This window comes from Cupressus sempervirens, chromosome 10 (assembly GCF_028749045.1).
Source record: "Cupressus sempervirens isolate cs-2001-9-10 chromosome 10, ASM2874904v1, whole genome shotgun sequence".
NCBI classification, from domain to species: domain Eukaryota; kingdom Viridiplantae; phylum Streptophyta; class Pinopsida; order Cupressales; family Cupressaceae; genus Cupressus; species Cupressus sempervirens.
The window spans coordinates 917,761,039-917,833,127 of record NC_143127.1 but is presented as its reverse complement, the minus strand read 5'-3'; positions in this window follow the sequence as shown (position 1 = coordinate 917,833,127).

Below are 72,089 nucleotides of genomic sequence, written 5' to 3'. Positions count from 1 at the left end.
TGTGGGACCTGTTGAGTTGTCAGATGGGTCATGATGAGAACAAATTAGATGATGACATGTCACACATGTTAGATGGGCCCAACCTGCATGGAAAATGACTTAAGTTTTCATTTTTCATGTTCCTTAAATCAACGGTGATGTTCTTTTTTATTTTTCTAAGATCTGATTTGGGTTGTTGATAAGTGAAAAGAAAAAATTCTCATTACATCCTTACGATTGCATGGTAAGTGTATGAATGAAGAGTTGTTTCATCTCTTTCTCCATGGTTATGTGCTAAGTCTAAGTGTATAAGTGTAAATGAGAGACAGGGGAGTGAAAAGAAGGCTTTACGCCTATATGAGAAGGGAGAAATTGAAGAACAGGATATAAATTGTAAAGGTTTCCCGATGTTACAAGGATAAGGTAGCCCATGTGGGCATAAAGGAGAATAAAGAAAGTAAAGACCATTATGATGCCATAGGTAAAGCCTAAAGCATATGAACAGAGGATGGATATGTAAAGTGTTACGGTGCTTTGAATGGATAAACAAGCATAATAGTGTAAAGAAGGTTTTTAGAAGCTCCAGTGGTACATGTGCATATGAGCATAAAGGGTAAAGTGAAAGTTGTAACAAGGTCATTAAATTGGTATGAGGAGAGTGTTGATGTGTGAGCACGTAAGGATCTGATAAGAAGGCTTGAGATTCTACGATATAAAGGGTTCTATAAGAGTGTAAAAGGGATTTCAATGTAGTGCTTACAAAACCCTAACACTTCTATGCTTGGAGCATTCTAAAGCATCGTTGGACATACATAAAGGCTTGCTAAGTGTATCTCTGAGGTTATGAAGATTGTAGGTTTTGACTCAGTGTGTAAACATAAGACTAGAATTGAAAAGAAAGTGGCTGAGGTGTCATGCCAATTCAAAAAAAAAGATAAATTCACCATGGCCAAGTAAAATAAAACACTGAAAAGTACATTAGGATCAAACTTCACGATTGATATTCCTTGCTGTCAACTTACGAAGGTGGTATAAAAAACTTGTGTATACAAAATTTATTAAAAGGTTGGTAGATTGCGTTATTAAACCATAAATATTTGATTGAACATTCAGAATATTGCTATTTCAAAGAATTTGTGTTCCTATTCTAAAAAATTCTCCAAGTATCCATAGCCTCATGATTTTTGTGTTACTATTGCAAGAGTTTAAGATATAATCTGTAGAAAAAATGATTGACAAGGAAGTCGAAGAGGTTGCTATGGAAGAAGTAGAGGTCAAAGATTAGGGTGATGACATTGTAGAGGTTACAACTGAGGGAAAAAGGAAGAAAGGTTTGTAAAAATAGAAAAGAAGTCAAGAGTTAAGAAGCCAAACAAGCATGCAATAGATTGGCTAAAAATTCTTCCAGGATCATCCAACACCATTTTCGCAAATGACCATATTTTCAAAGACCCTTACTTCTTGGTCAAGGATGAAAAATGCCCTAGGATTGATGGTTTTAATCTATTTCTATATTTCTACCAAAATAGAACTGAAAACATACCAGTCTGTAACCCATGAAATAGGAACATGGAAAATTTGATATTCCCAGAGGTGTTTTTTGATGTGGACTTGTTAAAGGCACTGATAAATTCTTACAATCCAGTCACTAGGACATTCCAAAGGCATAATGGGAGTTTTTTGTGCACACTACATAGGACATCTTTTATAGAAGCTTTTGGATTACAAGGACAAATGGATGTGCCTATTAATATTGATGACTTACAAGGGAAATTTGGGAGGAATAAAACTTATTTTATGAACAATGTGATGCTGCACCATATCCCTTACAATGTAAAAAAGGTAGAGCTAATTCCAAAGAAGGTAGGGAATCATTTTCTCTTGAGCAGGTTCAAGAATTACTTCAAGAATACTATATATGGGCTACACAAAGTTTTGGGAAGTGATGGTGCAGAGGACTGTGTACATGGTTCATTATTTCTGATGGCATGTGACATACAAGACCCCTTCCACAACAAAGAGTGTGATTATGTGGCATTCATCATGGACAGCATGCACAATCAAATTGTCAATGCAAAGAAAGGAGAATTCAAGGATTTCAAGTTCCGCCATTACTCATTTCTGATGAACCTGATATTGTATTACAACATTGGTTACATCAGCCAAGACTTTTATCGATCAAACTTCTTATAAATTTGGTGAGTTACCTATACAACTATGGACTCATATCTGGGATAGAAATTTCCATTATTCAAATGCACTTGTGTTCTTTAATTTGTTCAGTTCTGTGATTATGAGGAAACTAGACCATACTTTCTTTAGGGCCCCAAATGTTTTGAAAACTTTGCTTAGACCCTCCTTTTTGGATGAGAAAACTAAATTGGATCATAACTAGAGAGACATATTTTTGTTTAAGGAGTGCACGTTGATGAGAGTATATGCATGCCCATAGCCTCCTCCCATATTGACCAAATATTTACCCCCTAGGTTAGCTATTATTGAATTCTTTTGGAAATTTTAATTAATGAAGAAAGAAATGATTCCTCCCTCTCTACACAAACCCACATTTGTTTGTACAAGTTTCAAGGTAGGAGATTTTGAAATTGGAAAAAATGCATATGAAGAGTTGAGTGAGTACCTAGGTCAATACAAGTTTGCTACTAGGCCTTATAGGATGTATGACCCAAAGAACTACATGAAAAATGAGGTTAAAGCCATAAGGGGTTACATTTTACCTCCTAGCAAGCCAATCCCTATAGAAGATTTGATTGCTAACATAGCAGCAATAGGGGAGGCTGATGAGCTATTAGGAAAATATGGTGAAATAAGGAAGGTGGATGAGGCATTAAAAAGAGCCAACCCATATTTTAAGGGTTTCTATATGAGATTCCATACCCTGGAAATTTGAGAAAGATGGTAGACAACTTTGATTATATCATGTCTCAAGTGCCACATGAGCCAGAGGGAGAGGAGGCAATTGTAAACAAATAATCCCCTGAGCTAGATGTGCAATTAGAGGTTGATGTTGAGGAGGAGAAACCATCATCTTCAACTTGAGGGCCAAAGGGAAACAAGAGGCAAAAAATAATGCACATTACAGAGAGGGTGGTGAGCAAGGCTCTACAAGTACTGCCAGGGAATGAACAATATTTTTTTGACATGAGGTAAAATTACTTGCATCAAAGGGCAACAGAGGCAAGAAAAGCCTCTAGTGATCTACAAGTTGTAGCTTCAAGATTGGATGATAGACTCATCCAATCTAAAAAAATTATGGAGGATGATGATTTCATTAAATCATCAAAATTTAAAAGTTTTTTGTATAAAATAAAATAGAATAAGCTCACATTAAGTCTCATGCTAGGAGAGGATCTTGAGAAAAACAAAGAAGTGGTTGATAAATTACTAGCTTATGATCCAGAAAGTGAAATAATGACCCCTGCAGAAGCCAGGGAGTTGGTGCACAGGAGTGTTATGATTTTGATACCAAATTGGGATATTGAGAGAGCTTTTGTTCTTGATCAAATAAGGAGACAAGACAAAGCCATTAGTTGTGAAGTCAGTAGTAGTGAAGGACTAAAGAGGGGATCAAGATTCAATATAGACACAAAGACCCTAGCAGTGTGGAGTGTTTCCCCTGACACCAAAAAGCCTAAACTAATGGACATACAGGAAATTGCATAGGGTAACATGATTGTGTGGACACTAGACAACACCACTGGAAAAGAGATCTCTAGCCTAGTCAAACACTTTGCACTCATGAATGAGGCAAAGGTAGATCAAATTGAGGATAGGCTAGCTACTACATACAATGAATTTTTAGATGTCAGAAAACTATATGAGGAAGAGCTCAAGAAAAGCTTTGTGCAAAAGTAGAAGATAGAAGAGTTGGAAGGGAAAATTCAAAGCCTAGAATTAGAAGTAACATCCCTAAAAGACCAACTCAAGGCTGCAACAAAGGTAGAGCATGCACAAAAACATGTAGAAGAGGTAAGGCACTTTGTAGAAGCAGAAGTCCAAACAAAAGACATACCCATAGGGGTGACAATGCTTGTGCCTGTGGTGAGTGTAGAAACAAAGGTTCCCTAGTTTGATAATGAAGCAAAGAAGGGTGTAATGATGAACATGTTAAGTAATAGGATAAGCATCTTGAAGAGAATCTCTCAAGATACATATAATGCATTCATCAATTTACAATCTACAGAATAGATGTGCAAGGAAGTAATAGGATGGTTTGATCCAATTTTCCAACAATGGGGACCCTACATGCAATTCTTTGATAGGTTAATACCATTGCTATCCATGAAGTTAGACCTTCTTGATAAGATTATTTTTGTTAAAGAGGACATGGACACAATAAAGGATCTACTGCAATTTTTCACAGGGAAATTGCCAGCAATTCAAAACAAGATGAAAGTGCTTACAAGTGGTTTTTATTCTTTAATTATTTTTGTCCTTGATTTTAGAAACCAAGTAAAGGATTCTAAGGAATGGTCTAATTTTTTTGATCATATTATAGGCTTTCCATAGGTGGCATCTATTTTTGAGGGTGATATTGATGAAATTTCTTTTAATGAACTTGTTGACACTCTATTCAAAATTGAAATTGAAATGAATAGATTTATCACATAGGGGAAAGTGATTATGGATGCCAGATGGTAGGAATCTATTGGTGAATTAGCTACAACCAAAACATGTGAATGGCCAACAAAGAGGGAGGTTATTTTATGGGAAGAAATCATAGAAATAAAGGCTTTACCAACAAGGAGCAGTTAAAGAAAAAGACAAAATTAAAGATTTGATGCTCCAACTGTCATCTGCAACTGTTTTTGTCGTTTCTTTTTGAATTAAGGTGTCATGGATATTTTAAAAAGGGTTTTTGTACTTCTTGTTTTAAAAGGACACTTTTCAATCACAATTTCCCTTTGCTTGTTGTAACTCATGCTTATATAAATAAGTTTTCAAGGCATTGTGATGGTCTAATTGCTTGTATATTTTTCATTTTACAAGGAAAGTATAGTCGTTCTAGTTTTATGTAGTTGTTTTTTAGTTTACTTCCAATTATGTACTCTATGATGATATAAATGATAGAATCAACAAGATATTCTGGTTTTCTCAATGAGTTTCTATTGGTTATTATATTAGTCATATAAAAGGATAATGCAAAAAGGGTATTTACACTAGATCTATGTCACCAATTTTTGTCTCCTTTTCACGAGTTTGTTAATTTTGAGATCATTTGAATAAGGTTCAATTGATTAAATGCAGTCTGGATGAGTTTTATATTGGTTTATTGTTTCTCTTAATTCAAAGGATTATGTAAATGCTTCAATAAATCAGTGAAATTTATGAGTTTATGAAAAGGATATTTCATAAGAATGGAAATGGGTGACTACAGTTGATAGATTCATTTAAAAGTTATTTGAACCAAATCTCTTGCCAATAGTTGACTCTTTTCCCCCATGGATAAGGCACTAGTCAATACAAATTGGAAATAGTTGAGAGTAAATTTTGCTTCTACATGTCAAAACAATTATAAATTCAAAATCATTTTCATTCTATTTTGTTCAAGGTTATAATGTTGGTCACCACTCATTTATATTTGGTTTTTGAGTCTTAGGTAGCTGCTATTTCCAAAAATATTTGTAAACCCTAGGAGAATTATGACTAGATCTACTTATGAGGGATGCATACAAACTTGAAAGCATTAAAGAATTTGGTAAAGTGTGTATGTGCTTGAAGATAGAAGATGAGAATCAGAATAAAACTAAGATAATTTTCATACAATAGTTTGCATTATAATCATCCCTAGGTATACCCACCTTGGTTTTGTAGAGCCTAAACAGTAGAAAACCATCCTTGGTTTTATTGAAGTTGGGTACAAGTGGTTTGCACATGTAATTGTCAATAGGAATTGGCTAATCCTTAGGTTATGTGAGCATTATCACTTTGGTATTAAGTATTTTGTTGTTGAATAGTTTCAAACACCAACAATGGGAACAATCATTATTTTTTCACTGATGTCAAACCTGTTACTTATTGGTAAGACAATCACTAACTTTGTTCAAAATGATATCATTTGATTTATTGATGAAGATGATTTCAAAAGAAAGGATAATAAGAGTACCTAGAGAAAGGTTGAGTTATATGGTGTATAAAAGCAGCACTAAGACCAAATAAGACTTTGATGATTGATGTAGGAGCATCCTAGGATTTCATGCAATCCTACATATTGGAGCTAGATGCCTATCGTTTCCAATTCTCTTTGCTATCAAGTTGGTTAGTGGATGTCGAGTTACTATAGCTCTAGTGGATGTCAAGTTACTATAGCTCTAATGGATGTCAAGTTACTATAGCTCTAGTGGATGCCAAGTTAATATAGCTCTAGTGGATGCCGAGTTACTATAGCTCTAATGGATGTCAAGTTATTGTAGCTCTTAGTGGATGTCGAGTTACTGTAAAAATCTTGTGTTGGCCGAGTGTTTCTTCATGTGCTGAGTGAACCTGTTGATGTTGAGTATTTATGTATATGTCAAGTGCCAGTATTGGTTTTGAACTTGTTTGTGCTAAATTGTCTATGAGTTGAATTTTGGCATTTAATTTATGTATGGGTATTTAATTTTTGTTGTGGCTGACTTGTGGCTCGACCTATATTTAATGTAAGGGATTTAATTTAGTTTATAATGAGTTGGGCCGACTTGTGGCTTAGATAGGTTTAAGTAAGGGGTTTTATGGAGTCTTTAGGAAGTTATCATTCCAACTTGGAGAAGGGGATAAAGTGTAGATGCAAATTTTGAAGAGCTGGGGCTGTGGCTTGAGAACTAGAGGATTGCTTGGTGGACCTGAGGGTACAAGTGTGAATTTTCTTGGTGTTCTTATCTAGTTGTGTATCTGGACTAGCTTAGATTGGGTTTGTAGGTTGGATCTAGTTGGGTATTGCAGAACTAATTTTTGTAATTTTTTTTTGTAGTTGGCCCTAACTTGGAAGGCCTTATAGTTGGGCATATTACATGTAACTAGTTATATATATGAATATAGAGTTGTGATTTGGTATCATATCTTACATTATTTTTGCTTTTTTTTTTGTATATCTGATGAGTGGTTGTTTTTTGGGGGTTTGGACATCTCTTTTGACGATTCTCCTACCTTGCACTAAATTAGATGGTATTAGAGTGTGTGGATAAATCACCAAAGCTGAGGTAGTTTTCATCAAGATTTATAGAGAAGGTTAATCTAGTGGTTGATTAATTTGTTGTCTTTGTGGATCTATTTCTTTGGGTTTACAACAATTTTGGAAGATACCTCCAAGAAGATTGGACCCTAGGAAAATTTATGATCATAGAGAAGATTAGATTAAATTTTAGATCTTAGCGATGCTATGAAGAAAGGATCATAGAGAATATTAGAGCAGATTTCAAATCTGAGATTGCATTGACGAAGAGTGGCATGATCACTAAAATTGTAAGTGCTTTAGGTGGTGTACCTAGGCATGTGGGTACTGAAGGTAGTTATGAGAAAGTTGTTGAAGAATTTGAAGTTATTGGATATAGTGGTGAGAATAGAACTAATTTTGTGGAGAGACCTATTGGAACTAGGGTTGGTCAGTTAGCTAGACCTAGATCTCAATTGAAGCTGAAGCATAAGATGGAGGTTTCTGATTTCTCAGGTAGTTTGACTCCTAAAAACTTGATTGATTGGATTGGTGAGTTGGAAGACTACTTTGAGCTTGAGGATATTAAGGATCCACTTAGAGTGAGATTGGCACAAACTAAGTTGAAAGGACATGTTGCTCTTTAGTGGAAAGAATTGCAAAGAGATAGAGAAGAGGAAGGTGAAATGAAGATCACTAGATGGAGATTGATGGTGACTAAGTTGAAGGATAAGTTCATTCCTTTTTATTATGAACTTGAGTTGTTTAAAAGACTACAAAATCTTAAAAACAAGGATATGTCTATGAAAGATTATATCAAGGAGTTCTACAAATTGACTATTTGGTCTGGTCATAGAGAATTGTTAAAGGAAAAGGTAGCTCAATACATAATGGTTTGAGATTCAATATTCAGGATGAGGTTGGTATGCTGAATATTTTTTTAGTTGAGGATGCTTGTTAGTATGACCTGAAGGTAGAAGATAAGTTGAAAAGGAAAATTCAAGGTAATGTTAGAGGGAAGGAGAAGCAGGATAGCTTGGCACAAGCTAAAGTAAGTGTTGAAGGTGAACCAAAACCTATTGATCTAAAAAGGAGGATAGGTAGAGGTGAGTTTAGAGATAATTATTTTAGATGTGGTAAAGAAGGGCATAGATCTTTTGAATGTTTGATTGATAAGAAAACTGTTGGTGTGAATGAGATTGTAGTCTAAGATGGTCAGCTTGAGCAAGGAGAAAGTTTTTGCGCTCAATGAGTAGTGGTTGGTGAGAGGACATTGGATCCTTGTCAAAGAACTAGTTTGTTCAAGACTTTTTGTAAGTCTAGTGGTAAATTCTACAAGGTGATTGTGGATGGTGGTAGTATTGATAACCTTGTTGTTGAGGAGATGGTTTAGAAACTTGGTTTGAAGAGAGTAAGGCATCCATATCCTTATAGAATTGGCTAGTTACAAGGTGAGCATGCTTTGGAAGTGAGGTAGAAATGCCTTATTGATTTCTAGATTGGGTAGTATAAGGATTGAGTGTTGTGTGATATTGTGGACATGAACAGTTATCATGTGTTTCTTGGTAGACCTTAGTAGTATGATTTCAAGGATGTGCATGATTGTGTCAAGAATGTGTTTACTATTGAGAAAGGTGGCAAGAAGTTTTTTCTAATTTCTTTGTAAAATGAAGAGCTCGATAGGAGGAACCTAAGTATTGGTAGCTGAGTTGAGTTGGAAGATTCTGAGAAGGTTAGAAATCAACATGGAAAGTAGACTTGTAGCACACCTAAGATGGATGTGAAGAAGCTAAAGAAGAACAAGGGAAAGAGTGTACAAGTTGAAGATTTGGAGGATATGTATGTGAAGAACGAATTTGGATTTATGTGTTGAACCCTAGAAGATGTTCTTCCAATTACTAGAACATCTTTTTGAACATAGGGTATCTAATGCAAGAACATCCTAGGATTTCTTGCAATCCTGCATGTTGGAGCCAACCTGTGGTTTCCAATTTTTTGTTGCTACCAAGCTAGTTAGTGGATGTTGAATTATTGTAGCTCTAGTGGATGTTGAGTTGATGTAGCTCTAATGGATGCTGAATTACTATTGCTCTAGTGGATGTTGAGTTATTGTATCTCCAGTGGATATTGAGTTACTATAGCTCTAACAGATGGCAAGTTACTGTAGTTGCTAGTGGATGATGAGTTACTATAGCAATCTTGAGTTGATCGAGTGTTCCTTCATGTTCTGATTGAACTTGTTGATGTCAAGTGTTCATGTATGTGTCAAGTGCCAATATTTGTTTTGAACCTATTCCTGTTGAGCTGTTTGTAAGTTGACTTTTGGCATTTAATTTATGTATGGGTATTTAATTTGTGTTGTGAATGACTTGTGGCTTGACCTATATTTAATGTAAGGAATTTAATTTAGTTTCTAATGACTTGGGCCAACTTGTAGCTTCAATGGGTATAAGTAAGTGGTTTTGTGGAGTTTTTAGGGAGTTATCATTCCAGTTTGGAGAAGGGGATGAAGTGTAGGTGCAAATTTTGAAGAGCTAGGGCTATGGCTTGAGAACTAGAGGATTTCTTAGTGGACCTACTGGTACAAGTGTGGATTTTCTTGGTGTTCTTATCTAGTTGTATATCTAGACTAGTTGGGATTGGGTTTGTAAGTTGGATCTTGTTGGGTCTTGTAAAACTAATTTTTTAATTATTTTTTATAGTTGATCTTAATCTAGAAGGCCTTATAGCCAAGCATATTCCATGTAATTAGTTATATCTATGAATAAAGAGTTGTGATTTGGTATCAAATCTTGCATTATGTTTCTTTATTGTTGTATATCCACTGTGTGGTTGTTTGCTAGGGGTTTGGACATCTCCTTTGGGGATTCTTCTACCTTGCACTATGTCAATGATATAGAGTATTATTTATCTAGATAAGGCTACAGTGAAAGGATACTAATTCAAAGACAAGAAGGAGACTATAAAATAAGAATGTGTTTTCCAATCCTGATAGAACAAATAGTGTAAGCCAAGCATTTAGTTTAGGCTAAGTAGAAAGATGGTTATGATCAAGTGTTAGCAAAATTTAGTATGTGTCAAGTGTCAAAAAATTGCAGTATTGATGAAGATAGATTTCGTTTATGCCAAGCAACCTAGTGTTGACTGTACATCAGAAGTCAATTATTGTTGAGTGATAGCATAAAGAATTTTAATGAAGATTTGACAAATCTGAGCCAACATAAGTTGATTTCTTAAATTATGTGAATTGTGTTGATAATAAGCTTGATGAGTTGGTGGCACAAAATTCAAGATAAAACATTTTAAGATTAATTTGATGAGGATTGTAAGAAAAGTTTCTAGAGGGAACATAATGGAAATAAGGGAGGATTTGATGAATCTAATCTAACCCCAAGATGGATGATTGTGTTTAAGAAGAAAAGGATCAAAATTCTCTATTTAAGGAGATATAAGGCCAAAAGCAAGTGTTGGATTCAAATTCCAAGTCTGGAGTTTGGAGGTGTTGCTTCATATGGTGGCCAAAGGAATGAAACTATAGTTGGCATGCTAAGCAAGAAGGATTAAGGAGGTGAAGGCTTGAAAGGTGAACAAGAAATCAGAGATCAAGGGGAATCAATGCCAAGTAGAATGGAGAGCTGAATGAGAGATCTAAAATTTTCAAGTGAGTTGTTTTGTTATTAGATCAAGTCCTATGGTTACTTTTTAGCAATTGTATCAGTTTGGATAAATCCTTTGGATTAATGTTAACCTAATAGTCATGAATAAATCATTTAACTAGGTGACATTCTAATGGAATATTCTAAAGTCCTCTAAAAAGGATCACTTTTAATAGGGTGATTGAAATCCTTTAATTGAGGTCACATTTAATAGTGTTTGTAACTTTTAATAGGGTTGGTGCCTCATAGAGCTCACTTTAGAAGAGAAAAAATTGGTAGCATGTTACTGGTGGTTTTTCCCAAATTGGGTTTCCACATTAAATCCTTGTATCAAAATTGTGTGATTGAATTTGTGGTAACTCATGTTTACATTTCAGTAAATTTCATTTGACCTAGGATAGTAATATACAAAGATTTGAGATATTATATGATATAATCCATGCATGCACATATATTGGCAAAGTATTGAAAAGTTTTATCTCTACATTTGGACATTGGATAACTAATTCACGCCCCCTCTTAGTTATTCTAAATTATTCCAACAATTGGTATCAAAGCACTTGATGCTTGTCAAGAAATAGTTTGAAGGCACTTGAAGCTAAAGATCAAGATGTACATAAAGGAGGTGCCCAAGATAAATAAGGAAAACTTTCCTGTGTGGAGAATTTTGGTAAAGTTGCATCTATATGGACTTGGAGATTTTGCACAATTAACTATGACCATTGAATATGTGGAAGTGTTTGGAGTTGCTACTACTCAACAATTAAAAGAAAAGAAAGAACACAATCAGGCAATGTTGGAGATTGTGTCTTCCCTAAGCTATTTAGAGTTTAACGACATTAAAGAATGTACTAATGCTAAAGAAATTTGGGATTCTATACAAAAAATCTATGGAGGAGACAAGAATATTCTCAAAGCCATGACAAAAAGTCTAAAAGGAAATTTGATGATATGAAAATGCAAGAAGGTGAAACTATAGTTTAGTATTTTGGAAGAATCAAAGATATTTTAAATTTGATTAGAGGATCAAATGGAAAGATTGAAGATGACACTATGATTAAAAAAGTATTAAGAACCCTACTACCTATCTATGTTATTAGAGTCTATGCTATACAAGAATTGAGGTATACTCCTAGTAGTGATCTTTCCCTTGAAGGACTAGTTAGTAGACTTATCACTTTTGAATTTTTAAATTTTGATAATTTCAAATCTGAGAATATTGACTCTACTTTCAAAGATAAACTAATAGTCAAAGAACCTAAATGTAAGAGAAATAAAAAGGTCAAACATGTTTCTAGTGGCAATGAAATAGATGACGAAGATCTAGAAGAACTAGAAGTACTATTAGCAAGGAGATTTCATAGAGGCAAAGGAAAATACAAAGGTAAGTTACCCATCATAAGTTTTAATTATAATGAAGTTGATCATATTGTAGCAAGATTTTCTAAGAAGACAAAGAATAGAAATGAAGAAAAATACAAAAGTAGAAAAGATGAGAGTAACAAAGGCTATAAAGATAAGAGAAAGAAAGTGTGCTACATTGCTGAAGAAGAATCTAATCATGAATCAGATGATCATGATGAAGAAGTTGTCAATATTTCTATGAAAGATGATTCAGATGAAGATGAGGAAACTGCATTAGTATCTTATGTGACCAAAAGCGATAGATAGATCATTGATAGTGGATGTTTTCATCACATGATTGGTGACAAAAGTAAGTTCAAAACCCTTGATCATTATAATGGAAATAATATTAGATTTGGTAATGATGCACCATGTCTAGTGAAAGGTAAAGGATCAATAAGATTGACAAATAAGATTATTTTTGACAATTCTTACTACGTGGAAGGACTTAACTATAATATATTGAGTGTGTCAAAATTTAATAGTTGAGGATGCAAAGTTGAATTTGAAAACAAGAAGGCCAAGATCTATGATATTGATGGAAAACTTATTAGAAGTGGTGATCAGACAAGAGGTAATCTATTTCACCTTGACATGATAGAAGAAACATATCTTGTTGTACAACTTGATGATGTGTGGCTATGGCTCAAAAGGTTGTGTCATGTAAATCTTGACAACTTGGTTAGTATCAATCAGATGAAAAGAGTCAAAGGTTTGCTAAAACTAAAGAAACTTGATAATGTGATTTTCAAATAATGTCAGTTAGGCAAGATGACAAAATCTAGTTTTAAGAGTAAGACTCATACTTCAAATGAAATTCTAGAATTAGTTCATAGTGATCTATGTGGACCAATTAATGTGAAGAGCTACAAAGGTGACAAGTATTTCATTCTATTTGTTGATGATCACTCTAGAATGATGATAGTAATGGTTTTGAGAGAAAATTCTAATAGCTGAAAGGAGAAATATATCAGTGATGGATTGTGCATGAACATTGATGATGGAGAAGAATATTTCTTTGAAATATGGGAGAGAAGCTATCAGTACAGTTGTTTATACCTTGAACCAAGTACAAGTCAAGAAAAGTACAAATTTCACACCTTTTGAATTATGGTATAGATACTCACCCAATGTCAAATATTTTAAAGTATTTAGAAGCAAGTGTTACATTCTAAAGGACAATAGAAATGGAAAAATTAATGCAAAAAGTTATGAAGGTATATTCTTAGGATATTCCACAAGAAGTAAAGCTTATAAGTGTTTAAATACTAACACTAAAAAAATTGTGGAAAGTGCAAATATAAAAATTGATGAATATATAGAAATAAATGAAGATGAACAAAAGAAGGAACCTAAAAATTACAAAACCTTTATGTACTACTATGAAAGCATGTCTTCTAATACTAATGATTCTAAGAATGAAGATGCTAATAAACAAGAATCAATGACTATCAAGTCACATACAATGGATGTTGAGTTACAGTCAAAGGCCTAGGTACATTCTGATGCTAAGATTAGTTTATAGGAAAGGAATGCCAAGTTACCTAATAGAGAAGTACACAGTGAACCTAAGATTGAACTACATGAACAATCTATTGTTGAATAAAGAAGAATAGAGCCAAGATTATCAAAATATGTTAGAAGACATCATCCTATTAAAAAAATCATTAGAGGAAAAGAGGATGGACAAATGACAAGAAATATATTAAGAAATGAAACATGTTTGTTAAGAGTACACAAACCTAAAATAGTGAAGGAAGCACTAGAGGATGAAGATTGGATTCAAGCCATGAATGAAGAAATTGATCAGATTAAGAAGAAAAAAACCTAGACAGTAGTACCAAGACTAGAGAACAAGAATATTATTGGAAAAAATTGGGTATACAAAAAAAATTAGATGAGAATGGTGAAGTAACAAGGAATAAAGAAAGATTAGTCTACAAAGCTTATGCATAAGAAGAGGGGATTGATTATGGAGATACATTTGCTCTTGTAAGAATTTGGCTTAGACCTCTCATTGTATCTGTCGATAGAACTCCATGTATCTGAATCTGTTGAAGCACTAGCACTGGTGTCACTATCAATATCCACACTATATGATCTGTGAAGAGGAGTAGAGGAAAAGCTTGGAGAACTTTCCTCAAAATGTACATCCTTCTCCACAAAAATTTGATGTGTCTTAAGATCTAGAAGTCTATATGCCTTCACACTGTCTTCATAACCAATGAAAGTACAAGGCCGAGATGATTGTGCCTTACGACCCCTGGAAGATCTATTTGCCCATGCTAGACAATCGAAGACTCTAAAGTGTGTCACAATAGGTTTTCTACCACACCATGCCTCAAAAGGTGTTTTTCCATCTAAGGCTGGATGAGGAGAGGGATTAAGAATGTGAGTGGCACTTGAGATTGCTTCGACTTCTAATGATGGATCTAGAGACTTGGCATGAATCATACAACTTGCCATAGACTTAAGAGTTCTAATCCTTAATGTTGCAACATCTGTCTTATGCTGACTGAATGTTGAAGGAGTCTAAAGATCAATGCCCTCATGTCTGCAAAAGCCCTTAAGCCTTCTATTCACATCCATGTTTCCATTGTCCATTCAGAGTACTTTGATGGCCTTTCTAGATTTTCGTTCTACATGAGCCTTGAAGTCTACAAATGCATCCAAAACTTCATCCTTACTATGCAGAAAGTAGACCCAAGTGAACCTTGAAAAGTCATCAACTAAGGTAAGTATGTAGCAACCTTGGCTGAATGCAAAAGGACCTACTAATTCCATGTGAACCATTTGAAGAACACTTGTTTCTCTAGAAGACTTCCCTCTTTGTAACTTCCCCTATGGATGCATATCCATCGAATCTAATGAACACTTACCCTCAGAAAAGTTGATTTGAGGTAGACCTTTCACCATTTGGTATGTCCAAAGTTGTTGAAGATGGTGATACTCAAGATGACCATATCGCTCATCCCATAATTGCATGTTTGAATGTGATTGTGTTAACAAGGCCTTTAAAGGAGTCTTGGGTACAAAATGCAAGAAATAGTACAACCTCTTGTGATCATTCACTTTTCCTACTGCAACCAACGAATCATCTTTAAGACTGTGCACTTTTATTGAGTCAGGAAGGAACTCAATTCTATGTCCATCTCCAAGGTGAGTGATTTGGTAGATTGAAAGGAGATTCGAATTTAGGTTTGGAACATAGAGAACCTCTTGAAACTCTTCATTTTCCATTTCCACGTTTCCTTTTCCTTCAACTTCCATTTTGCTATCATTCCCCATGAAGATGTGTGGTACCTTTGAGTAATTCATTTAAGAAAAATCCTCCTTTGAAGAACCCATGTGATATGAGGCACTTGAGTCAAATATCCATTCCTTAGAAGAGTTCGCATTAGCCATGAATGCTTGCCCTTTGCTTGTAGAATCTAAAGAAGATCCCTTCTCCTTGTAAGCATTAGGCAATGGAACATTATGTTTCCTCATGATGTTGGTCAATTCATCAATTTGTTTAAGATAACACTCATGCTCTTCATGACTAGTTTTCTTGCAATAAGCACACTTCTTCTTCTCCTTATTATTGTTCCCTTTTTTGTTGGAATTCGAGGACTTGCCTTGTTGATTGGATTGAGGTGTCATCTTTTTTGCATCCTCATATTTGTCTTTCTTCCACTTCTTCTTACCCTTTTCTTTATTTGAAGATTGTCCAACTGAATGTTGAGAACCCTCATTGGCCACCAATGCTTTGGACTGAGGTGATTTGAGAATCCTCATTGTTTTCAACTTCTTTTCTTCATCATCCAATAGTTTAGCATATTCATCAAAAGTGACTTTCTTGTAGGCAGACCCTAAGGTAGTCTTTGAGGTGTTAAAAGAAGATACAAATATGGAATATTTCGATGGCAGCTTGTTATGGATGAGATAGATCAGTCTCTCATCTTTGATAGAACTCCCACAATCAATAAGCTTTGTCCTTAATTCATTCACCTTGATGATGAAGTCCTGTATTGAGTCATACGACTTAGGATCTAAGGAAACTAGCTCATCTTCTATTTTGAACACATCTTCTTCAGAAACTTTACCATAAAGGCTTTTGAGGTTATCCTAAGCTTCCTTGGATGTAGTACATTTCTTTATTTGATACATAATTTTATCATCTACCCCCAAACATATATCACCTAGGGCTTTCCTATCCATGGCTACCCAATCTGAAATTTCACTTGTTGATACATTAGCACCTACTAATTTAGGAAGAGTACCATCTACATATTGAGAAACTCCATTATGCATTAAGTGATACAACATTTTGATAGACCACATAGCATAGTTATGAGGAGTTAATTTAGCAAACTTAAAGTTTCCCATAATGCAAAAAAATGAAAGAAATATGCAGAAAAGAGAGAACACAACACCAAGAATACCCCCCTTTTCACTAAATCAAGAAACCCCCCCAAAATAGATGCTTTGGGCACTTTATCAGTAGTGCAATTATGATGGGCCACTTGCCAATTTTGGCCTTCGTGGACTTATGATTTTGCTTGTTACAACCTCTTGATAGAGTACAAATCTGGAACTTTACAATGTGCTACAATACTGAAGCATTATAAAGCAAAGAAAGGATCTATGCTAAAAGTGACAATTTTGTCCACATAACACTATAATCTGATGCCAGATCTAGAAAGTAGATGAAAAAAAGCACTTTCAAAAAAAATGGAACCTGATTTGGAGTCCAGATGAGCTCGTACCAAGCATTTTAAGTGGCAAAATTTGAGATTTTGGAGTTGCAAAAAAATTCAGAAACAGAGATCTCAAACCACCTATCAATGTGTAGATCACAAAATCCTACCCCAAAACAAAAAAAAAAAGCTCACAAAAAGGAGTTCGTATGAGGAAGATATTGTTGTTTGAAAATCGCTATTGCTATTATTTTTTCGGAATCGCCGTCGTGCCTCCAAAAAACAAATGGCTCTAGATTTTGCCTCAAATGTGCGATTTGGATGAAACAAAATCTGATCTAGGGGTTTTTGGACTTTCTAAATGTGATGAAAATATCAGGTTTGCACCAACAAGCTTCAATCTTCACCTACAAAAAATCTCCCCTATGGCCAAAAAATTTCTAGAAAATGATGCAGATCCGAAAAAAATAGCAGAGATGCAAATGAAAAAGAAATAGATCTAAGAATTAAATGTACAGATCTGAAATGATCATACCAATTCTACAAATCGGTCCTTCAGGTGCTGGTTTGCAAAATAAAAATTGCCTCGCAGTCAACTTTGGCCTATGAATCAGCATTCTGGATACCATGGAGAGGTTAGATCTCGCTCTAGACGCTCCCAATTTTTGTGGATCTTCAAGAATTGAGATGCTGAAGTATAAATAGTCTCGAATGGCTATGTGAGAATCCTCCTCAGCTTTGATACCATGTGAGAATTTGGCTTAGGCCAGAATTCACCCAAGAACAAAAAAACTCAACATAAGCACATAGTAGACCAAAATAGGTAGAGTATGATCAGAATGATGATATTCATTCAATAATTGGATACAAGAGTACACTAGGAGTGCCTAATTATAAAGGCCTCAAGAGAGCTTCTAAAATGCATAGAAGTTAGCACCATGACATGTCATACAACCAAGCACATGTCCACCAGATATAGATTATCCTCCATTAAGCATGGGATTAAGTGCGATGATGTGAGGATAAGACTACAATGGTGTAGCATGCAAATCAGTGGAGTAGAAAACATGTGCTAAATAAGGAGTGCAAAAAACTATGTTGTCATCATAACAACTCAGTGAATGATGAATACTCCTATGTTGTAGACACAATTTGCATAATTAGAGTTACATAACTCAATGAGAGTTCACAAACTCTTAAGTGTCTCATCTAAAATAATAATAAAATAATGCAAAATAATTAAATAATGCATTAACCTAAGTAAAACTTAAGTAAGTGTAATAAGTAAATACTTATTTACACCAACACTCTGGTTGCAATATTGGAAGGAGTGAGAACTTTTCTTGAGTTTATCAAATGGATGTTAACTCAAGTATACTAGAAGAGGAGGCTTATGTTGAACAACCTAAAGGATTTGTTGATCCAAACAATAGAAACATGGTGTATAGATTGCACAAAGCTTTATATGGTTTAAAGCAAGCTCACATGGCATGGTATGAAAGACTAGACAATTATCTTGTGAAGATTAGTTTTGAGAAGAGTGACGACAACAACAATCTCTACTTGAAGACAAAAGGAGGTAAAGGAATTTTACTAGCTGAAATATTTGTTGATAATATCATATTTAGAGGAAAAAATATATTATGTAAGACATTTGCAAATGAAATGATGAAAGAATTTGAGATGTCTATGTTTGGAGAAATAAAGTTCTTTGTTGAATTACAAGTATATCAGATAAAATATGGTATTTACATTACTCAATCCAAGTATGTAAAGGAAATCTTGAAGACTTTTGGTATGGAAGATTCAAGACCAGTTAGTACTCCCATGGTGGTAGGAAATAAACTATCCAAAACTGATGATTCAAATAAGGTAAATCAAACATTATAAAAATTTATGATTGGAAAGTTGCAATATGTAGTTCATAGAAGACCTAATATTTCACTAGTTGTTGAGATTTTTGCAAGATTTTCTACAAATCCTAAGGATAATCACTTAGTGCTCATTAAAAGGATTATGAGATACTTAAAGGTATAGAAGACTATGGTCTATACTACAAGAAAAATGACAAGTTTGACTTGAGATCCTATACAAATGTTGATTGGGATAGAAATGTTGATGATAGGAAAAGCACAAGTGGTGGAGCATTTTTCTTAGGAAAAAGATTAGTTTCTTGGACTAGCAAGAAATAGAACTATATATCACAATCTACTATTGAAGCTAAATATGTGGCTATTGTAGTCAATTTTACAAATTTGGTATGGATCAAACACTTACTCAAAGGAATGAAGGAAAAAATCACTAAACCTGTGGTAATCTACTATGACATTATAAGTGCTATAAACATATCTAAGAATCATGTGATGCACATAAAGACAAATCATATTACAATCAAGTATCATTATTTGAGAGAATTGGTTAAGGACAAAGATGTCAGAATGGAATATGTGAATACAAAGGAACAAATATCTAATATATTCACAAAGGCTTTACCTAAAGATGCACATGAATATCTCAAAGGTAAGATAGGGGTGATATCCCTATTTCAAGCTACTTAAAGGGGTAATAGTAGTGTCCTACATCAACCAATTTGAATGCCATACTTTACAACTTGATGTTGTGGATTTTACTTTAAGAACTGCCTAAAGTAGGAAAGGAACCAAAATAGAAGATTTACAGTCACAAGCAAAGTGACAGAGGGAGAACCTTATCAAAGAAACTTGAATTGTTGATATCAGCATGAATAGGTGACGAGTCTTTGGAATTTTGTCAAAGAGGGAGAGTTTTATCAGAAAAAGAGGAAGAGTTTACACTGCATATCTTGAAGAGAGAGTTTATCTGAAGAACTAGAAGAGAGATTGTAAAGCAAATAGTAAACTATATAGAGGAAGGATAGATATTGATAGAGGGAGAGATTTCAATAAAAGTTATTAAGTTTCTTTTTTTATTTTATTGTTGGTATTGGTTTTCCATCAATGCCAAAGAGGGAGACTGTTAAAAAAGAAGATTATTGAACTATAGAAAATTATCATGGGAACAATCATTATTTTGTCACTAATGCCAAACCTGCTACTTGTTGGTAAGACAATTGCTAACTTTGGTCAGAATGCTATCATTTGATTGGTTGATGAAGAGGATTTGAAAAGAAAGGATAACAAGAATACCCAGAGAAAGGTTGAGTTATATGGTGTATAAAATGAGTACTAAGACCAAATAAGACTTTAAAGATATAGTGTATTGTTTATATACTTAAGGCTACAATGAAAGGATACTAAAGCAAAGACAAAGAGACTATATAATAAGAATGTGTTTGTCAATCTTGATTGAACAAATAGTGTAAGCCGAGCATTTAGTTTAGACCAAACAGAAAGATAGTTATGACCAAGTGTCAAAAAAATAAATTATGTGTCAAGCATCAAAAAATTGTAGTATTGATCGAGCAAGATTTAGTTAATGCCAAGCAATCTAGTGTTGGTTGTGCATCAAAAGTCAGTTATTGTCAAGTGACAACATAAATATTTTGAATGAAGATTTGATGAATATAAGTAGACATAAGTTGATTTCTTGATTTATGTGAATCATGTTGACAATAAATTTGATAAGCTATTGGCACATAATTCAAGATAAACTATTTTAACATGAATTTTATGATGATTGTAAGAGAAGTTTCTAGAGGGAACATAATGGAAAGAAGGGAGGATTCAATAAATCTAACCTAACCCTAAGATGGACAATTGTGATTAAGCAAAAAAAAGATCAAAATTCTCTATTTAAGGAGATGCAAGTCTAGAAGCAAGTGTCAAAGTCAAAGTCAAAGTCTAGAATCAAGAGGTATTGCTTCATATGGTGGCTAAAGGAATGAACCTAGATCTGGCATACTAAGAAAGAAGGCTTAAGGAGGTGAAGGCTTGAAGGGTGAACAAGCAATCATAGAAGAAGGGGAATGAATGCCAAGAAGACTGGAGAGTTAAATGAGAATTCTAAAATTTGTAAGTGAGTTGTTTGCTTATTAGATCAATTCATATGGTTACTTTCTAGCAATTCTATCAATTTGTATAAATCCTTTGGATTAAGGTTAACCTAATAGTCATGAGTAAATCCTTTAATCAGGTCATATTCTAATGGAATGTTCTAAATTATTCTAACAAGGCTCACTTTTAATAGGGTGATTGAAATCCTTTAATCAAGGTCACATTTAATAGTGTGCATTGTAACCTTTAACAGGGTTGGCTCCTCATAGAGCTTACTTCAGAAAAGTGAAAATTGGTCACATGTTACTGGTTTTTTTAGAAAATTGGGTTTCCACATTAAATTCTTGTGTTAAAATTATGTGATTAAATTTTTGATAACTCATGTTTACATTTTTGCAAAGTTCATTTGTCCTAGGATGGTAATATAAAAGGGTTTGAGATATTAGATGATCTAATCAACGCCTGCACATATATTTCTTCAGTACTAAAAAGTTTTATTTGTACATTTGGACCTTGGATAATTGATTCATCCCTCCTCTCAGTTATTCTAAATTCTTCCAACACTAACTTGGTATAGGTATTTCAATGGTAGGAGTTTGGGTAGGAATTTGGTTGTGGGGATTATGTTTGGTTGTGTAGGGAATGTTGTAGGTAGGAATATGGTTGTAGGGATTGCTGAGGGTTTTGAAGGGAATGTGGTTGTAGATTATAGTACTAGATCAAATGGGAATCTAGAGTAGTAAAAATACAAATTCTTGGTAGAATTTGTTTCAAGAAGGCATGGGGATTCTGAATTTCATTAGTCTGATCCTTTGATTGATATCCTTGCCCATATAAGGGTCTGACTTGAGAAAAATTTGAAAGGGGAACCTTCCCCTATGGTTTGTAAGGAATCAAAAGGGGGCCCTTCCTTTGTGGTTTATAAGGAATCTAAAGGATCCCTTGAGGAAGAGAAAAAGGAAGTTTCTCGAAGATAGTGATCTTCTCTATTTGGAAGAAGACTAGGGAGCAAGTCAACCTTTCCTATTATTACTACTACATCATGTTGGGGAAAAGGTGAGTTTCAAGTTTTCATCTTAGACCTTATAGTCAACTATTCTATTTCTTCTATGGAGTTAAATTTCTTCTATGGAGTTAAACCTAGTTGGAAAAACTTTGGGGGCCCGTCTAGATATTGAAACCTTAAAAAATATGATTAAAAGGAAATGGGTCCTCTAAGGTTAGGTTGACATTACTTTAATGTCTAAAGTTTTTTTTCTCCTTTTTATTTACTTGTAAGGAGGATATGAATATGGCTTTATGTGGTTGACCATGGTTATTTTGAAATAGTTCTTTAGTGATTAAGAAATGGGAAACAAATATAGACCTCTCAGATGTGTTCTTTCTCACTACTCCTATGTGGGTAAGACTCCTAAGTCTACCACTTGGTTTTTGGCATGAAGATATTTTTAAGGGGATAGTTGGGTCCTTCAAAGAGCTCATTACTATTGATAATATGACTACTTCTAGATCTAAACTATTGTTTGCTAGGATCTATGTCAAAGTAGTGCACCTAAAGGACCTTCCTTAGAAGGTGGAAATCAACTCAAAATTGGGAAAATTATTACAAGACGCTATTTTTGAAGACCTTCCTAATGCATATTTTGTTTGCAAAAAAATGGGTAATTAGGCTAAAAAAATTCCTTTGAGACTTGAAAATAAGCAAAAGGTGGTGATTGTGAAAGAGAAGGTTCAAAAAAGAGTTTGGAAACCTAAAGTGTTAATTGGAGAATGTGTTATGAAGGGCTAGAAAATTTCAAAGATACCTTTAAATGTCAATCTAATGATAGGAAGGATAAGTTGGAAGATGAAGGAAAAAATGATGAGGTCATACCTTTATCCTGTTCTCAGGATATTGAGGAATCAAGAAAAATACATAACTAGATGTTCATTTATCATAATTATGTTGAGGATGTAGATGAAGATGATGGAATTGGGGATTTTGAGGAAGGAGAAATCTTAGTGGAAAGGATTGGATAGCTAGAAGATTTATTGAATAAATTTTTGTAGGATTCTCTAGATGGAGGAAATCTCCCTCTATTAGAACCTATTCTTGAAGAGATGTCGGTGAATGTATTGGAACCTACTTCTAACCAAATAGAACAAAAAGTAGGTAAGGAAGATTTTAAAAAAAAATTAGGACAAATAAAAAAGGTGGAAAAAAAATGACACCTCTTATGCCTTAAGGAGTAGCCACTCAAAGAAGTAAATTGGAAATAAGATCTCTAAAATTGAAACTCAATGTTGGAGCCCCAAAGAAATCTGGTAGAAAGACATCTAAAAATAAGGGAGAACGATAAAATTTGCAAAGTATCATTTATGGGAAGAAAGTGGCTATTCTAGACTTTACCCCTAAAAAGAAATGAAAATCATTACTTGGAATGTAAGGGGGATGGATATCATCCATAAATTAAATATAGTTAGAAATTTTGTTAGGGGCCATAAACCTAACATTATGGTGATCCAGGAGATGAAGATGGAGAAAGGTAAAGCTGAAAGTTTGAAATATTTTAATAACTATGGTCTTATGGTGAGTAGCTCTGAAGGAGTATTAGGAGGAACTCTGATCATGTGGAAGAATTCTATATTTTCTAGAACACTGATGGATGCCAATAAGAACTTTATTGTGGTCAAGATACAGAATGTATCTCAAGGTAGCTACTAGAATGTAGTTAACATATATGCTTCTAATAACAAAAATGCTAGAAAGAAGTTATGGGATTCTATATCTAAGACTAAGAGTTTAGAATATAATGGTAAATGGTTAATGTTTGGGGATTTCAATGTTCCTCTCTATGGACATGAAAAAAAAGGAGGAAATACTAGTCAATTGGAAGGTAGATTGGATCTAATAGATTTCATTAATAATGAAGGGTTAATGGATATGGAACTCCAAGGTATTGACTTTACTTGGAGTAGTAAAAGAGTTGAAAATGACTCTATTCAAGCCCACTAGGATAGAGTCCTTATTTCTCCAGACTGGACTCATGACTGTGTTTGTTCTTTTTTTGTTATTCAAAAGATTGCCTCTGACCACTTTCTGCACCAATTTAAGGCAAATCCTTCTCAAGCTAGGAATAATTTCTCATTTAGGTTTGAGAAAATGTAGATGTAGCACCTAAATTTTAATTCTTTGCTATAAAATGGTTGAACATTAATATTGAAGGTACTACTTTGTTTTATGTTGCTTCCAAACTTAAGAATGTTAAGCGAAGAGTGAGAGAATGCAATAAGAAATCTTTTGGGAATATCTTTGAGAATAAATTGAATCTGAATGATGATCTGTGAATCATCCAAGATAGAATATAGTTGGAAGGGTATTTGGAGGTCCTAGTTAAAGAAGAAAATGGAAAGCTAGTAAAATACCATGATATTATTTCAAAAGAGGAAACTTTTTGGAGATAGAGTTCTAGGTCTATATGGCTTGAAGAAGGTGAAAAAATTACTAAATAATTTCATCTTTCTGCGATGAAACATAGAGCTAAGAATTGTATTTCCAACCTTCCTATGGGGTGGGATAAAATAACTAATGAAAATGAAATTTCTAGAGAAATGGTTTCCTATTTATCATCTCTTCTATCTTCAAACCCGGATTTTGATGGAAATAAACATATGGAGCTTCTTAAAGCTATTCCTCAAGTGGTCACTAATTAGTAGAACAAAATGATGATAGCTATTCCCTATAGGAATGAAATTTATAAAGTTGTTTGTTCCTTTGAAGTAGAAAAATCTATTGGCCTAGATGGTTTTCCAATGTTTTTCTTCTAGAAATTTTGGGAAGTGGTTGGTAAAGATGTTTTGGAGCAAAACAAATTCTTAAGGAGATTAACTCTACGTTCCTTTATCTTATCCCAAAGAAGTGTGGAGCTAACTCCCCTAAACATTTTAGACCCATTAGCCTTAGTAATTCTATTTACAACATTATCTCTAAAGTTCTTACTCTGCAATTTTTGGTTATCCTTCCTAACTTGATTTCTAATCAATGGAATGGTTATCCCTAGAAGACAAATCCTAAACTCTATTACTTATATGCATGAAAATATTCATTATTTCTCTCTTTCTAATTCTCATGGTTTGGTAATGAAGGTGGATATAGCTAAAGCTTATGACAAAGTTGACTAGAGTTTTCTAGAAAAGGTTTTACTTTCTTTTGGTTTTAGTGATCTAACTCTTAATCTTTTTATGCATCTTGTTTCTACCTCTACTTGGAAACATTTGATGGTGGTCCACCTATTTTCATGTCAAGTCCTCAATAAAATAATGATTCAAACAAAATGTATGTTGAATCCACAGCTTCCTACATGGAGAAATAATCATCATGTTGGGATTCTTATCTATAGTAATATAAAAAGGAAATGGAAATGCAACACTATCTATGAAACGCTTGAGCAGAAGCAGTTTCAATCAGACAACTTAGAAAAATGTCAAACACAATCTCCATGAGAGGGACCAAAGAGGAAACTACATGACCTATGCTAAATAGTGTATGTGTGTGATCAACATAGTGAAATGTATTTTTAACAAAGAAGAACATTTTTATTTTTTGTAACATGTTCTCTATATGTTTTCCTTGTGGTATCATTCAATGTTTCTTATATCTCATGTCTTGACACATGATGAGATATTGTGTTGTATTTACTTATCTACACATCTCCCAAAGGATTTACCACACCTTTTTATTGCTTAACATTTCTTTTATAAGGTCCTTTCAACGTAGTGCAGCTTCATTCATGTAGCACAAATTTCCTCCTTCTAAAGCACACTCCATTTGCTCTTGCACATCTACCTAATATTGCAAAAATCCTCAATTGCACAAAGTCTACTTTAACTATTTTCTTCTAAATCTATTTGTTTTTTATTATCTTTTTATAATAGTTGATTTCAATAGAAAATAATTAATGCATAGTATTATATAAGTATCCAATAAAATCAATGAGAAATGAATGTGATTTTATGGAGTGTTTGCCAAGAATCACTTGCCTCTAAATAATGTATACTAACATATTACAAGTATGATCTTAAAATCATGCTTAATAACTCACAACATTATGTCGAAGATCACATGGTTCAAGAACCTATTGTGATGGTTCTAGTTGCTTATGTTGTAGTTTGAGTTCCTCTTGTTGTTGATGGTGTTTCCATAGCTCCTTTCCTTGGTCCTTGTGATGTTGTGATCCATTCTACCTATTGGTGTTTCAATGGGAGATGTGTTTCTTCCTTTCTCATCTCTTGCTTGGAGGTTCATCTTTCTCATATGGTTTTGGTCACAACTTTTGTTCGTGTGGTTGTCCTTGTGGTTGCTAAGATTTGAACTCTAAAAGCATGTATATTCCACCTCTAAATTAGTATGTTGTGACAAGGTTCACTGAACAAAACACAAATAAAACTAATATGAAATAGAGGTTAATTGAAATCAGATCACAAAAATTAATTAGAATGTAGTACTTGTTGCTCTTAGAATGGTTTTGACATTTGAGTGTCAACACACTTAACCACTCCATACATTGAAGTTGAGTACACTATGTATGCCAAGCCACAGTAGGTGCCGAGTCAGAATTCCAAGAGGAGCCGAGTGACTTTAGGTAACAAGGCAGAGTTGATGCCAAGCAAAATAGAATACAATAGGTGCCAAGAAAACTAGGATCAAATATATGTTGAGCACCAATTGTCTAGTATGTGTTGAGTAAAACAGAATTAGCATATGAGCTTGTGCCCTCACAAACTTAGATGTAAACCATTTTTGGAACTGACACAGAAAGGATTTCAAAGATGAAAAAGGATAAGAATGAATCTTGTATATTTCCTATGCAATCAACATTCAACCAATTAGAATAATGGAGAAAGCATGCAACCAATGAGAAAAATGCAAGGAATGAGTGGGAATTCAAGATTCAATATGGAACATAGATCCATACCTAACCCTAAGTCTATGAAATCTTTATAAGGAGGCTTAGACTCCATGATTTTTTATTGATGAAGGGAAGTTAAGGTGGTTGCTAAGAAGATAGAAAATTGCACAACAGAGAAAATAGCAAGGGCATCACAGACTTAGTGAATTCAGCAATAATTTACACATCTAGTTGATTAGAACAAAGCAAGGGATATGAACAAATATCAGATCAAGCAAGGATTACATCAGAGTGAGAAAATTAAGAGCCTCAAATAAGCAATAGAAGATTGTAAGCAATTAGGTCAAAGGTTTCTAATACTCTCTAGCAATTGTATTAGATAGTGAAAATCATATGTTGATAGGTTAGCTTAACATCTACTTTGTAGATCCTTTGAAGAGGTGACTAAATCCTTTAACAGGGTGGCATTTCATATAAAGTGTTTGTAAATCCTTTAACCAGGTCACTATTGACACAATTTAAAGCCTTTCACAGGGTAGGCCTTTCACAGGGTAGACCATTAGAAGTGGTCAACTAATTATTACTGCAGTAATTTTGTGGATTTCATCCCCACCCTAGTTTTACCTTCTTATTCCTAGAGGGTTTTTGGGTTACCAAATTTAGTGTTATGTGTGTTGATGCATGTGTTTATTCTATGTTCATTTAATATTTTTACATGCATCGAGTTTTCTTTTAGCTATTTTTTTTAAAAGGATTGTAAAAAGGTACAAGTGTGGTACTTCTAATTCACCCCCCCCCCCAAGTCTCAGAATTAGTCTTCCCATTTTGAATATTTCAATAATTGGTATAAAAGCTCTAATTATTACAAGGAAACGCCTAACAACTTAGAGAAAATGTCTAAAGATGGAAGTCTTCAAACTTGGGAAGATCATAGACAATCAGGTGATTGATGTGCATCTTGCTCTATACAAATTGGAGGAAGCCAGAGAGGAATTGAGAAAGTCCTTAAAAAGAAGGATATAGCCATAGCTGAAAATGACATACACTACAAGGAGATTGATTCCACACAAGTTTTTTCTAATGGAGATTCTAAGGAATTTGATGCAACAATAGCTAAATTGATGGAGAAAAATAGAGCACAAGCTAAAGAAATCAGGATACTCAAGCTTGAACAAGAATCACAAGCCACAATGCTTTGTGAAGTGACTAAAAAGAAGAAGAGAGCCATTGAAGACAAGGCCATGATAGAAGATGACAAGAGAAATCTTACCAATAGACTAGAGGAGAAGACAATTAAGTTTGAAAGAATCTCAAATATGTAGCTGGACACCTTAAGTAAGATGATGAATGCTCATCATAAGCTAAACATGAAGGATATTGAGATTTCCACCTTGAAAATGCAAAATGGGCAATTGAAGAATGAATTGAAAAGAGAGAAGGAGATAGCAAAAAGTTTCAACAAACCCAATGAGGCTATCAAGTACTTTGAGAAACTACTAAAATCACCAAGGGTTAGTAATGATACTTCAAGACTTGGTTACACCAGCACTAAGAAAGGAGAATCATCCAAGATCTCAGAAGAAAGGAGTAACAAAGGTAAGAAAACTAAACCTACTTATCATTTCTATGGTAAAAAGGGAAATGCTTCTAATGTATGCAGGAGCAAGAATAGTCATCAGCATAATAAGCCTACAAATACAAGTTTTTGTCACAAGTGCAAAAAGAAAGGACATCAAGCACATGAATGCATAACCAAGACCATGAGGACACCAAGATTTGAAGGTCACTGCTACAACTGTAAGAAGTATGGACATAGAGAATTTAAATGTAGATCAAAGTATATGTAGACACCTAATCAACCTACAAAAGTGAACAACCATGCACATCACTACAACTAGGATTACAACACCAGGTATAGTTGTCACAATTGTCAAGAGTATGGACACATTTTAGAGGGAATTACAGTAGATGGTTAAGTTAGATTACATGTTTTAGTTGGTTGAAGACTGGTCATGTCAATAGGAATTTCCCAACAAAGTCAAAAGTACCCAAGGCAGAAGTTAGCAAAGGAAAAGAGAAGATTGATGTTGAACAAATTAGAGGGCAAATGAAAAAGACCTAGAAAAAGAAAGATGAGTGTAGCACATCAAATGGAGGGATCACTTCACCCAAGAGGTCAAGTGATCACATCTCATCCAACTAAGAAAGAATAGGTGTATAGGACTAATATACAAAGTTATATCATACATCAGTCCCAAGACAAAAAAAAGGGGTAGTGCAAAGAAGAAATCAACATGAGTAAAGATGCCAAGACAAGATTTGAAGTTTTTGCAACTACTATCGAACTATCCTCAGATGTCAAGTAAAGCTTCAATGGATGTCGAGTTGCTATTTAGTGACCAATTTGATAGTTAAAGCCAAGTAAAACAAAATCTAGTAGAAGCTGAGTTACGTTGAAACCTTCAAGTACTGAGTGTACAACTATTCATACTAAGAATTTAATGCTAGGTTTGGAAAGGTATAAGATCAAATTTTTCTCATTTTTACGTCATTCAAACATAGAGCAAAGACAAAAAGGAGTGTATGAGTGATAATCAAAAAACCTTGAGGCCATTTACATCAATCTCAAAAGAAATTTGGCATGCATTTCAATGATCTAAGGTATTTATCAAGTGCTAAGCTACGCAATGTTAAAGTTTTATATCAAAACCCTAGTTCGGTATAATGGCCTCTAGTTCAAGAAACCTCAAAGGAAAGGAAAGTCATGAGGTCTAGTTAGTGAGTAATGAGGTAAAACAACCCAAGTTTAGGCCAATCCCTAAAGTCACCTATAGAAATTACCCTACTGGCACACTGTCCATTATTCCACCAAAGGTTGTTATCGTACAAGATGTGAGAAAATGTTATATCTACAAGATAGGAGCAATAGGTGATCTTAAAATATTTTAAGTCTATGGAATCCAAAAAAACTACAATCACACAAATCAATGAGTTCATTGATGAGATGAGTGATAATTTTGAAGCCCAAATGACAAGCTATTTTGAGGATTTCAAGAAATCCATGAAACAAAGAGTAAGAATAACAATTTCCCTAGTGGAAAAAAATATCAATGAAATATGCTTTTTGGTTGACATTCACTATACCTATATCCAAGTAGTAATTCCAAGAGTAAGATGGCTAAGGCCATTGGGTTAAAAACTTGATGTAGATGAAGCCTCAGCAGTAATCACAACATTGCTTGCAGAAGAGATTGATAAGGAGGCTTTTCATTTTGGCACATATGATTTTTTCAAATCCAGGGTTGAAAAAAAATTGAAGATAGCCTCTTTAATCAAAAAGAAAGACAAATTAGTGAGAAAGATAAAGAAGAGCTTTGGTGTAGATATTGAAGAAGAAGCAAGTGTAGAAAAAGGAAGAAGGAGAGAGTGAAGAAGAAGAACAAGGGTAAGGCCCAATGGAGTTAACCCAAGGCTCAGAAGAAGACAATGAGGAAGGTGCAAAAGAAGTAGAAGCCAAGTCGAAGAAGAGGAAGGCTAAAACTCAATCTCCAGCTCAACCCAAACCCAAGAAAGTGACAAAGCTTGCACAAGCCAAGCCAACACCAGCAACAAGAGCTAGCACAAGGGCATCCACACAAAAGGCCAAGGATCAAGTAAAAGATAAGAAAAAATCCATTGAATTGACTAATAAAATTCCAAAGAAAAGAAGAAGGTATGTGGCACATCCAGACACTAATGATGAGGAGAGAACAGAATCAGAGGATATCAGCCAATTTAGAGTGGTAAGTCATTCTCCCAAATCTACCATAGATAATATTTGTGAAAATATTAAGAATGTAAATTTGAATGATTTGAAAATTCTTGATTTCAACAAGTTAAGTAGAGAAGAGCAAGATAAAATAGAGGAATTAGTATATGCCATGATGGCTGAATTCAAGAATATATCTCTAGAGCTAGACAATACCATGCCTAAAGAGCTATATGAGATAATTGAAAATAAAAGGTATTATTGTCTAAAAATGGAAAAGGAGATCAGAGAATCTACCTTAGCAAAAGCGATGCTTGACCTAACAAGAGGAAAAATAAAAAAGGCTAATATGAAGCATGGTGGAAAATTTGCACCTAAGTATAGAGACTTTAGCATCCTAAAAAAAAAGATTGCGGACGTAGTGAATAAATTCACACAATTGTGGAAAAAAATTTATAAGATAATTGATGACAAAGAAGAAGAAACAAATAAGGCAAAGACTAGTGCCAAGGAAAAGATAGAGGAAAATAAAATAGAAGAGAAGAAAGGAGAGGAATAGAAGCAAGAGGAAGCAATAGAAAAAGAAGATGAGGAAAAGAAAGAAGAAGAAGAGAAGGAAGAAGAAGAAGATAAGGGAAAAGGTGACGAGGAAGAAACACAAAAAGGAGAAGACATGGCAATAGTTGAACAGCAACAAAAAGAGGAATAGAGTGTGCAAGACCCACAAATGCCACCTCCTAGTCCACCTCATACAACCATCACATCTACAAACACAATAATCATTAAGGATGTTCCTGAAAATTCAACTCAAAACATCAATCCCCTAATTATAGAGGATCTCTCCAACATCCTTCACCAATCCACTCTACAGGAATAGTTATGCACAAACCCTGTATTTGTGAGTGTAGATGAGCTACAAAAGACAGTAGTAGAACCAAAAAGAGACAAGGTGAAACCACAAGAACCACCCTTCACCTATACAGGTACTAGCACTAAAATTCTAATGCTTCCACCACCTCCAACAACTACAATAGCAACAAGTGACACCATTTAGAAGCCAATTGCAGAAGAAGAGAAGTCTAATGAGAAGGAGGAAACATCAAAGGAAGAGGCGCAGGTCACTATTTAGACATTGGCAGAACTACCAAAAATAGGCACTCCCACAAAGACCCCTCAAAAGTTGAGCACTAAAGCCATACCTTTGCAAACCTCCACACTAGGCTTGAGTTCAACCAAGGTGGCCAAGGTACTTCACTATGGAGACCCTAAGTTGGATGAAGAGATAATCATTCCTTCTTATGACTCCAAGACTATCACAATGGCACAAATCAATGAAATGCAAGATGCATTAGATAGAAGGAAGAGGCAGGAAATACTCAAAAAAGAGTATAAATATAGGCAAGCACTACATGAGAGTAAGGACATATTTATGGATGCCTTCATCTTTTAGTCACTAGATGAGTCAAAGCCCATAATGGAACAATTATCTAATATAGTTGACTAGGTATAGCACTTCAACAAGTAGAATTGGCCAAGAAAATTGACAAGGTCAAAACTATACTTGAGAACATTTTCTCATTATATAAGAAGCTGTGTGATTTTTCTAACTTCACACAAGAAACAAATCAAAGAATATTGATCTTGGAAAGAAATTTGAATATTTCTAGCATACAATTACCAAGAGATCTAGCTCAAAGTGAGAAGCATTTTTCCCAATCACTTCACACTCAAAGAGAGTTAGTTGTACTTACAAGTGAAGAGGCCAATATAAATGCCAAAGTTATACAGATTCAATCCTTCATAACCCCACATTTGGAGGTCCTCCATAAAGAGAAATTCTATACTAAAATTGTCTTAAAGAAAGATCCTAATCTTTGTACATTAGATGGACATGTACATCTTGCTGCAGAGACTACCATCCAGCACAAGTCCCTAGACATTGCTTTGGAGAATTGGGATGCAACTTTGAAAATAATAATGGAGGTAAACAACACATTTTTGGCAAAATATGGCATTACTCCTTAGAACCCTTTGACATAAATATCAAAAAGGGGGAGATGTAAATAATTAAAGGAGACTCAGGAAGAGATACTAATAAGGAAGATGTGACTAAAGGGGGAGATAAGTTATAATGTGTAAATAGTATGGGGGAGAAATAATGTTTTGGAGGAAACATCAAAATAGAGAACAAACCGCTCAACACACAAGTATAGAGTAAAGATATAGAGTATCAGGCACATTTTCTCAATCAGCTTAGGGGGAGTTATAGGGAATTTCTTTTTTTGAACAAATTTTGAAATTTTGTACATATGTAGAATAGATTGAATAGGGTACTCATAAGGACAGATTAGTAATGTTTAGTTAAGTGTTTTTGACACTCATGTCAAAGGGGGAGATTGTTGGTCTTAGAATAGTTTTGACATTTGAGTGTCAACACACTTAACCACTCCATACATTGAAGTTGAGTACACTATGTATGCCAAGCCACAATAGGTGTCAAGTCAAAATTCCAATAGGAGCCAAGTCACTTTAGGTGTTGAGTCACAATTGATGTTGAGCAAGACAGAATACAATAGGTGCTGAGAAAACCAAGACCAAATATATGTCAAGCACAAATTTTTTAGTATGTGCCAAGTAACACAAAATCAGCATATGAGTTTGTACCCTCACAAAATTAGATGTAAACCATTTTTGGAGCTGACACAAAAAGGATTTTGAAGATGAAAAAGGATAAGAATGAATCTTGTATATTTTTGGCTATGCAATTAGCATGCAGCCAATTAGAAAAATGGAGAAGGCATGCAACCAATGAGAAAAATGCAAGGAATGAGTGGGAATTCAAGATTCAATATGGATCATAGATCCATACCTAACCTAAAGTCTATGAAGTCTTTATAAGGAGGCTTAGACTCCATGATTTTTTATTGATGAAGGGAAGTTAAGGTGGTTGCTAAGCAGATAGCAAATTGCACAACAGAGCAAATAGTAGGGGCATCACAGACTTAGTGAATTGAGCAGCCATTTACACATCTAGTTGATTAGAATAAAGCAAGGGATATGACTAGATATCAGATCAAGCAAGGATCACATCAGAGCAAGAAAATCAAGAACCTAAAATCAGCAATAGAAGATTGTAAGAAATCAAGTCAGAGGTTTTTAATACTCTCTAGCAATTGTATTAGATAGTGAAAATCCTATGTTGATAGGTTAGCTTAACAGTTATTTTGTAAATCCTTTGAAGAGGTGACTAAATCCTTTAACATGGTGACACTTCATGTAAAATGTTTGTAAATCCTTTAACCAGGTCACTATTGACATAGTGTAAAGCCTCTAATAGGGCAGGCCTTTCACAGGGCAGACCATCAGAAGTGGTCAAACAATTATTGCTGCAATAATTTTTGTGGGTTTCATCCCCACCCCAATTTGACCTTCTCATTCCTGGAGAGTTTCTAGGTTACAAAATTTGGTGTTATGTTTGTTGATGCATGTGTTTATTCTATGTTCATTTAATATATTTACATGCATGCAGTTTACTTTCAGTTATTTATTTTAAAAGGATTGTAAAAAGGTACAAGTGTGGTACTTCTGATTCACCCCCCCCACCCCCCTCTCTCAGAAGTACTCTTCCCATTTTGAATATTTCAATAGTACTCTTATTTCAATACTTATCCAATGGAGAAAGTGGTATCCCAAGGACTAAAAGTGTCTAAATTATCATATGGAAAGGACACAAGTACAATGTTGTGCATCTATTCTTCAAGCTTATACATATATGTTCTACTAAAGTTAAATATTTTCTAGATATATTTATTGTTGATTTGTTCATTGTTAGTTGTAACTAACTAATATAGACATGCATGTGGTTAAAAAGATTACTTAGAACTACACAAAAATTGTTAGAAAAGGAATGATTGTTAAAGCACCTTCCTCCATCCACAAAAAAGAAACTAATCCTAAATTGTTAGAAAAGGAATGATTGTTAAAGCACCTTCCTCCATCCACAAAAAAGAAACTAATCCTAAATTGTTAGAAAAGGAATGATTGTCAATGCTCTAATCCTAAATTTCTTAGATATTGTTGTTATCTAAATTCTACACACTTTACTACATTTTTCTATTTTTGACATCATTCTACTTAGTTGTTGACTAAAATTATTTGAGTGGACAGTGAGATAGATTTCATACTATACACAACTCTATCTAAGTTCCATTGTTTATTTTCTATATGAAGTAATGACATGAGAAAAATCCTAGAAAACTTGACCAATGTATTTCAAAAATACAACAACATTGGTTCTATTAAAGATGGTTCTGTAATAGTAGAAACAAATGCAATGCTCTAGAGTTTTCAAATCTGCACATACCATGCTATCTAAGAATAGAGCTTCAACCACATTTATTTTTCAAACAAGTCCAATAAATGTAGTTTGGAAGGGGATTAAAATATTACTAATTGTTATTGTTTATTTTTAATCGTATTTTCTTGAGGATAAATGATCAACTATCACTAGTGTGTTTTTATTTCTATTATGACTAATATTTCTTTCCATTTTTCATGTTTGGGCAAGTTTTATATATCTTTATGTTGAATAGTCATGTTGTACGGATCATCAATCTTTAGTGTGTGTTCACCTCTATTATAGAAGTTTGATATAAAGTAGAATGAATATTCAAAATATATAAGTACACCAAAATATGCTATGACAATAAGAAGTTCAATTCCATTATGAAAGTTTTAAGATTCAATAATCAAAAAGAAAACTCTAGGTCCCACAAGGCATTTCCAGTATTGAAGGTATAGTGGTATGCTCAATTTTGAGAGGTGTTGTGGTGTCTACAACACACACCCCATTCCTCACTAGGAATGGGGACCCCCTACTTTTTTCAAACTCCTAGACTCACAGTTCAAGAGTCAAGAAAAATTGTTAGAGTTAAGAGTATTAGAGTCATCGAAAAAAAAAAAAAAATTAGAAAATTGGAAAGAATACAAAAAAATCCCAAAAATTAGAAAAATATACAAATGATAAAATTTCAAAAGACAAAAAAAAATGATAATTTTTTTTTTAAAATTTTTAAAAGGGAAATAATAAAAGAGATGAAATAAACCAAAGGGATATTTATATATATTTTATTTAACACTCATTTAGACTTTAATTAAATGTTTTCTTTTGCATTTAGTTTTTATCTATTAATTAACTAATGTTTTTTTTGTTCTCTTATAACATGCAGGTGATCAAATGGCATCCAAATCTAGAATGGCACCCAAACCAGTCATGTTCAAGTTCCAGGGTGTACCCTCAAAGTTGAGATTCCATGATGACCATGCAAAAATCTAAGATACTAACTTAGGGTGCATGGATCTAGGATATTTCCTAAGAATTTGCAACAAGCCAATACAGAGATCATTCTTGGTATCTGCATTGATCTGTTTCAGGTTGGTGAATGCAGCGTCACACCTCATGTTAGTACAATTAGTTGAACTAATCATGGCCCTATCTCAACATTTTGTTCTTGATGAGAGAATAGTCAAGAGTGTCACAAGAGAGGTGGTGTTGGATCTCTAACCCAATAACATTGAGAGAGTCTTCCATCTTTTGAGATTAGACCAGTTAATTAGACTCTCGTATGAAGCAACTGAGAGATGGTACAAGGAGCATCAAAACAAAGCAATTGATATCATAAAATCTGCATACCTTATTGAAAAACCTATGAGGGGAAGATAATAGTTATGACTCAAGGATACATGAAGGAGGACATTGGTTATTCCATCATTCTCTTGAGAAGAGTTATAGGATTACCTATAGTAGGCCACCTTAGCATCTTCATGGTCAATTTCATTGAGACCATCAGACAGGTGAAGATACCATTGGACTGGGCCACCACACAAAGTGAAAACTTGTGTGAGCAACTGAGGATGGTTAAGGGCAAGAAGAAGTTTTACATGAATTCTTACATGGTATACCTACTTGTAGCAAGGGCAACAAACTATCCCAATTTTTACAATAGAGGTAGTATGCAAGATCCCAATGCCTGGCCATATATAGTCTACCTTCACTAGTGAAGAAAAAACTCTCAACTTAGAGCAAGGAATATAGAATAGTTAATGATATGTTTATCTTTGCAATAATTTCATTCATTGAGGGAGACTATGGGAAGAGGTTATCTAATGAAGCCAAAGCACAAGTTACAGCTCTCAGGGCCTACTTCATCCAGTTCAAGTTGTTCACATATCTGTAGGTAGCTGGTGCCTCTATCAATCCTAAGAAGCTCCCAAGATACCCAAGTGACAAACTGGTGCTATTGGAGATTTCTTGACAAATTGAGTTAGCCTATCAGAAGATAAAGAGGCAATGAAGACCTTGTTGGGCATGGCCATTGGTCATTGAACCATACCAGGTGAAGTGGAAGTAGAATATTCCATCATTAGAATGGGAGTGGGAGAATTATCCCCTTGAAGAATACAACTCTCCTCAGCCCAATTTTGATAATGTTAGGAGAGTGGAGAGTTTGGCTAGAAAGGACTTCCATCATGAGGATGTTCTTGAAGATCACTAGATCAATGCCACAAATGACTATGGTGTCTGCATTAGAGACTATTATAGGATGACTTTGTATCTAGTAGAAAAGGCTCTCTAGTCAAACATCCCAGAGGAGATAAAGCAATAGAATTCTAAGGAGTTACTGGACCCCCTGTTCAACACAAACAAAATTGGTGAAAGACCCATTATGAATGCTGAGGTTGACAGAGAGGAGGTCGATCATATTAATCATTGAGCAAGCCATGTCATTAGAATGATGAAGGATTGGATCAAGAAACCTTTTCCACTTGATCCAATTCCAAACATAGTGATCTTCCACACACATGCTCGCCCAGAAAGAGGCAAAGGAAAGAAAGTCACAATTCCTACCTTCGCAACTTAGTCTCCTATCAAGCCAGAGACCATGTACCAACTTGATTGCTTGGTTGGATATTATCACCCTCCTAAAAGGAAGGGAAAGAAAAAAAGAAAGAAGACCTCTCCTTAGAGGATTCAGACATAATAGGTGCCTCCCCAATAGCAGGAACAGATTCCACAAGGGTCCCAAGATACTAGAGCTACCCAATTCCAGGATGAACCACAGTTGCTTCTCGTCTTGTCTAGTCAACCAGAAGAGGGAGATATTCTACAAGTCTCCATTCCTCCTATGCAAGATGAGTCAGCTTCTCCTTCAACCTCCAAGAAGCAGAAGAAAAAAATTAAGATTTGGATGAAGAAAAGGAAAATTATTAGTAGAAGATTAGTGCCTAATCCATCTATTTCTAAAATCATTCCAAAAGGAGACAAAGAGGAGGAAGAAGAAGAATCAAACAAGGAAGAGGAAAAAGTGCCCCTACAGGATAGAACTCAACTAGCTAGAGCCATAGAGTTGCAAAGAAAAAAGATTGCCATGGGTACACCACCATCCACTCAAGTAGAACCTTTAGAGCTCTCTTCTTCGGAAGATGAAGTACAACATTGGGTAAATGAGCAAAGTGAAGAAAGTGATGATGTTTTCTCAATTTTAGATTTTGATTTCATGCCCATACATATAGAATTGATTGGGAATAAGATTAGGGACACCCCTATAGGTGAACCTCAACAAGAAAATTGGATATAAATGCCGCTAGATACACAGGGTCCTGATCTTACTCCTCCATCTCCACCACAAGTTACATTGGTAGAACAGGGCTAAATGACCCCTCCACCTCAGAGTTTAGAGAAAGAGAAGGTTCAAAAGGAGCCATCATCAGAGGAGAGACCAGAACAAATGATGATTGATGAAGTGTCAAAGGAGGGACAAATAGTGCAATATTCTCAACCACCTTCCCAAGACATGGAGGTTCAAGCCACAGGATCCACGTAGACTGCTGCTACAGAAGGGGAACCCTCCCAATAGAATATGACTCTGAGCAGAAGTGATAAGGGGAACGAGATAGTAGATCATACTCCTTTTTCATCAAGAGCTAGGTCCTCCATAGGATGCATCCCTAGATGGATCTAAAAGGAAATAATGAGGATTACTAAGCCTCAATTCTGTGCTTCAGAGGAAGATATTTGTGATATTGCAGAGATCTTGAACAAACCTGAGTCTCCATCACACGAGGCAATGCCATTGGCATTGTCACCAGCATAAGGAACTAGGATTTATTTGCACAAGTGGCTCTCCCTCTTGAAGGAATAGATGTACAAGATCTTAGCCTTAAGGATTATGAGTTAAAGGATGTTATGTTGGAAAGGCCTACACAGGATCCAGCCCAACAAATGATGACTATGAGAGTCAAAGAGGTTCTCAAGCATATCGAGCAAGATGAGATTGAACTCCAAGCACTTCAAAGGTAGGTTGAGATCTAAAAGGATATCTGGCCAAAGTAATTGGTCCTCTTGATCCTAAACACCCTGAGCAAACTCTGAATACCATACTTAGATAAGGGGGAGGTATGCAACTTGACCCATTTTTTAAAGCTTTTCAAGAGTGGCAAGAAAACTTTGAGGAGAAAGGTGTTACCATTATCACAAGGAATTTGAAGTTACTGCATGCTACACAGGAGAACGTGAATAAGATCATAGCACTTTTGAAGAAAGAATTTAGTATTATGGATGAGGTACAAGCTTGGAGTAAGGATTTGCACACTCTAACAGCCATAAAGGGCCAAAGATACCAGATTTTGATTGATGTATATACTAGAGAAGAATTAGACATGATTGATGATTGGATAGAGAAAATAGCAGATAGCAATAAAGTAATGGGTACATTACATGAGGAGATTCATTGGCTCAAGGACCAAGCATGCTTAGACATTTTTGAAGATGAAGAATGAGAGAAATTATTTCTAGTTGAGATGGTAGTAGATAATTTTAAGAAGACCTTAGAAGAGGCATCCAGTGATGAAGATATTAGACAAGTCTTCAGGACAGAAGAATCCCTGTTACAGTTGGATACCAAACTCAAGAATTTTGCTGATACCTAGATTGAGGTAGACAATCACAGATAGAAGGTAAAAGACAAGTATGAGGCTTTAGATATTTTGGATGTAGCTAAGATTGCTGAGATGATAGAGAAATTCAAGGACAAACATCCAAACATAGCTTTGGGATGAAGAAGAACAAAACCCAGGTACCAAACTTTCAATTTTGACACTCAGTAAAATTTTGAGATTTTGACCCTACCAAGGTCCACAGCTTTGTAGGCGCATAGGTCCATAGGTACGCAGGTCCAGAATTCAAAGATGCACCGAGAGTTAACTGTTTGTTCCAAAAATAGTGCTTTGCATGCATCAAAAATGCAATCTGACAGCAATTTCGCTTTGACACATGCCTAGTGAAGGATCAGCTTCTATTTTTGGCACCTCCAAACACTCCTACTTTGACTAAAGGCTTCCTCCTATTTTCTCTCTCATTTTTTCTTTTTTTTTGACATGTAAAAGTCTCATGCATCCAATTAATGAATAAAATATGGATGGAGTCCCTCTAAGTACCAGATTAATTGTTAGCCTGTATATATTTAATTTGTTTTAATGTTTTAAAAGCATTTTATTGCATGAAGATATCTCTCACTCTCAACATAAATTGAGGAGACAATTTCTTATAAATGCCCCACTGTAATATGTAACAAGAGTTGTCGTTATTATGCAATAAAATTATGATTTTGGTGCTAGCATTCAGAGTGTAGTGATTCTTGCTTGAATGTGTCATTGTTTTGTGAATTTTGTTCATGAGATTGTGATTAAGCCAACGGTTTATTACATTGTTTCTAGTTATGCAATCTTTTAGTTTTGGTGTTTGTTATAGATTTACGAATTCTGCTGATGTATCTAGCTTGAGAAGAGATCATCTAATTATGTCTGCACAACTTTTCATCTCGCATGAGTGCACTTTTCCTAGCCTTGTAATTTGATAAAAGGTGAAATATCATACGATTGTTAAAGTTTCTCATCGACGATTGCATTAGTGGATTCTAGGAAGTGGTGCTCCTCTTTTCATTGGTTTCCTACCAAGTTCTTTGAAAGTTTAACTCACAATTTGTTTTTTTCTATAGCTTATGTCTGTTGGGATTTCAATTTCATTTTATTTGCTTTCAGTTTCATTATTTTCTTTTCTAACCCCTTGTTAGAATAGGAACTCATATTAGCCGCATTGTTAGATTGCATTCATTAAAAAATAGAAAATATAAAACATTATTCTTTTGTGTGTTATTTTGAGACAGTGAACAGATTTAGTTCATTCTGAGATCATAATAGAACTAGCAAAGGCCTCCTCGTGAAAAATCACATTTATCTTCAACTGAGTGGATTTTGGTACATCACAAGACAAATACTAAACCTTGGAGTTGATCCCAAAAGGATTAGTTTTTCAAGAGAGGAATTGCACAATGTATTCCTGTCATTGACCCCATGCATAACAATCGGCCAACAGAAGTGGCACTAGAAGGAGGGCCCCTTTTCAATCCTAGAAAGGAAGAAAATTTGTTAAAGTTTTGAAATTTTATACTTCTAAAATAATCTAAACTTCACAAAAGTTCAAAAAAAATCCTAATTTTTTGATAAATTTAGGTCCACAACATTGCAAGTTCGTACGTTTGTAGATCCACAACTTCATAGGTGTGCAGGTGTGCAAAACTCTGTGGTGCACAAAATTTAGAGAGGTGCAAAAGTGTACTTCTATAGAGGTGCACTTTTTCTAGAATTGATCCAAGCTAGAGGATATTGATCCAAAATTCTCATTTTAGTGAGCATTAAGGTCTATGCCAAGTGCACACGAGTTTCTCGAGCTTACCCACTTCTACAAACCACGTAGTGACAAGGGAACATCCCAAGTTCAACCACTTCCATTCAAACTTTCATCATCTTCTTCAACTCCACCTCCAATCCAACTAGCTAGTGGATCACCACATGTTTTGATAACTATTCCTCAACAACCACCATTAGGTCTACCAAACCCTCCAATGGCCTTTTTTACGAACACTATGGATTCACCAATAAACTTGAGAGGTGCACTCCATGACCTCCCTAAGAATCCCAAAAAGTTTTTCCCCAGATTCATCTATGGTGAAACATGAACTATCAAAGATCATGTCAAGGTATTCAAGGAAATTTGCAACCATAAGCAAGTTGCTAATGAGGATGTTGTTATTCGCATATTCCCCTATTTTTGGGGGAAATTACCTTCAATTGGTACATCAATTTTCCACCTGAATGCATTGGAGATTGGGATACATTCAGAAAATTGTTCTTGGAACAATTCAAAATATTCATCAATCCAGTTGTGATACATCAACAGTTTATATCAATTAAAAGGGAGCCAGCTGAGATAGTTTTACACTTCAACCATTGCTTTCATATGGCATACTACAAGTTGGAAACACCATACACTATACCAGTTAAAGCTACCATTTAGATTTATCAGAATGCTATGGACCATCTTACTATGATTTTTCTAAGAAGACTTCCTACAGAAAATATTCACACATTGGATAAAGTCTTCACAGAGGCAATCACATTTACAAAGCAAGTAAATCCTAATGGAGGAGGATTAATGCTTCTAGCTCCAAAATTCACTACAATACCAACATACCCCACAGGAGCACCCACGGTGCCTAGTTAGTTCATATCTATGAATCCATTTCCATTACAAAAAGCACCCACTCCACAAAATCATATGATAACATATCCAAGGTATGAGCCCCCAAAAAAATCTTTCTTTGAATAGAAGGCCACAGTTGCAATGGAAGCAGACAATAATCTTATTTCAAAAGTTGGTCAAATGCAGAAGATAATGTTACAAATGAACAATGAATTGACACATATTAGATTGTCACAAGGACAAAATAGCAACTTCCAAAGAAACAACATTGGCCCTTACAACAACAATTTTGGTCAAAATCACAATAGGAACTTCAACGGGAACAATAACAACAACAATGCAAGAAACAACAGTGGAGGAAACAACTTCAATCCTCCTAATCACAACAATGGCTTCCAAAGATAGAACTGACAATGGAACACCCATCCAAATAATGGAAGCATTCCTACTGATAAAAACAACAACAATGTTCAATATGCTAATATCAATTAATATGATGATAGCAAAAATGTACTTAACAATGATGGTTCTTACTATAATGGCAATCAAGAGATTAATCAAAATTAACAAGTAAATGACAATCCTCCTCCTATACAATTCAATGATATGCTACTGGAATCCTATGATTCTACATAGAATACACAAGTGAAACAACCAACAAGTGAGGAATTCTCATTCCTATTTAGTCAAGAACTAGATATTTAGCATGATAAGATGTTTGCCTTTTGCAATGACAATCAAAATACATATAATCTAAGAAATAGAAAGGAACCTTTGACAAATGGGATTCCTCTAGGTTTACAACCAACTCCTCCTGATCCAAGAGCAAGTAACAATCCACCACTAGTAAGACTAGTGTATAGAGGACAACAAAAGCAAAATCAAGTGAATGTACCAATTATACTGAAGAATCCTGCTTGGTCCACTGAAAAATACAATGTGATAGAGCATTTGAAAAGTACTAAGGACAATATATCCATGTTTGACATGTTAAAGAATTGTCCACAACAACAAGAAGCTCTTATGAAGACACTGAATCATACAAAGGTTCCCCACAATACGAATACTGCTCCTCAAAAGATAGTATCTCAACAAGTGAATGTTGCAGAAGTGATGCCCACTATGTTCAAAGACAAAGTTGAGGTACCCCCATTTTTGCTTTGCATCATGATATATGGGAAGAATCATCACAATTACCTCATTGATTTAAGAGCTTCATGTAAAGTAATTCCATTATCAATAGCTCAAAGACTAGGAGTTAGTCCTCAACCCTCTAACCGAGTGGTGATACAGTTGGATAAAACAGAGGTAAAGGTCATTGGTGTATTGAAAGATGTGCGGATATAGTTGATATTTGACCCTTGGATTCAGGATGTTATTCACATACATGTAGTTGATATCCAAAAAACATATGGGTTGCTTCTAAGCAGAGAATGGGTGAAATTTCTTAGAGGATGGTTTTCTACAGACTTCACTCAATTGTGGTTGCCATGGAAAGGATTGAACAATCAAATCAAGATAGATGTTGAGCCCAAATTGAAAATGATGATTACAGATTACAATGCCCCGAATGAGATAGCATTCTTACAATCAAATTTGGGCTCATACAAAGTGATGGTATTGGATATGGTTCCAACCAATTCACCTCATGATTAGAATAAAGAACCTAAGTTGCTAGTACCCAAAAATGAAACCGTGACACAATTCATAGATAGCATGGTGACTAATTTATAATGTTTAGGAGAGGAAGTTGATCCTAGCATCCTCCTCCTTCCAAGCTTTTTTTAGTAATACAAAGTTAGTTAATCTGAATTTGAATGTTCATCATGTCAAGAAGCAATAGAAAAGGTACTAACACACATGATGGAAAACAAGGATAAAAACACCTCCATAGCTAAATTCACAGAAAGCCAAAATTTGGTGAACTCACCCAACCTTGTTGAAAAGATTGAAGAGGAAAGCAAAGATCTAAATGTGTCATATAGTGATACCTCTTCAGATGGTGGATATTTGTCTTCTCCACCTCTTGGGATGATTAAATTTCAAAGGAGAAGACACTATGTGAAAGGTAAAGGATGGACTTCAGTAGTTATTCATCTTGAACCTCAAGTTGAGGAAATCAAAGAACTGATAGGGGAAATTCAAGATAAACAAGAAAAACACACTCTTCCTCTATCTATAGATTAAAAAGGGGACTCATCAAGTCCTACAGAAGGAAAGTTACAATGGGTTCCTAAGAAATAGTCGTTCAAGGCTCAAGTGAAAGATAAGTTAAGGACGAATAAGCATAAAGTAAGAAAACCCAAGAGAAATGCAATTTGGACACTCTGCTTCAATGGTTCAGGTGCAAGATAGGAGTCGTTGTAGCTATTGAATTGGTCAACCCAAAAGGTGTGTCTTTCTATGTCACATATTGATTACAGTTTAGATGTACTAACAATGCTGCAAAATATGAGGCTTTAATTTGAGGACTTCTCTTTGCACTAGAGAAAGGAGTCACAGCTCTCATAATTGAAGGAGATTCTCAATTGGTCATATGAAAAGTAAAATGGATATACTCTTGCAATGATAAGAGGTTACTGGCTTACAGAAAAGGGTATGGGATATATTGGATGATTTTGAAGCTTTGAACATCAAATCCATTCCAAGAAGAAAGAACATGGTAGTAGATGCTCTCATTATTTCAGCAAGTGCTCTATAACTAGTTCAAAGAACCAAGTTGAAAAGATTTGCAGTGGAATTGGTTGTGGTTTTGTCCATTCCTAATAATATCACAAACTTTTAGGAATTTCAGGATGATCAACATATACTTGAGTTTATCATGTGTAGTCATCATTTTGAAGGATAGGAGATTGATGATACACCAGATGACAAGCCTGAAGATGATGAACTTGAGGATGAGGGTGGGATTCTAAATTTGAAAACTAACACTATTCCAAAAGTGATGGTTTAACTAGAATGCATCTTTGACTATGATGAATCAGCACTCAATAGAATTTTAACCCAAGAAAAGGGAATTGAAGAATGTGACTCATACAATTTGGGTACTGATGAAGAACCAAAAATGGTACAAATAGGAAAAGCATGCAATCAACAGGAAAGGGAAGACATGCTCAAATTACTCACAAAGGATAAGGATGTCATTGCTTGGAGCTATGAAGAGCTAAAGACTTATGATCCTAAGATTATCACACATGACATCGCACTAAAACAAAATGCCAAACCATTCTGACAAAGACAAAGACCAGTAAATCCTATCATAGAACCATTAAACCTAAAAGAAGTAAAGAAGTTGTTGGATGCTAAGATCATATTTCCTATCTGTCATTCCACATGTGTGGCAAATTTGTTTCCTGTGTGGAAGAAGACTGGAGAGATTCATCTTTGTGTTGACTTTTATAACTTGAATCTAGCATCTTAGAAAGACAACTATCTTTTGCCCTCACTAGATGAGGCCTTGTAGATCATTAATGGTTCAAAAATGATGTCATTCCTAGATTGTTACCAAGGGTACAATCAAGTGATGGTTGATGAAGAAGATAGACTAAAGACAGCTTTCACAATGAAGTGGGGAACTTTTTCTTATAGAAGAAAGCCCTTTGGACTAATTAATGCAAGAGCTACATTTCAATGAGTGATGGATGAAGATTTCAAAGGATTGACTAATGGATGCATAGTCATCTACATGGATGACTTGACTGTCTTTTCAAAAGATCAAAGTACCCACATTGCTAATCTATGATAGGTATTCAATAGATATCACAAATGTGGCATATATCTCAATCCCAAGAAGTGTTCATTTGGTGTTACTAAAGGAAGGCTCTTGGAACATGTCATTTTTGAAGCCAAAATCTCCATTGATCTAGATAGAGTTGAATCTACTCTGAAATTAGCACTTCCACATAGTCGAAAGGAATTCAAATCTTTCTTTGGAAAGATAAAATTTGTGCAAAAATTCATAAGTGGATTTGCAGAGATAGTTCATCCCCTTAATAATTTACTCAAAAAGGGTGCTGAGACTGAATGGGTTCTTGAGATAAAGAATTTATTTGAAGATATCAAGATGGCCATTTCTACAGCCCCGGTCCTGGTGAGTCCTGATTATGAGTTACCTTTTAAGATCTATTCCTTTGCTTCTGAATACTCTTGTGCAGGGATCTTGACATAGAAAAGGGAAAAGGGAGATGAAAGACCAATTTCTTTTATGAGTTGTCCCTTGAAGAATGCAGAGTTGAACTACTCAAACCTTGATAAACAATTCTTTGCATTAATCAAGGTGGTAATGAAGTTCTATCACTACATACTAAGAAGTAAGGTGTATACAATTGTACCTGATCCAACAATAAAGACACTCTTGATGCATAATGAACTCAGTGAAAGGAGAGGAAAGTGGATGGCCGTACTTAAAGAATTTGATCTAAAAATTCAGTCTATGAGATTAGTCAGAGGTCAAGGGTTGTCAAAAATGATAGCCGATAACCAAGATGGAAATGAAAAGCAATTCAAGTTTGATGATGAAAAAAATGAGGATGATCAAAAGAAGATGATCGTATCACAAGTTGACATTAATCAAGGTGTGGTGACAAATGTTTGGTACCAAGACATTATTAATTATCTCCTACAGGACTAATACCCAAAGTGGATGAACAGTTCACAACACAGGGGACTTAAAATGAAGTGTGAATCTTATATGTTGCATGACAACAAGTTGTACAAGAGAAGCTATGAAGGAATTTAGCTGAAGTGTTTAGACCATTAGGAAGAAAAAGAAGTCTTGGAACAATTCCATGATAAGTATGGTACAAGACATGGTTTAGCAGAAGCAACAGCCCACATGATTCTAAGATCTGGTTATTTTTGGCCCCCGATTTTCAAAGACACTTTTGAGCATGTATGTTCTTGCCATATCTATCAAACTAGTGCCAAAAGAGAAATGAATCCAACAATGCCCTTATAGCCTGTGTACGAGATACACCCCTTTGCAAAGTGGGGGCTGGATTTCATTGGTCTGGTCAACACACCATCATCAACTAGACATGCATTTATTCTCATAGCTATCAATTACTACACATGATGGATAGAAGTAGAAACATTCAAAAATTGCACTGCTAAAGTGGTAACAGACTTCTTGGAAGAACACATTGTTACTAGGTTTAGAATGCCATTTTCCCTTGTATGTGATAATGAGTCTTCTTTTGCATCAACATTCTTGACTCAATGAGCATTTGAAAATCAAGTCATTATCAAGTTCTCTTTGAATTACTACCTATAAGGAAATGGGGTAGCAGAATCTACAAATAAGAACTTGATCAAAGTGATAAGATGATTATTGAAGGAAAATCCTAGGGATTGGCATACACAACTCAAATATGCCTTGTGGATAGATCAAGTGAGAGTCAAAAATGCTTTGGGGACTTCTCCATATTTTTTCATCTATGGACAAGAACTAGTGTTCCCACTTAATCTCAAAATTCCCATTATAAAGTTCATGAGTGGGTATGTTGAAGATGTTGACAAAGTACAAATTAGATTGATGAATCTTTTAGAGATGGATGAAAAATGAACAGCTGCATTGGAGCACCTGGCTAAACATCAAGCTGTTGTTAAAATATGATTTGACAAGAGAGCCATGATAAAGTCATTTAGGATTTTTGACCTTTTTCTACTCTGGGATAAAGTGAAAGAAAATGCAGGTAGTCATACTAAGTTTCAATGCTTGTAGACTAGCTCTTATTAGATCGTGAAAATTCTCAGAGAAAACACTTTTAGGCTCAATTCCTTATAGAGGGAGTTTCTTCCCTTGCCCGTAAAAGGGCAATTTCTAAAGCATTATTTTTTAGCCTAAAAGACAAAAACAAAAACAAAAAGTTAGATTTTATTTATATATTTAGCTTAGATTTTCATTCTTGCAAGCATGTTTATTTATGCAAGTGTGTTTTCTTTCATGTTGTGTGTTTGCTTTTAGTCTTGTGTTTCCTTTCAAAGTTCTGTCAATCTTGCAAGGTAAGGTGTACTTGAGATTTTCTCTCAAGATTTTACTAACCACTCTTTGGTTTCGATTTTAGGTAGAGGTATTTCTTTCAAAACATTTGGATGATTCTGTGTCTTATACCAACCGAGCAACTAACATTACTTGTCAAAATAAGGGTTTCTCAGTATAGAAATCAAAAGCCTAGACCAAAGCTCTCAACACTTTGCAAATTTAAAAATTTGATTGTTTTAGGTGTTGTTGAATTGAAGTCAAAAATGATGAGGGATGATCCAAATTTCAACTGATTCAAACAAAAGGGGTGTCCCTGAAAGTTTGCCAAGATCATTATTTGGCATGAGAGTTTCTAAAAACTTCTAATAGAGGAATGCAAGGGACGTTCACAAGAGATCAAATCCAAGAAATGACATCGATGTCTTAACTACATAGTCTAAGCATGGTCAGGATACATATAATATATATATATATATATATATATGGTGTTAAGGCTGAAGGATTCTAAAGATCTAGCAAAAGATACATTCTCAAAATGAAGTATCTTGTATTCAAAATATTGCTTCATCAAAAGTAACATTCTGAATGACATGGAGAAATTATTCAAAAAGTTAAAAGAATGTGGCATCCTGCCAAGAGCCCTGAAACTGATTCTCTCATCTAGTCAAGCAATTGATTGATGAAAAGCCTTCATGGAGATTCCAAACGAATGAGTTAGGAGAAGTGGAAGATTGTTTTAAGTTGTTAAAAAAAATTGATAGATGGCATCTTGAGGCATCAAAGAGAATGAATACACAATGCACACACTGATTTTGAAGGTTTCAAATTCTGAGATTTTGATTGTAAAGTCATCTGAAAGATGCACAAGATGTTCAAAGTTTGGTTGGTGTTTGACACACGTTGGAGGAATGTTTGCTGATGAAGAAATGCCTTGGTCATTTCTTCCTTTTTTCAGGGCTATTTGTTGTGGTGTCCACAACACAAGCCCCATTCCTCACTAGGAATGGAGACCCCCTACTTTTTCAAACTCCTAGAATCATAGTTTGAGAGTTGGGAAAAATTGTTAGAGTTAAAAGTATTAGAGTTGTCAAAAAAAAAAAAAACAAAAAAATTGGAAAATTGGAAAAAAATTTAAAAAAATCAAAAATTAGAAAAACATAAAAATTATTAAATTTCAAAAACAATATGCATATATATATACACACTGTCACATACGTGTGCATGGGCAAGGAGCATGCCATGCACCTATGCATCTATGCAATCACATGCCGAGCACCCCACTCGGTGGGAAGATTATAAAATCCCCCCAAAAGTCCAAAACTCTATATCTTTCTTTCATTTCACAAAGCAAAGGCTCCCAACATGCAAGGTAAGAAACCCTTTGTTTGCATGGAACACCCCATGGGCGGCTGCGCACACCATGTTGTCTCCACACCACCCAACGCTCATGCACGCGGTGCTACCATTTCACTACCCATGGTGCCGGCTTCACACTCACAGCAATCCATTTTAGATGCTTGCACATTGCACTTCCAAGCCTGCAATGCTTCCACGCTCATAGTTCTTCCAACATGAGTGCAGTGCCTCACTTTCAAATGCGCCACACACCTCAAAAACCCTAACTATGTCCATCGCACTCGCAGCATGCCTCTCATGCCCACGGCGCGCTCACATACACATTTCTTTAAAATTTGATTTATTCTAATTTTGAAAAACAAAAAAAATGATAAAATTTCAAAAAAAAAAAAATGATAATAGTAAAAATAATAATAATTTTTTTTTTAAAAAAAAATTTAAAAAAAAAAGAAATAATAGAAGAGATGAAATAAACCAAAGTAAAATTTTTTTATATTTTATTTAATGCTCATTTAGACTTTAATTAAATGTTTTCTTTTGCATTTAACTTTTATCTATTAATTAACTAATGTTTGTTTTGTTCTCTCATAACATGTAGGTGATCAAATGGTGTCCACATCCAGAATGGCACCCAAACTAGTCGTGTTCAAGTTCTAAGGTGTACCCTCAAAATTCAAATTCCATGATGACCATGCAAAAATCCAAGATACTAAATTAGGGCACACGAATCTAGCAGATTTTGTAAGAATTTGCAACAAGCCAACAAAGAGATTAGTCTTGGTATCTACATTGATCTGTTATGGGTTTGTGAACGCAACGTCACACCCCATGTCAATACAATCATCTAAACTAATCATGGCCCTGTCTCAACATTTTGTTCTTGATGAAAGAATAGTCAAGAGTGTCACCAGAGAGGTGGTGTTGGATCTCTAACCTAATAATGTTGAGAGGGTCTTCCATCTCTCGAGAGCAGACTAGTTCATTAGACTCTCATACAAAGCAGCTGAGAGATGGTACAGGGAGCACCAGCAGGAAGCAATTGATATCATGCAATCTGCATACCTTATTAAGAAGCCTCCGAGGGGAAAGATAACAGGAAAAGTGGATATGACCCAAGGATATATGAAGGAGGACATTAGTTATTCCATCATACTCTTGAGAAGAGTTATGGGCTTACCTTCAATAGGCCACCTTAGCACCTTCATGGTCAATTTCATTGAGACCATCAAATAGGTGAAGATACCACTAGACTGGGCCACCACACTAAGTGAAAACTTGTGTGAGCAACTGAGGATGGTGAAGGGAAAGAAGAAGTTTTACATGACTTCTTACATGGTATAACTACTTGCAGCAAGGGCAACAAACTATCCCAATTTTTACAAGATAGGTATTATGCAAGATCCCAATGCCTAGCCATATATAGTCTAACCTCATCTAGTGAAGAAGAAACTCTCAGCGCAGATCAAGGAATACATAATTTTTAATGATGCGTTTATCTTTGCAATCATTTGATTCTTTGAGGGAGACTATGGGAAGAGGTTTTCTAATGAAGCCAAAGCACAACTTATAGCTCTCGAAGCCTACTTCATCCAGTTCAATATGTTTACATATATGCAGGTCGTTGGTGCCTTTATCAATCCTAAGAAGCTCCAAAGATACCCAAGTGAAAAACTGGTGTTGTTGGAGATTTCTTAGCAAATTGAGTCAGCTTATGAGAAGATAAAGAGGCAACAACGACCTTGTTGGTAATAGTCATTGGTCATTGGACCATACCACATGAAGTGGAAGCACAATATTCCATCATTCGAGTGGGAGTGGGAGAATTATCCCCTTAAAGAATACAACTCTCCTCAGCCCAATTTTGAAAATGTCAAAAGAGTGGAGAGTTTGGCAAGAAAGGACTTCCATCATGAGGATGTTGTTGAAGATCATTGGATGAATGCCACAAATGACTACGATATCTGCATTAGGGACTATTGTAGGATGACTTTGTATCTAGCAAAAAAGGCTCTCTAGTTGAACATCCTAGAGGAGATAAAGCAACAAGATTCTAAGGAGTTACTAGACCCCCTATTTAACATAGACAAAATTGGTGAAAGAACCATTATGATTATTGAGTTTGACAGGGAGGAGGCCGATGATATTAATCATTGAGCGAGGCATGTCATTAGAATGACAAAGGATTGGATCAAGAAACCTTTTCCACTTGATCCAATTCTTGATACAATGATCTTCCATGCACATGCTTGCCCACAAAGAGGTAGAGGAAAGAAAGTCACAATTCCTACCTTTGCAGCTCAATCTCCTATTAGGCCAGAGACTGTGTACCAGCTTGATCACCAGGTTGGATATCATCACCCTCCTAAAAGGAAGGGAAAGAAAAAAAGAAAGAGGACCTATCCTTAGAGGATTTAGATAGAACAGGTGCCTCCCTAGCAATAGGAATAGAGTCCACAAGGGTCCCAAGATACTAGAGCTACCCAAGTCCAGGATGAGCCTCTTGTCATGTCTAGTCTACCAGAAGAGGGAGAGATTCTGCAAGTCTCCATTTCTTTTATGCAAGATGAGTTAGCTTCTCCTTCTACCTCTAAGAAATAGAAGAAAAGAATTAAGATTTGGATGAAAAAAAGGCAAAGGATTAGTAGAAGATTAGTGCCTAATCCATCTATTCCTGAAAGCATTCTAGAAGGAGATGAAGAGGAGGAAGAAGAAGAATTAGAAGAGGAAGAGGAACAAGTGCCCCTACAAGGAAGAACAAGGCTAGACAGAGCCACAAAGTTGCAAAGAAGAAAGAGTTCCATGGGTACCCCACCATCCATGCAAGTAGAACTTTTAGAGCTCTCTTCTTTGGAATATGAAGTACAGCAATGGATGGATGAGTGGAGTGAAGAAAGTGATGATGTTTTCTCAATGTTAGATTTTGATTTCATGACCATAGGTACAGAATTGATTGGGGATAAGATCAGGGACACCCCTATAGGTGAACCTTAAGAGGAAGACTGGATGTAGATGCCACTAGATACACAGAGTCCTGATCTTACTCCTCCATCTCCACCATGAGTTATAGTAGTAGAACTGGGCTCAGTGACCCCTCCACCTAAGAGTTTAGAGGAAGAGAAAGTTCAGAAGGAACCATCATCAAAGGAGAGACTAGAATAAATGACAACCAATGAAGTGTCGAAGGAGGGAAAAATAGTGCAATATTCTCAATCACCTTCCCAAGACATCAAGGTTCAAGCCACAAGATCCATGGAAATTGAGGCTATAGAAGGGGAACCCTCCCAAAAAGATATGACTCTTAGTAGGAGCAATAAGGGGAAGGAGATAGAAAAACATACTCCTTCGTCATCAAGAGCCAAGTCCTCAACAGGACGCATCCCTAGATGGATCTGAAAGGAAATAATGAGGAGTACTAAGCCTCAATTTCATGCTTCAGAGGAATACATTTGTAATATTGTAGAGATCTTGAACAAACTTGAGTCTCCATCACACGAGGCAACACCATTGGCATTTATCACTAGCATAAGGAACCAGGATTTATTTGCACAAGTGGCTCTCTGTCCTCAAGGCACATGTGCAGAAGGTCTTAGCCTCGAGGATTACAAGTTGAAGGATGTTATGTTGGGAAGGCCTACATGGGATTCAGCCTAACAAATGATGACTATGGGAGTTAAAGAGGTTCTCAAGCATATGGAGCAAGATGAGATTGAACTCCAAGCACTTCAAAGATAGGTTGAGATCCTAAAAGGATATCTAGCTAAAGTAGTTGGTCCTCTTGATCCTGAACACCCCTAGCAAACTTTGAAAAGCATACTTAGAGAAGGGGGAGATGTACCACTTGACCCATTTTTGAAAGCTTGTTAGGAGTGGCGAGAAAGATTTGAGGAGAAAGGTGTTACCATTATCATAGGGAATTTGAAGTTATTACATGCTACATAGGAGAACGTAAATAAGATCATAGCAATTTTGAAGCAAGACTTTAGTATTATGGATGAGCTTGGAGTAAGGATTTTCACACTCTAATAGCCATAAAGGGCCAAAGATACCAAGTTTTGATTGATGTATATACCAGAGAAGTATTAGACATGATTGATGATTGGATAGAGAAAATAGCAGATAGCAATGAGGTAATGGGAGCATTACAAGAGGAGATTCATCGACTCAAGGACCAAGCCCAAGAGAAAATTTTGGAAGCAGAGAGACATTACAATGATGCATGCTTGGACATTTTTGAAGATGAAGAGTGAGATAAACTATTAGCAGCTGAGATGGTAGTAGAGAATTTTAAGAAGACCTTAGAAGAGGCATCTAGTGATGAAGATATCAGAAAAGCCTTTAGGACAAAAGAAGCCCTATTAGAGTTGGATACCAAACTTGGGGATTTTACTGATACCCAAATTAAGGTAGACAATTACAGATAGAAGGTAAAAGACAAGTATGAGGCTTTAAATCTTCCAAATGTTGCTAATATTTTTGAGATTATAGAGAATTTCAAGGGCAAACATCCAAACATAGCTTTGGGATGAAGAAGAACAAAACCTAGATGCCAGAATTTCAATTTTGACACTTGGTAAAATTTTGAGATCTTGACCCTATTGAGGTCCATAGATCCACATCTCTACAATTCAAATGTGTGTTGATAGTTAACTACTTGTTCCAAAAGTACCACTTTTCATGCATCAAAAATGCATTCTGGCAGTAGTTTAACTCTGACACACGCCTAGTGAAGGATCAGCTTCTATTTTTGGCACCTCCAAACACTCCTACTTCGACTGAAGGCTTCCTCCTATTTTCTCTCTCATGTTTTCTTTTATTTTTACATGTAAAAGGCTCATGCATCCAATTAATGAATAAAATATGAATGGAGTCCCTCTAAGCACCAGATTAATTGTTTGTCTATATATATTTAGCTTGTTTTGATATTTTAAAAGCATTTTATTCCATGAAGATATCTCTCACTCTCAACACAAATTGAGGAGATGATTTCTTATAAATACCCCACTATAATATGTAACAATGGTTTCCGTTATTATGCAATAAAATTATGCTTTTGGTGCTAGCATTCATATTGTAGTGATTCTTCCCTGAATGTGTCATTTTTTTGTGAATTTTGTTCATGAGATTGTGATTGAGCCAAAGGTTTATTGCATTATTTCTGGTTGTGCAATCTTTTAGTTCTAGTGTTTTCTATAGATTTACGAATTCTACTGACATATCTAGCTTGAGAAGAGATCATCTAATTGTGTCTACATAGCTTTTCATCTCACATGAGCACACTTTATGTGGCCTTGTGATTTGATGAAAGGTTAAATATCATACGATTGTTAAAGTTTCTCACTGATGATAGCATCAGTGGATTCTAGGAAACATTGCTCCTATTTTCATTCGTTTCCTACCGATTTTTTCGAAAGTTTAACTCGCAGTGTGTTATTCTCTGTAGCTTATGTCTGTTAGGATTTCAATTTCATGTTATTTTCTTTCAGTTTCTTTATTTTATTTTCTAACCCCTTGTTAGAATAGGAACTCATATTAGCTACATTGTTAGATTGTATTCATTGAAAAATAGAAAATACAAAAACATTGTTCTTTTGTGTGTTATTTTGAGATAGAAAATAGATTTACTTCATTCTGAGATCATAATAGAACCAGAAAAGGCTTCCTCATGAACAATCACATATATCTTCAACTGAGTGGATTTTGGTATGTCGCAAGACAAATACTAAACCTTGGAGTTGATCCCAAAATGATTAGGTTTTCAAGAGATGAATTGCACAATAGATTCATTTCGTTGACCTCTTGCATAATGACCACCCAAAAATTATTTGGATTTTGCTGAGGTTGTGTAGGAAATTGAGTCTGCTTTTAAGGTCCAGAACTTGCAGGTGGTGGCATTAGTGTAGGTTGTTGGACTAGAGGTGGTAATTGTGGATTATGAGTATTTTGGTTAGGAAATTTTTGTGGTCCTCTCCACTGGTTTGTAGACTACCAATTCCCTTGGGGTGGTTGCCATTGGTTCTTCTAGTTAGACCATTGATTGTTTTGTTGGTTTGGCTACAAATGTTGTGAATTGTAAGGCCATTGAGGCTATTGTGGATTATTTTTCCAAGCATTATTTCAATTAGGTTGACTATATTGTGGAGGACCTTGGGTACTATGGTTTTGCCATTGATTACCATATAGATTTGTATTTTGTAAAGGGTCCTGAGGCATACCTTTACATTGGGACAATGGCCAGTGATGAGAAATGAAGAATACTTACTCATCCTCTCCATCTATCTTGATGTACTTAGTTGGAAGATTTCGGTTCTCCATGCTAGTGATCAATTTGCATTACCAATCTTTCTTCTACTTCTGACAATGTGGACAGTACTCAGCTAGTTGCACCTTAGCTTTTGCATGGTTCTTTGAATTCATCATCTTGAGACATGTAGTGACATCATTTATGATATCCTACTTAAAATTTGAGGGTAGATTAGATATCTCAAGCTTTGAAATACCCTAAATGATTCCTTTAGTGGTTGTAGTTCGGTGTCCTCTTCCTTTCTTCATAGTTGACCTCAAGTAGTTAAGACAAATTTTCTTGAGGTCATCCCAAGAAGATTGATATACATCACCACCAACCATTAGGTCTAGTGCTTCTAGGAAATTATCATTCACCCCTCTCAAGAAGACTAGCTTTTGTGAATCCTCCACCAATACATGTTGAGGGTTCTTTTGTAGTGTATACAAAAAATGTGAATTAGAATCTTCCAATGCTTCATCCTCCTTTTGTGATATTCTAAAGATGTCATCTCCTCTTGAATCATTTTCCTTATAATACTCTTTATATTTATCCAGAAATAGAGTTTGCATTTCATCCTAGGTACCTGATGCATTGGCTCCTAAGCCCATGAATGATCATAAGGTTAATTCTTGCAGTGTTACTAGAAACAACTTGAGCTTATGGGCATCAGTGTTATAGTAAAAGCTATGAAAAAGTATGTCAAACTCAAATAAGAAATTATTAGGATCTTCAATTGCAAGGCCATAAAACTTTGGAAGAGTAGCTACAGGTATATTTTTGAGATTAGCATTGGTTATGAGGCTCAGAAGAGGAAATGGAAAAGTAGGTTGTGCCATTACTGGAGGTATTTGATTATGGGGTTGCTTCTGAAAAGGAAAATTGGGTATTGGATTGTTAACAATTGGTAGATTTGGAAAAGTACTATCAAGGAAACTGACCAAAATTTCAAGAAAAGGTTGAAGACCACTTGTATCTAAAGGTTCTGCTCTAGAGGAAGATTATGTAGGGAAAATAGGGCTTGCGTCCTCAAAAGGCAACTCAACTTCTTCTTTGATTTCTTTGTTCAGATTAATAGACTCCCATGGAAGAAATCCTACATATTCATCACATTGTCTTCCTCTTTGATGCAAGCATTTGAATTGGTGACTTGTTAATCAAGCCCACAATTTTGTGGTTTCTAGCTAACAAACTAATCTAAAAATAAAGGACTTATGAAGGTTCCTAGTTTGACACCATCCTTGTAAATGGTGCCAAAAATGTACGATTCCATAATAAATGAAGATAATCACACCATTATTCCCCCCAAGGATACTATGTCTATTTTGAAAACTATCTATTCCATCATGAAATACACTTGAATTGTCAACCTAGGGACGTAGGACTTGAAATGGGTTAGCATGATAGGTGTACTAAGTTCCTTCAAAAGTCTTAACACCTATGTTGCAGGAAGGTAAAATGCATGAAAGGAATCTATACTATTAATACAGAACAATAAACAAGCTCAGACTAACAAAAAATAACTATAGAGAACTTTGGAAATTGAATTCTAAACTAGTTAACAATTCAAACATCCACCATGATCATTTTGCACAAGTGTTGCAAGAACTTTCATAGTACCAATATTGTAGGACTAATACAATAAATCTTGTAGGACTAATACAGTAAATCTATCTTAAAACATGAAATTACAAGGAATGAATCTACTCTACCTAAATATATTCCACCTCCCAAGTGGGCCCCCTTGGTTGGCTTCAACTAACTATGAACACAACAGGTATTCCAAAATCACTCTCTCATTCAAATCCTTCTTTGATTGCATCACTAAATAATTCATGAAGAGTAGAAAAGAGTAACTTCTGAATCTTAAACTAGCATTGTCTATTTCTTCCTTCTTTTTTTCCCCCAAATCCATTATATAGTGGATTAGATACTTATTAAAAACATGACATAAAAATTGTGAACAAACATTGCCAGAAAAGAAGGCAGAATGTCAACCATGACATAGAACATTGTGAGCAACAGAATAACAGCTTGCAGGAAATATTGCAAGTCAAGTCTTCTGGTTTTTGTGGAACAATAACTCCTTTTCAAGAGTGGCATATTTAGATGAACTTATTCATGCTTTCTTTGCCACAATCAGTCTTCATCATCTTCTTCCTTTAATATAGTAATCACCACTCTTTATGTCACTTCTCCATTTCCTAAAAGTTAGAAACATTCGGAAAACATATGCATGATAATATTCCTAGTCTTATTTAAATATTAGAACATAGCTTAAAATATTTATATGAAATATTGCATTCTATGTATAATATTAAGCAAAGTATGTCATACCCACTATCCATCAACTTAATAAGTTCTAGTTGTATCCGGCATAAGTATACAAGATATTTAAAACAAATATTTTTGAAATCCTTTTCACAAAGCTCAAAGAGTAAGTTCAAACTATAAAAACTATATCAAATTTGAGACATTAATAAGGACCATCAACTAGTATGCCTCCTCAATACTTTTTATTTGAACCAAACTCAGCTCATCTTGAATGGTTGGCCTTAACCCATAACGATAATAGGTGACTTTATCCTTATCATCTTTTGCATGGCCTATTCTAATGAGAACTTGGTAGAACTCTTCGGTATACTCTTGAATGAATTTTCCTACTTGCTTGAACCCTTGTATTTTCTTCAATAGATCAAGCTCATAATCCACAGGAATGAATTGTTGCTTCAGTTTAGCCACCATCCATTCCCATTTGATGATTTTGTCCTTTCCCTTTCTATTTTGCTCCAACTAAACCTCCTGCCACCAAATCTTCACATGTCTCTTAAGTTTTTCCTTCCCAAACTTGACCCTATCATGATCCTCAATATCTTCATACTCAAAGTACTCCTTTAGTTCACTAATCTAATCAATTAGCTCCTCTAGATTAAGATTTTCTAAAAATGCGATAACTTCAAACTTAGGTCTTTTTCCAATCTTGGAGATGACCCCAAAAAGCTTCTTTTCCTGTAGGTTTAGAATTGCCTCTGCTTCAGCATTTTCTTCTACTTTGTCCTCATCCTTGGTTTCATCTCTTACGAGAAGATTGATTCCTCTATGCATTTTTTCTTCCAATGCTTGCATTTATCTTTGGAGGGCTAGGAAACCCTTAGGTGTAACACCTATAGCTCTTCCACCACACTCTCTTCATGGAGGCATTTTTGTGCTTCCACTAAAACCCTAGTGCAAATTGCCTCACAATTGGTGATCTATCTACACGCATAGCCCAAACCATGGTCCTGGTGCAAACTGCTTCACATTCGACGATCTATCCTCACACTCAGGGACTCTTGCTATGATACCACTTGATGAAGGGTGCTCCCCTTAATATCATAAATTCATAATAGAAACAAAGAAATAATAGAAAATGCAAGAACAAAATATGGACTTCTTATTTGTGCTACAAATGTGGTATTACAAAACTCACAAGTACAATATGCTAACCCACTTGGGTGCCTTCATTACAATAATCTAAAAGACAACTTGCGAACTATCACTTAGAATTGTCCTAGACAATGTTTGAGCCTTTCTTAAATAGGTAATTTAATGCCTCCTAAGAAGGTTCTAGACATTGAAACTTAACACGTATGGCCGACAGACCCTAGAAATACATATAGAATCAGCCAAATACATCTTTGACAATTATTTTAGATATTTTGAGTAGCCCAAATTTGAAAGGCCATAATTCATGAACCGTTGCTCTAATTGGCTATTATAACCACTTTTCAAAAATGTTGGCTCCTGATCAAGTTTTGAACCTCATTCGGGCACTTTAAGGCCTCTAATGGTGAGCCTGGAGATTTTTCTACAAATTTTTCCACCGAAAATCTACAATAACTTCTCTGATACTTAAGGTGGAGTAATGATATTTTTATGGTAGGCTTACAACTCTAGAATGGAGCTTCATGTAGAAAATGAGAACATTCCAAACTTGTATGAAAAACTTACTAAAAATAGCATGTTCCCATAAATAGTAACCACCCTCTCTACTAGTCCTTATTAAAATAGAAAAGACTGAAATGAAAATATTTTTGGGTGATACAAGATTTCTTTTGCACCCAGGATGCTCCTATATCAAGCATCTATGACCATCACTACTTTACTGGTAGAGGAAGTAGATAAGAATGCTACTACATTTGGAAATAATGATATAGCAAAGTCAAATATCACAATGGACTTGAAGACATCTTATGTGATGAGGAAGAAGAATAAGATTGTGAAAAATATCAATGAACAATTTGGTGAAGGGGCAGAAGGAGATGAAGAAGAAGATGATAGTGAAGATGATGAAGATACACTTTCCCAAGAACCACTTTCTCTCACACAGAGTCAAGGTGAGGACCAATGAAAAAATGATGCAAAATTTGATGAAGGTGTCAAGGGAGAAGAAGCCAATGAAGCACCTATTGCTACAGAAAAGAAGAAGAGAAAAGAAAAGAAGTTAGCAACAAGAAAACCAAAGAAAGTTGTGAAACCTTCACAACAAAATCCTATAGTTCATGTTACCAAGGCTAGCACAAGAGCTACTATTTAGAAGACTCGGGAAGTTGAGAAGCCAAAAGGAAAGAGAGCTAGTACAACTACAAAATAAGATGAACTTGAGTAGAAACAAAGAAGGAAATATATTTGCCCAGTCAAATTAGATGAGGAGAGGACCAAGTCAAATGACAACAACCAATTCAAAGTGGTAAGTCACATTCCCTATTTTGATTTGGATAACTTGTGTGAAAATATCAAGAATAATGTTTATTTAAGTGGATTTACACATGTTGATTTTTGTAAATTGTGGAAGATAGAAATGAATAAAGTAGAAGAATTTGTATATGCCATGATAGAAACTTTTAAGAAGACTCCAATTGAGATTGCCAACTCTTTACCCAAGAGCCTATATGACAGAGTTGAGCAAAGGTGGAAATATAGTCTCACAATTAAGAGAAATATTAGAGAGACTACACTTGCAAGAGTGATGCCAAACTTGCACAAATCTTAGATGAAAAAGGATATTAACAAGAATCAAGGGAGATTTTTTCCAAAATATCGAGCGTTTAATATTTTATAAAACAAAATTGAAGAGATTGTTCAATAGAGCATGCAATTATGGAAAGTGGTCTATGGGCTGAAAACACAAAAGGCTATTGAGTAGACACTTGTGGAAGTAGGCAAAGACAAAGTAGAACAAGAGTAGTTGTAGTAAAAAATGATGAATCTGTAAGGGAAGGACATGGGGAAGGCACTATAGAGGCAACAACTAAGCAAGAGCAATAGCAAGACCAGAATATACTAGAAGTGCATATGTTGAGTGCCAGTCCACAAGAAGATACAGTAAAGATTAAGGATGTGCTTGACAACTCCATTCAGAACATCAATCCCCTAACAAAGAGGGATATGCAAAAGATATTGGTTGATTCCACCACCAAGGAAAAACTATGCAACCATCATGTATTGGTGAGAATGCATGAGATTAAGAAGGTAGAATTGGCATCTACAGGGGAGAAAATTACAAGCACTATCCATTCCCCCCCCTCAATCTACAAAGGTGCAACCTACAATGTCTATTGTAGTATATCAAAGGAAGGACACAATGTCCTCACATGTTAGCACTATGGTACAAAATGTCTCAGTACTAGTAGTTAAAATAATTGAGCAAGGAGGGACACCAATCCAAATAGGTCTGGAAGCCAGCTTGCACCTACACCACAAGTACAAGGTAGAGCAGAAACTAAAGAAAAGTAGAAGGTTGGGACTAAAGATTCGGTGTTGACTACAAAACCAGAAGAAGTGATAGAAATTTAGACATTGGTTACCTTACCAGATGTTGCTGCTCCAATTCCTAGTTAAGCACTTCATAGTTTGAGTATAGAAACTACACCATTGCAAGCATCTAGGTCCAATCCTAGCACATCTAAGGTTGATGAGGTGACATCCTATGCTGATATCAACTTAGATGAGGTGATTGAATTTCCAAAGTTTAATCTTGCATCAATCACAATAGAGAGAAATGAGCATATTGTAGGATGCTCTAGCAAGGAAGAAACACCAAGAACTACTCATAAGGGAGCACAGGCAGAAACAAGCACTTCATGACATCAAGGACATATTTCTTGATGCATTCAACCTACCTACATCTGATGAAACAAAGCCAATCATTGAGCAATTGGAAAATATAGTGGACAAGATCAATGATGAAGACCTAGATACTAATGTCAAATTACTAGAATGGTCCAAGAAGAAATTTCAAACAAAGGTGAATGAATAGATATCTAGTGTCATTGCACTATACCAGGTTGAGTAAGTAACCAAAATTGATGGTGTGAAGAATATGTTGGAGAATATTTTCTCTCTTTACACCAAGTTGTGTGATGTTCCCCTATTCACACAAGAAGTGTAGAGACAGATTGACCATCTAGAGGGAGATTTGAAGAAAATAGGTAACATTCTACAACAATCTCCTAGTCAAAGTCAGTCTCATTTTAGAAAATTTTTGTCAGTACAAGGTCAATTAGTAGCTTTGCAAGCTCAAGATTCCAACATTAGGGCTACATTGATCAGTATCCAGTCCATGTTAACCCCTCACATGGAGGTGGTACACAAGAAACTAGCCTATACAGAAACATTGATGAAGAAAGATCCCCATATTTCTACTCATGAAATCCTAGTCACCCTTGTTGTCAAGTTGGACATTCAATTCAAATCTCTCAAGGTAGTGTGACAATTGGGATGCATTACTAAATATTATAATGGAGGTCCATAAATCATTCTTTGACAAACACATAATTTGTGTACTACCCATGACATAAGTGTCAAAAGGGGGAGAATGAAGAAAGGGGGAGAATGAATGAAAGGAGAGAATAAGTTTTGGGGGAGACCAAACAAAGGGGGAGACTATAGTATAGAGTTAGCATAGAAAATCTACTCAGCAAGAGTATTTAGACTCAGAAAAGAACAATCAACTCAGGGGGAGTTATAGAATTTTTGAGGTATGACTGATAAGTCACAAGTTTTGCAAAATTTTGAAGTTTTGATATTTTGTATGTAAGCCAAGCACTAAATAGACATTATCTGAGTTATACTCATAAGTTAAGGTTATTCATGCATGACCAAGTGTTTTTTCCACTCATGTCAAAGGGGAAGATTATTAATCTCAGATTGGTTTTGACATATGAGTGACAATACACTTAAGCCATTTTCCTAGTTCATGCCCAACAAGTAATGTATGTCGAGCATAAGTTGTCATATAGTATGTGTCAAGTCACTCAAGTTCCAAGCAAAAAATTGATGCCAAGTGATTTAGATGTTGAGTGATCAATGGATTATGAGTCATTCAGAGGTCAAGTTACAACATTGAAGATACAGTGGATGTCGAGCATCAAAAACTTCAAGTGTCAAGTAAAATAGTTTTGGACATAGTTGTTTGTAATGGTAAAAAAAATCTATGTAAACCATTTTTGAGCCAACTTTAGGATTGTTTTGTGATTCTAGATGATAAAGATGAATCTATATTGATGATTTGTATGTCATACATTCAACCAATCAGTTGAAGGGATGGATTAAGCAGCAAAATGGGTGAATCACGATCATTGATTCATACCTAACCCTAAGTCACTTGGGTCTTCTTAAGGAAGACAAACCCTAAAATAAAGATAATGTGGAGTGTGTGGAGAGAGAAGTTTGCATGTGCAAATAGAGAATTCATGGTGACTAAGAAGTTGTGAATTTAGATACACTGTAGAATTAGTTAGAGGATAACAAAGGAAAGGAATTAGAAGACAGAAGTGACACATCTAATCAGAGAGGATCAAGTACACATCAGGAAAGAGGTGATCTATTATCTAGCAGTAGAGTGCTAACCACAGCATCATTGCTAAGATATTCTAGTAGGTGAATCGGTTAAATCTCTTAATAGAGTTGTCCTAACAAGTTGTTGTAAATCCTTTAATAGGCTTCTTACTTCATTGTAAGTTTGAGTCCTTTAATTGGGCACACTTCTAATATGGTGTTGACATCCTTTAACAAGGTAAGATCTAACAATTTTGTAAGCCTTTAACAAGGCAGACCTTTCACTAGGTAGATCATAGTTTATGATCAAACATTGTAGCCTTTATTGACACACTTTATTATTGTAGCAATGAAGATTTGTGGGTGTCATCTCCACCCCCAATTTTACCTTCTCATTGGAGGGTTTTAGGGTAACTAAATATCTTGTGTCATAGATTTGTTGAATGTTATTTTTTTTCATGCTATGGATGAATATGTTTAGCTAGCTATTTTAGTTTACATGTAAATTGTGAGATGGATGTGTGGTGAATGATTTTATGGTTTAAGATTTGAAGGACTAATTCACCTAAGAGAGGAAATGCCTTTTAAGTTATTAAAGAAATTGAATAAGAGACAAGCAAGATGTTAGAGGAAGTTGAAAGGAAGATGAGGAATGGAAGGGTTTCCTTGGGCACAAGGAGACTGTAGGTATTGATCTATAGGCTACTACTAGTGAGGATTACATTGTTTCTCTTGTCTCATCAGATGGAAATGATCTATTAATTAAAATTATTAGCACCATCAAAAATAATTCTAGAGGGTTAAATGAAGTTTAAAATTTATTCCATAAAGTTTCTCCTTATAATCAAGATACTTCCATATTTCTAAGGGAGAAGGTTGGGGTTGTTACCTCTTATTTTAAATAAGTGCACCAGTGTGTCACATCTATATAGAGGAATCCTTCAGGATTATTTTTATTCCTTTCTATAGTACTGCTAGTGATTTTAATAAGAGTTGTGTAGTGGTAACTACATTCTTGGCCTTTTTCTCTTGATGGAAGAGGCGGAGAAAGATAAGAAAAATATTTATTTGACAATTTGTTGGGAATATTTTCATTATTTTAGCTAGGGAGCATTCATTACATAATATCTTAATGAAATATTTTTTGGCTATGTTTTATCAATGAAAAAATGGGAGATTGTTTGAAATATATGTATTTTTGGTTGTTATTATTTGGTTATCATTGATTTTAAACATTGTGGTTTGGAGGTGTTTTCACTATTTTCTCAAACGTTGTGGTCTACAAGTATTTTCAAAGGCATGTTTAGGTATATTTGGTGGTCCCAATAAGTCTAAATATATTAAGTTTATGTGTTTAATATGATAATGTTATAGAATAGTGGAAGATAGGTATATAGTCTAGAGATCATATAAGAATGATGGTTTCCATTTCTTTATTGTTATATTCTTTGGTCTGGAGATCAGTGGTTCGATCACATAGATGTATAGTTGAAAATGAGAGTTGATTATTTGTATAGAAATAAAGGTTTAAGATATAAATATGTCATTTGTGTTGTATTCATTTTTATTTTTTGGTGTTTCTTGGTGATCTAGAAATAGTTCTTGGTGATCTAAAAAGAGTTTCCCGTATTTCAGAAATAATGTTACCAAGTGATGTAGTTATGATTAGTTTGTGTTATAATCAAAAAATCTGTCTTGATGACCTCTAACATGGATGTTTGGAAAGTTGTATGGCATTTTAAAATTACATTTGATCTATCCATAATGTGTGGAGGCCTATATCCAACTAGGAAATAATGTGATTCTTTGAGTAGTGTGATACTATACATCTGACATAATTATAAAATTTGTTATATTTATTGTAGATTTGATATTGGGATATGTGTAACATATGAATGGTCCCCTCTCTCCTATAGAAGATCCTACTTCACATATTTGGCCTAGGTACTAAATTTAATCATTATATTTTATCCAAATGGGTTAATTATATGTGGAACCTATATTTTGGTCATCTGATATGACATTAGATGTGGAGATTGGATCTCATCATAACACGTGAAGGTCTAAATGCAAGTAGAAAGTAATGTGATTCATTGGGAAGTGTTATTCTATACATTTTAAATAACTATATATTTTTTATACTTATTGTGAATTTCATATTAGGTTGTGTGTGACATGCTCATGGTCTCTCTCTTGGAGTACAATATGCTTCATGTTTTTTTTCTAGGAATTGCATTTAATGACTTTATCTTATCCGAATGGGTTCATGTTATGTGTAACCTATATTTTGGTTCATATTATCTTAGCATAAACCTTATTGTAATTTTTTGTTGGCATGGTTGACTTGTGATTTTCTTTTAGTTTTCTTCTAATATGGTCGACCTTGTTGTAATTCCAATGAATTAATTTGTACATACAAGTACAATGTATTCTTTGCAAAAAATTATATGAAAGAGAGTCATGAGAAAGAAATTGAAGATCTATTAGAAGAGTTTTGGAAGAGAAAAATTTAGTGTATGTGATCTAGTTATTTAAGAATGTGTCTGAGAAGTAAAGGCAAAGATAATGTTTTGTTGATGTTGGTAGAGTTATACAAGATAATTGCATTATCAAGATGGTTTACCCTTATATATTGTGGAAACATGTATGTACCTTTCCCCTAGGACAATGATTCTTTGGGGTACAAGTTCATTTCAATATCTTTCTACTTTGGCATGAGCCTCCATTTCCAAGTCTCAACTAGTGAGCTTCTATATATATTCAATGTTGAATGGGCAGTGAGCCTCTAGTTGCAAGTACAAAGCAACGATCTCCTAATATCTTTGTAATCAAACTATAAATAGGTGATTTATCTTTGTGGGAAAGTGATCCCTATTGTTTTTGATATTATTGATTTTCTACATATGAAAATAGTGGTGCCTATATATTATTTTTTAAGTTCGTTATGTGTTAAATGTGTTATGAGGTGGATATTCAAGATAGTTAATTAATTTCTTGTGGAATTTTTTCAATGTTGATTCCAAACCAACCCACCACTCAACATCTAGTGTGTTCAACTAAACATCCAAAACATACTTAACTTATGATGACCATCTGTAATGTTGATCAATGAATTAAAGTAGTTTTTTTGTAGCTAATAAAAGTCAATAGTGTTATTTGATTATACATTTCTAATTAATATATTATATTTTCCATATTAATGCATACACATTTGTTTAATTTGAAAGGTGTTTCTTATCACTAAGAATATTGATAAAAAAATATTATATATGATCAATTATAACATGTTGTAATTCTTAAAACAAAATCTGCATATTTGGTAATTAGAGTTATACCTAGAACTACATTTGACTATTCATTTCATGGTTCGCATATTAGTATAAGTGGTCTCCTTTGGTCTTTTCTATGAATTTTCAAGTCAAGTGAGTGAATGATTACAAAGAAATTTTGATATCCTATTGAGTGATATTTAGAGGATAAGATTGGTGGGTTTATTCTACTATTTTTCCTATCACCTTCCTTTTGTATTTTTTTACTATATTAAAATAAGTTTATGTCTAATATTTATTTATAAGCTCATATACTTATGTTTTTGAAAAATTGGTGAATTAGTTTAATATGTAAGTACAAAAAAATAAAAGATAAAAGAAATTGGTGCAATAAGCACTATTTTGGAAAATGTTTTACCTTTCAACTTCAATGAACTTCATATCAACTTCCGTTCCACATTTTGATAATCAAGATACTTGAACTTATGCATATCCTCTACTACAAGAAAATATTATATCAATAAAATGAAAGAATTTTTCTTCCACTTATCTAATGGTTGTTGATTACAATAAATTATTTTTCAATGGGGTAAGTGCCAACAATTATCAACTTTAGCGAAACATTTATTATTGGTAACCAATAAAAAGATGTCTCCTATTACCGGTCCTACTCCTGTTCACGCGTTTGGGCATGCAATGCCAAAATTTCAAAATCATGTTGCCTATGATATTCACACTCCTAAGCTACTTTTCCCTGTTGCATCAGCCTCGGGAGATGGTAGGGTTTGCCCACCTCCTGTCGATGGTCCTTCGATGGCTCCTCCTAGTGCTATTAGGTCTTTGAGGTGGGCTTCTTTTGTGTCTTCAGGGGGTAGGGCCGCCTCTTACGTTGACGTGGTTGCTTTTGAAGTGGGTCTTCATGGTGCAGCTCATGTTGGTTCTAGTCCTCCTCACCCCCGTGAAGTTGTCCCTATAAGTGTCTCCAAACTTGTTAAGGTCCTTTTAGACAATGAAACTATTGATGATATTCTCAATATGGCAGAGGAGTTCTCTTCCCTCACTGCTATTTTTCAATTTCAGGATTTTTGGCCCTCTCTACCTGATCTCCACGCTTGGATCTCCAAGCTATCGGAACCAATTTTAGACCATAGTGTCCAGATATTTCCAAATGCTAGAAGATTTTTTATTGTAAAGTTTGAAACTGCTAAGGACAAGAAGACCATTTTGTGTCATAACAGTTTTTCATGGTAAGATAGATATCCACTTATGGCCAAACCGTGGCATATGGATTTTGATCCACTTATAGAATCCTTTAATAAGGTTCCTATCTGGGCCCAGTTCCCGAACCTCTCGATGCATCTCTGGATAGACTCTATTTTAGAAACTATCGAGGACTCTCTCGGAGATTTTTTTATATGTGGACTCAGCCACTTCAGATGTTCTACATTCGACGTGTGCACAAATTCTAGTTGAGATGGATGTCTCAAAGGGCCTCTTAGAAAAGATTTTTTTGGCCTCCTTGTGGAGCTTCTGGACCCAAATGTTGGATTATGAAGGTATTCCCTTCCGCTGAAAAAAATGTCTTAAGACAAGTCACATTGTTGCTTGTTGTGCCACTATGAGGACTAAACCAAAGCTTCCACCTTCCTAGTGGTCTGGGGTCTCCCCTAAGCACTACATTGTGTTTAAGTCCTTGGAAGGTTCCTTGGAGGCTGTAGATGATTCTGGCTCACCCCATGCTATTCAAATCCTAGAGCCTATGGTTGATGAGGATGTCAGGTCCTCTTCCCCTGCTAAGGATTCGGTGCTAGTGGTTGCTAAGGAAGGTCAATCTTCGAGTCTAGCGGCTAGTCCCTCTTCTATCCCTACCCCTGTCTTGGCTAATCTTCATGCTCCTATGCAAGGCCAGCCCTCCACGTATTCTCCTGGGGAGTTTGTTGCTGCTCCTACTCCCCCAGCCTCCACTCTTTAGTTTCTTCTAGGGATTGGATTGGTGAGGTAGCTAAGGTGGAGGATGGTTGGATTGAGGTAAAAAGAAATAAAACTCATCACTCTGCTCCTCCTTTAGAAATGAATCTTTGGTCAAGCAAGTGAGACTCTAAATCAAAGGGTGTATTGTGAGCTCCCTTGTTGTGCTTGGTTTCTTGGAGGTAGATCCTTTCGTTCAGATCTTTGCTTCCTAGTTGGTTATTTTGTTTAGTCTAGTGATAGGCTTTTCTATCACCACGGTTTCCCCTTTTTAGGGGGTGACTAGTTCCTCTTTGGTTTGTTGTAATTTTGTCTCTGTGCTTATTGAATATCTAAAGCTGTGTACAGGGTTTCAGGACCCCTTCAAAACTCATTTTCCTTAATAAAAAATGATTATCAACTTTAAAGTAGTAGCTCTCCTACTATTAAATTCTAGAATTAAAATGTCTATAAAATGAGAATCTCTTAAATTTTATCACTATCCAAAGCTTACATGATTACTATGTAGGGGAATTTAAGCATTGAAAATTGTTCTAGTTAAGTGTGTAACTACTAAAAACATCCCAAGAACAATGTGAATATGAAAAGAAATCCCTCCCAACTAGAATAAATAAAATTATTCCTTTGTGATTGAGTTATGAAATTGATCCATAAATCATCATGCAAAGGTTTGTGATAGTTCTAGCAACAAGAAAAACTAACGAAAACCTCATTAAACTCATTTTATCAACATATATAATTTTTGAGTTCCCAAAATCACTCAAAATACCCTAAAATGTGTACCAAATATGGAATCATGATATTCATATCAATTGAATATAATATTCAAATATATGACCCTTATAATAAATTTCGTAATTGATATTATTGACATGTACTATGATGTAGCGCAAGGCAATAGAATCTCCAAAGGAAATGTCCTAGCCCCCAGCAAATAACCACATAGCTGAAATATAATAACAATTCAATATCTAATACCAAATTAAAATAATTTATTCATAAAATATCTATAACATGCAATGTGTCAGGCTGTAAGGCCTTCTTGGTTACAACCAAATACAAAGCAAGTAATAGTTATGCAATATCCCTCAACATCCAATCTAAACACTATCCCAACTGGCCTAGATCTATAACATAACAGCAATCTGGAAGAAACAATTGAGGAAATTTTAATTTGTGCTCGCAAGCACACCAAGAAATATCCTTTTTTTCCAGCCCTAGCCCTAGCTCTACTCCAACTTTATCCAAGATCCAAAATCCAAGTGTAAACAACCCCACATTCAGCACTCTGTCCACAGACTCAAGAAAACTCACCCTTCGGTTGCTCCCACACTCACTCCTCCTCCTCTGAATGAATCACTCCATCATGAATGAATGACTAAAAGACTCCAAAAGACCCCTTACTTATACCAAACAATCCACAAGTCAGCCACAACACAAATTAAACACCCATACATAAATTAAATACCAAAAGTCGGCCTCCAACAGAAATTAAATATCCAAAAATTGATACCCGAGAAAAATCATGATATCTCCTAGCTACGATTGAATTAGAACTTTTTCTTTGAACCATAGGTTTTAACTTAGGCCCTCTACAACCCCTGAAATTAAAAAAGGCTGATTCATTAAGGATATCTACATATCCATCCCGAAAGTCATGCACAAAAACCTATTGCACAAATTGCCAGAAATTGATATTCCAGGAGAATTTCCATTTCTCCCAACTTATAAATATTTAGGACTTGCACCTTTAACCAGCGATATTAATCTAGGCTCTCTTCAATCCATGAAATTATCTTCCTCTCATTCATTGCACAAAATTAGTTACACGGTTTGCAACAGGCACCTAAAAACCAAAAAATGGAGCTCCATTGGCAAGGTAAAAATGACTCAAACCTCAACTCAATCCATCCAATCTCTATGAAATCATTAGGAAAGGTTCTTCAATGTGTCTCCAACACATCCCTAATCATTAAAAGCATAACTCCACCAAAATACAAGCTCGATGCTCCTGCATTATAATAGAAGGGAATATTGATAAGCATTATTTTAGAATGATTTCTCCACTCCAACAAAGCATGGAGACAAACAAATAAACCTAGGTGATCCCATAATAATTTTTATTTACCTTCATACCTATGTTTATAAACCAGTAACTTCACATACCCTTTTAGAAGGTCCAAAACCTAAAAATTGAACAGTAGACCTAGCATAACCAAAAAATATTCATGGATTTTGTACAACCTACAAGGGTAACAACAACAGCATTACCAAATATATAAAAAAATAGAAAACACTAAACTAATTTATCCCACAAATGGAACCTAATGAGTTAATACAACTTTATAGATAATTTGCACGAATAATACCAAATTCTTCAAAAATGTGTGAAACTCTCACCTCATAAAAAACTATTGTTTCTAAAAGCAAAGCACTTATACTCCCCAAAAGGAGTCTCAAATTTTTAACATAATGATGGCTTGGTAATGAGACCATACCAATATAACTAGATATTTTCTTGCAAACCTTAAACTAGAAATTTTAAGGGGCTTTATATTTTTATAATTTTGTGGAAGAACCCAAATTCATTTCACCTTCTTTAATAGATTTAGAGAGAATTTATAATTTTAAAATTATAATCATTTGTTTCCCCTCAGAAGATTCTTTTGACATATTAAATATCTTTCCATATGTGAAGTCCCACTTTTCTCCTAGAAACCCACTTTTAAAGGGGACATACTTTTTTTATATAGATGTAGCAATAAACCAAAAATGAACTCAAATTAAAATTATAAATGTATTCGAGTATTTGAAAAATTGCTACCAAATCGCATTGTTATATATAGATCTTGAGATCCAAAATATACATCCTTCAAGAAATTTTGAGTCTCCTTTAAAATTATTAATTAGCCTATGAAAACTCAAAAAATGGGGTAATTGTCGTCAAAATTATTGTTGGAAAATAAGGCTTACATTCAATAAAATAATTATTTTGTAGTTAGGCTAGTTGATTGGGAAATTCATTCGTGTAAGTTAGTTTTATACAAGAAAAAGGATTTATAAAGGTATTTGGAAAGAAATGTAAGATGAATCTTTTACAGATCAATTTTAGTTTACCAATTTTTTGCAATGTTTGATCTTGAAATTGCAATAACTTCATCATTGCAACATTGGTGTCAAAGTACTTATTTTTCTTTCTATAAAGAAAACAAAATTTGGTTACTTTAAAATATTGATTTTGTCCATATGTGAACAACATTTTTAGATTTAACTAGCAAATACATTACAACAATGACTAATAGGAAGATTAATGAAAGAAATGGGAGACAATTACATGCCAAAAA